Source organism: Malus domestica, chromosome 14 (assembly GCF_042453785.1).
Source record: "Malus domestica chromosome 14, GDT2T_hap1".
Classification (NCBI taxonomy): domain Eukaryota; kingdom Viridiplantae; phylum Streptophyta; class Magnoliopsida; order Rosales; family Rosaceae; genus Malus; species Malus domestica.
The window spans coordinates 11,182,998-11,255,086 of NC_091674.1; the positions used below are offsets into that span (position 1 = coordinate 11,182,998).

The 72,089-nt window shown below is 38.1% G+C and overlaps 4 protein-coding genes and 1 long non-coding RNA gene across 5 annotated transcripts; 4 read left to right on the forward strand and 1 right to left on the reverse strand.

Moving 5' to 3' along the window:
• Positions 1-12,652: 12,652 nt before the first annotated feature.
• On the reverse strand, positions 12,653-13,825 carry LOC103433360 (ankyrin repeat-containing protein At5g02620-like). Its single transcript, XM_070812561.1, has 3 exons — positions 13,761-13,825; positions 13,227-13,636; positions 12,653-13,013 (listed from the first exon to the last, which is right to left on the reverse strand). Exons 2-3 carry the CDS (start codon positions 13,617-13,619, stop codon positions 12,669-12,671), a joined length of 738 nt encoding a protein of 245 aa, XP_070668662.1. The 5' UTR covers positions 13,620-13,636; positions 13,761-13,825; the 3' UTR covers positions 12,653-12,668.
• A 469-nt stretch (positions 13,826-14,294) lies between these two features.
• LOC114821079 (amino acid transporter AVT1A) lies at positions 14,295-19,329 on the forward strand. The gene is made up of 12 exons (XM_070811962.1): positions 14,295-14,542; positions 15,315-15,595; positions 15,991-16,205; positions 16,521-16,544; positions 16,631-16,811; positions 16,921-17,140; positions 17,222-17,357; positions 17,447-17,458; positions 17,583-17,736; positions 18,069-18,112; positions 18,882-18,944; positions 19,057-19,329. Exons 1-12 carry the CDS (start codon positions 14,361-14,363, stop codon positions 19,147-19,149), a joined length of 1,605 nt encoding a protein of 534 aa, XP_070668063.1. The 5' UTR covers positions 14,295-14,360; the 3' UTR covers positions 19,150-19,329.
• A 12,044-nt stretch (positions 19,330-31,373) lies between these two features.
• LOC114820994 (probable mediator of RNA polymerase II transcription subunit 26b) lies at positions 31,374-35,278 on the forward strand. Its single transcript, XM_029092518.2, has 9 exons — positions 31,374-32,552; positions 32,732-32,800; positions 32,919-33,001; positions 33,430-33,482; positions 33,576-33,694; positions 33,814-33,841; positions 33,959-34,266; positions 34,372-34,462; positions 34,692-35,278. The coding sequence occupies exons 1-9, from the start codon at positions 32,061-32,063 to the stop codon at positions 34,814-34,816; spliced, it is 1,368 nt and encodes a 455-aa protein (XP_028948351.1). The 5' UTR covers positions 31,374-32,060; the 3' UTR covers positions 34,817-35,278.
• A 16,975-nt stretch (positions 35,279-52,253) lies between these two features.
• LOC114821152 (nudix hydrolase 16, mitochondrial-like) lies at positions 52,254-57,913 on the forward strand. The gene is made up of 4 exons (XM_029093082.2): positions 52,254-52,848; positions 54,151-54,265; positions 55,178-55,261; positions 57,489-57,913. The coding sequence occupies exons 1-4, from the start codon at positions 52,778-52,780 to the stop codon at positions 57,786-57,788; spliced, it is 570 nt and encodes a 189-aa protein (XP_028948915.2). The 5' UTR covers positions 52,254-52,777; the 3' UTR covers positions 57,789-57,913.
• Positions 57,914-67,205: 9,292 nt separating this feature from the next.
• Positions 67,206-68,341, forward strand: LOC114826522 (uncharacterized). The gene is made up of 3 exons (XR_011575440.1): positions 67,206-67,378; positions 67,518-67,837; positions 68,309-68,341. It is a non-coding gene; the product is annotated as an uncharacterized lncRNA (long non-coding RNA).
• Positions 68,342-72,089: the final 3,748 nt, after the last annotated feature.

The following is a 72,089-nucleotide window of genomic DNA, read 5'->3' on the forward strand; positions in this document are numbered from 1 at the left end:
ATTTTGGTCTCCATAGCGTTACCCTTAATTAATTAATTCCTTCATCAACAATACTAAAATATTGTTCATATGTAAAATATGAATCTTTCCTTCTACAATAATTTATTTGAGCGAGCTCTCCTCTTGCACTTAAGTTTGAATTTCTCTTTCCACAAATTAGATTAATTTGAAGTAAACTATTGTTCATATGAAAAATAACTATGCTATACATCCTAATTTTTTTCTTCTCATTTCTTTATAATATGATTCTCTATACAATAGCCTTGCCATAATAATTTAGTATCCAACTCGCCATCAAATAAATTTAAAACTAAGACCTCTTACTCACAAGTATAGAGGAATACCATTAAATCGTAATACTAAGTGACATTCACCACATAAGTTAGACAAAAAAATATTGAGAGAAAAAGTTGGGTATAAGCCTTTTCCTATAAACTTCAAAAGGGGTGTGCTATCCACACACCCCCTTTTACTTCATACACATCTTCTTAATTTGCAGCCGTCGGATCGACTGAATTAAAGAAGATCAAAAGGCAGAACTTAACAAAGAATGTGTGAGAAGTAAAAAGGGGTGTGTGAATAGCACACCCCACTTCAAAATCCTTTTGTAGGTTGCCAAAAAGTTTTGAGGAATTTAGAAAAATAATGTCATAATCTTAATATGCGCACTTGCCATTCAGATTGGTCTCTGCAAGATTATTGTGGCTTTCCCAGTCCTTCAAAAAGTTATAAAAATTGGGGAAGCTTTCCCGCTCTACCCCTGGTCGTGGGTCCCCAAATCAGCTAATAAGGTCGTTGATTGGTTAGCATCCTTCAAAATTCAAGGGAATAAGTGTTTTTACGTGGGTCGATAAACCTCCATCTTCAATGGTCCATATTCTGAACAAGAATGGCTTACCATGTCCCATTTGAGTTGGTTTTGGCCGGGTGTTGGGAAGAGACGCTGCTAGTTGGTTGGTAGTGTCCTTTTACTTTTATCTTCCCAACACTCTATTTTGGTTGCTGTTTTGTTTTGTATTGTTGTGTTGGTAGGCTTCCCCTTGTACTCTGTTTTAGTAATGCTATTTCCAATTAATAAAAAAAAATGAGTATGCTTTAATAAATTAAATTTAAAAAAAAAATTGCTAAAGCATCCAAAATCACATGACACGTTATCGTTATATTTTTGAATTTTTTTTTCCATGTGCTTCTGGTTTTGAATCTAGCAGCATATTTAATAAGGAAAATTAATGAAAAAAGCTTGAAAACTTTGAGTTTTAACAAAAATGACAAAATAAAGGGTATGTTGTACACCTATTCGATTGAACGATCTAGGGTTTAGAGAGAAAGAGGGGGCCGGATGCACTTAGAGAGAAGAGAGATTGATTTAATTGTGAGGTATATTTGATTCACCCCATTGTGCCTTTATTTATAGTAGTAGAATAGGTAAAAAGTTTAAAAACCTTTCCTTTTAGGATTACAATATTTAATAGGTAATCTACTCCTAATAGGAATATAAGATATATTCCCATATCTACTAGGATTTACACAATCACATTCCTATTCTAAATATGATTGCAACACTGCCCATTGAGTGTGTAAATACTCAACAAACCATCGCATCGGATCTTCAGTAGATAAGTTAGAATAGTTGATGAAGTCATCGGCACAACGGGTGATCACGAGTCTCAAATTTATTTGAAGTATGCATTTGTAGTAAAACTCACAAAAACCTCGCTATGGTAAAACCCAAGGCATGGGGAAAACCCATAGACTAAGGAGAAAAGTGAGAAGTATGCATAATGTCTAAAACAAAAGTCAAATAGGACGAAAGTAATGAACTCAATGGAGTATGATCATCCCAGGATGGGTGCCTAATTAAAACCTTGTTAGGTAGCAAAAACCAGTGGGAAAAATGCTCCTAATTGTAGGAAAATGAGTACATTAAGATCATGAAAGTATGCTTCTAGATACCCCCCTAAGTTAGACATAACTTCTAAATAAAAGAACTACAAGCGATTCAACTCAGATAATTTTTGCATACCGATTCCTTGGACGAGCTTTTGAAAAGTAGACTTAGGCAATGACTTGGTGAAGAGATCAGCCATGTTGTCTTGGGAACGGATTTGCTTGACTTCAATGTTTTGATACTGCTGTTGCTGATGTGAGTAAAAGAACTTCGGCGCTATGTGCTTGGTGTTGTCTCCCTTGATGTATCCCTTCTTCAACTGCTCGATACATGCTGCATTGTCTTCAAAGATCGTCGTAGGCAGGTTAATGACTGATGTAAAACCACTAGTGCTTCGAATGTGTTCCATAACTTCTCTCAGCCAAAAGCACTCACGGGATGCTTTATATAGGGTGAAAATCTTAGCATGGTTCGACGAAGTCGCAACTAGCTTTCGCTTGGTAGACCTCCAAGATATAACGGTGTCTCCAACGATAAAGACATAACCCGTTTGAGAATGTCCCCTATGTGGGTTAGATAGATATCCAGCATCTACGTAACCAACAAGGCGAGAATCAATCTGAGGACCATAGGGGGCGGCAACACTCGAAGATTTGTTTGTATAGAACAAGCTCAAATCCGTAGTACCCTTAAGGTAGCGGAAAATGTCTTTAACACCATTCCAGTGACTGCGTGTGGGAGGATTGTTGTATCTTGCCAAAAGATTCACAGCGAAGGAGATGTCGGGTCTAGTGCATTGAGCCAAGTACAATAAAGCCCCAATTGTACTTAGGTAAGGAACTTCGAGTTCCAAAATCTCTTCCTCATCCTCCTTTGGACGGAAGGGATCTCATTTAGCATCTAGAGTCTGAACGACGATGGGTGTACTCGAAGGATTCGCTTTATCCTTATTAAAACGACACAACACCTTTTGGGTGTAGCTCAATTGATGTACTAGGATTCCATTCGAACAATGCTCGATCTCCAGGCCAAGACAGTATCGAGTTTTCCCAAGATCATTCATCTCAAATTCTGATTTTAAGTGTGCAACAATTTTCTCAAGCTCTACGGGAGTCCCCGATGAGGTTTATGTCATGGACATAAACTGCAACGATTGCAAATCCAGAATGTGACTTCTTTATGAACACACATGGGCATAATTCGTTGTTCACATAATCTTGACTTGTCAAATATTCACTCAGACGGTTATACCACATCTGCCCGGATTGTTTCAATCCATAGAGTGGCTTCCTTAACCTAATTAAGAGAGTGTTTCGTGGTCTAGAACTATTTGAACTAGTCAATTGAAGTCTTTCTAGAACTTTCATGTAAATTTCCGTATCTAGATCCCCATAGAGATACTCGGTTACCACGTCCATAAGCTGCATATTCAGTTTTTCAGAAACTACCAAACTGATTAGGTAGCGAAACGTTATAACGTCCATTACGGGGGAATATGCCTCATCGTAATCAATCTTAGGACGCTGAGAAAAGCTTTGCGCTATGAGGTGTGCTTTGTATCACACTATTTCATTCTTCTCATTACACTTCCTCAAGAAAACCCACTTGTAGTCAAAGGGCTTCACGCGTGATGGTGTATGAACGATAAGTCCAAACACTTTACATTTCATGAGCGAATCGAGTTCGACTTGGATTGCTTGTTTCCAGTTTGACCAATCGGTTCTACATCATCGACGGAATGTGGTTCAATGTCATCACTAAGCATGATGTCAGTAGTTACTGAGTACATGAATGCATCATCGACGATTATCTCATTCCTATTCTAAACCTTATCCAATACTGCATAGTGGACTGAAATCTCACGATTCTCAAGAGGTTGACATGTTTCGTCTGAAGTATCACCGTAATCTAGAATAACCTTATGCGTTGGAACGGATGAGTGAGCTATGGTCGGATTCAAACTAGGGTCACTAGTTGGTGCCATTTTCCTCTTCCATGGTTGTGAATCCTTTGAACCAAGGAGTCTGCCATGCTTTAGGGTTAGAGCAGATGATTGGCTAGTCGCCAATGTACCTTGCCGCATGGAAGGTACGACATTCTCACCTTTGGGGACGATCGGGCCTTCCTAGGCAGATTGTAGACGTACACATGGTATATCTATCCTTGCAGGTGCGTTTACAGCAGGTATATGTGATCTTGTCACCTTTGCTAGATCATTAAAAGCATCCGGCATGCTTTGAGCAATGCTCTGAAGATCTATAATTCGCACCTCAGTTTTAGACTGAGCAGTGCAGGGATTTAAATGAGACATAATGGGAACATACCATGACAATTCACGGTGTTACAGAAACGTTAGCATGCTTATCTCCTCCTAATGATGGGAAGACTGTCTTATCAAAGTGACAATCCGTAAAACGTGCGGTAAAGAGATTTCCTATCAAGGGTTCTAAGCAGTGAACAATTGATGGCGAATCATAATCGACATAGATTCCCATTTTTCTTTGAAGACCCATTTTGGTACATAGTGGCGACCATATTGGCACATAAATGGTGCACCCAAACACCCGTAAATGCGAGACGTCAGGCTCTATCCAGTGACCAATTGTAACGGTGAATATGGTTGAGTAGCGGTGGGCCTCAGGCAGACTAACATAATTGTGTGCAATATTGCATAGGCCCAGGCATATACCGACAGTTTGGTTCTTATAACCAAAGTCCGAGCTATCAATTGAAGACGCTTTATGGAAGCTTCTGCCAGGCTGTTTTGGGTGTGAACATGAGGTACATGATGTTCCACATCAATCCATACTGACATGCAATAAACATCAAAAGTCTGTGACATAAACTCTCCAGCGTTATCCAGTCGAATCGACTTAATCGAATAATCAGGGTGGTAAGCCCTAATCTTAATGATTTGAGTTACGTGTTTAGCAAATGCGGCGTTGCGCGTGGACAATAGGCAAACATGTGACCATCTTGTTGATGCATCAACCAACACCATAAAGTATCTAAATGATCCACATGTTGGTTGGATAGGTCCACAAATGTCCTTTTGAATCCTCTAAAGAAACATAGGGGGGTCGTGAATAATCTTTGTATATGAGGGTTGAGTATTCAACTTCCCTAAAGAACATGCTTTGCATGGTGGGAGTCCAACATAGGGATGTAACTTATGCCCGTGTGAAGATTTCAGGATACGACGCATCATGTCACGTCCAGGATGTTCTAAACGGTCATGCCAAAGCAACAAAGTGTCTTAGAACTCATGCATAGGGCTGGCCACACTGTGGGTTTCTATGCCGTGAATGGTTGTGATGTACAACCCACTTGGTAGACGTTCCAACTTCTCGTGAATACGCTTCTGGCCATATTTGTATGAAATGATACAAAGAGATCCAGAACCGTTATCTTCAATGGTTTCAATATGATATTGATTATCTCGAATATCTCTAAAACTTAGCAACGTTCTTCCGAAACGTGGAGAATAAAGTGCCTCCTTAATAGTTAAGATAGTACCATTGGACAACATGATACGTGCCTTTCTGTATCTTTGAATCAGGTTGGATGAGCCTGAGAGAGTTGTCAAATGAGCTTTCTTGGGTATTAAGTTAGTAAAATAGTGTCGTTCACGCAAGATGGTGTGCGTGGTTGCACTATCTGCCAGACAACTAGCTTCCTTACTAGACATACCTAGAAATAAATTGATTGAATTAGTCACATGTATAAATATAATTTCATTCATTCAATTAAACATTTCGAGAAAATAATATCCATTCAAATGACAATCCATAATTCAAAACAAACCAAAACCAAACAAATTATTCCAAATACTTAGAAAAATTGTTCAAAATTAAATCATAAACCTAGAAAAATAAGGGGGGTAGGGCCGGCCACTAGGAGTAAACACCCTAAAAACATGTCTAATTTATTCATCCATAGGAGCTGACACCTCCTGAAAATCTGATATCTCCATTGATGTAGTTGCATCTTTCGGATAATCCATATGTGCAAAGTTAGACTCACGACGAGAATGGTACTTGGCAATAGACTTAGGGGAAGCTCGACATATGCGTGACCAATGATCCCTTGATCCACAGTGATATCACATGTCCAGTTCAGTAGAAGCAGGCTGAACGGGATATTTGCCCTTGTTCTTGAAGTTTGGGGCCTTAAGGGTGAGTGGTGGACGCTTCTGGGTCACATTTCTTCCCTTAGGTGCGGCACTCTGTTGACCTTGTGCCTGGTGGGGCTTGCCACCCATTTCCATGGCTACGATGATTTTTTCGTTTTTATGGCTGCTAGAATTAATCTCATGCTCTTCAGGCGCGACGTTCGAGCCAATTGATCGAGCTTGATGATTCTTCATAGCTTTTTAGCGAAAAGTAAAACAGAGATCAAATCCGAAAACTTGGTGAATTTATGTGCCCTATATTGTTGCTGCAGGACAATGTTAGTGGCATGGAAGGTCGAATAGGTCTTCTCCAAGAGATCTGATTTGGTTAGTTCCATTTTGCAGAATTTCAACAATGAATGGATTCTACAAACTTCATAGTTGTATTCATTCACGGACTTAAAGTCATGGAAGCAAAGATACTGCCAGTCATGTCTTGCTTTAGGCAAGTATATGTCTTTCTGGTGATCGAAACAGTTGGCCAGAGCAAACCAGAGGGTGCATGGGTCCTCCTTAGTGAGATACTCAGTCTGCAGTGCATCAAGGATGTGTCTTCAAATGAAGATCATTGCAGTAGCCTTTTGAGCTTCGTTAACAGGTTTGTTGGCGATAGGTGTCTCGATGGTGGCTTTAATACCCTTTGCCGTCAGATGAAGCTTCACGTCTTGAACCCACTTTAGATAGTTTTTTCCAGAGACTTCTAGAGCAGAGAAATCGAGCTTGTTCAAGTTCGACATGTCCCTAAACAGAGGGAAAAACGTGATTAGTCATATGGTAAGCCATAGACATATATCGTAGAACATGCAGGTTCTATAGACAAGTATTGGTTTAATTTATACATGAAAACTACAGGTTTCATGTGGTATGTTTTGAATGAAAACTTCAGGTTTCAAAGGCACTAAATTTAAAACTACATGTTCAATTTAGTTTTTATGAACAATTAGTTCATAATGAGAAGTTCCTGCAAGAAACACAGAATGCAATATACTAATTTAAATATAGTGGATTTAAGGTTCTTCGGGAACTCAAGTGTGAGAGTTTCGTTACTATGAAAGGATGTTACGGTTCAAAGTATAAAAATAAAATAAATTATTGAATTGTTAATGTCCAAAAGTTATCTTCAGGTCAATAATTTTGGATCAATTTAGTTTTTATGAACAATTAGTTCATAATGAGAAGTTCCTGCAAGAAACACAGAATGCAATATACTAATTTAAATATAGTGGATTTGAGGTTCTTCGGGAACTCAAGTGTGAGAGTTTCGTTACTATGAAAGGATGTTACGGTTCAAAGTATAAAAATAAAATAAATTATTGAATTGTTAATGTCCAAAAGTTATCTTCAGGTCAATAATTTTGGATTCATTATCAGATTAATGGACTACAGGTCACTTTTAATTAATTCAATAAATCGGGCCATACAGTGTCGATTGTAGAAGCTAAATAATATTATTGGATAAAAAATATAGCCCCAAAAATATTTGGGCTCGTGTTGGGTGCCTTGAGTAAAAAGCAAGGCCCAAAAAGGCCTTGGAAGTGGGTTGAAGGCCACCCGGGGGGGGGGGGGGGAAGAAACCCCAGCAGTAGCTGGGTTTCAATTTTGGCCTAGGGGAAGGTACAACACAAGGCCCAGCGAAAGCTGGCCTGTGGGTTTGGAGAAAGAAGCCCAGCCATATGGGCTGGCTGTAGGTGATACGCAGAGTGGACCGTAGGGAACAAGCCCAGCCTTGTGGGCTGGCATGCAGGACACGAGTTGTGAAGAGGGCCAAGGTGCAGGCTGCGGGCTTGGGCAACACAAAACCCAACAACCATAAAGGTTGCTGCGTGCAGGGGAAAAACCCAGCCAATCTGGGCTAGTTGAATGGCGCGGGCCATGGTGCAAATGGCCGAAGAGCTTCAGGCCCATCAGATTGACCCCAGGTCGACGCCTGGTTTCTGCATGTACAGTGATGGTGCGGTGGGTGTGCCGCACCATGTCTAATTTCCCTTTTTTTCGAAATCCCTTAGGGTTGAAGAAACCCTAAATATGCTTGTAATTGAATTTTATAAATTGACTCACATATTCCACACAACAATTTAATTGTGTGTTGCATGAAACAAATATATATATCTATATATATATTGACAAATATATGAACATATACAATATATATATTGAAAGGAAAATATAAACATAGAGGGGTTCATGCATCATGGAGAATGTTTTCATGCTTCGTAGACGTTTCAAATATCTTCTTTTATTTTAAGCGTACCTGATTAGCAGAAAACAAAAATAAGCCTTTGAATTTGGTGGAAGATAGCCTCCTCCTACGATGCGTCAATTCCTCAGCTTCGAGCAAGAGCGTGCTGATAACATGTTGTAGGCCTATTTGATTGAACAATCTAGGGTTTAGAGAGAGAGAGGGCCGGCTACACTTAGAGAGAAGAGAGATTGATTTAATTGTGAGGTATATTTGATTCACCTCATTGTGCCTTTATTTATAGTAGTAGGATAGGTAAAAACCTTTCTCTTTAGGATTACAACATTTGATAAGTAAAGATACATTTCCATATCTACTAAGATTTACACAATCACATTCCTATTCTAAATATGACTGCAACAGGATAAAGTGAATAGTACCAGAATTGACTTTTTAGTATAAATTGTGGTTTTTCTAAAGTGAACAGTACTGAGAATTTTTTGTTAAATATTCTGGAATGTTAAAACTGCCATCGATCTGGAGCCACCTATAAAAACTCGACCACACAAATCCCACAAATATTACCAAATCACCGACTTAACCTCCAAAACTTTTACAATGCACTGGAGTATAAGATATCCCAAGCATTTTAATTGTTAAATTTTAATTTGTCTATTTGATTGAAAATATAACTGCTAAAAAAATCTAAAACATTTGATACTGCAGATTTTCTCAACTTCACAGGGGAAGGGAAATATCTCAGTTGGATATTGAGATGCTCTGTGAGAAAACAAAAATACTATTCTTACCATCTATTTGTAGAAGTAGGATTTTCTCCCCTCCTATTCCCCTCATCTCCTCTCACAATTTCCATTTTGATTCCCTCTCTATAAATAAAAAAAAAATTAAAAAAAAAAACATAAGATGCTGACATAATTTAATGGTGACCGTACAAATAAGAGGGGAGGGAAGGGGAGAAAAAGAGAGCAGAGAGAATCCTACCCCATGTTTGTACCAATATTTAGATCATCTCTCTTATAGAAATGTGACGCACATATGTTGATCTGCAATTGCAATATATGAAGAACCAATTTTATCAGAATCATGTTATTGCATTTCTTAACAGAAAAACCAACACAAAGTAAAGGGATTCCAAGGGGAAAAGGAAAGTATCAACCAAGCTAAGTTGGAACATGTCGTTACAGCCATCACCTAACTCGTTGATAAGAAAGCATACATCAATACTCTCGCATCCCAAACCCAAGTAAATAAGCCATAGAAAGCAAACCTAATACTCTCACATAAAAATTGAAATTAGAAGACAAACAGAAATGAAAAAAATAAGAGACCTTGGGACTGAACTCTACACACACCTTGTGCAACTGTTACAGATAAATGACTATTATTTGAAGAAGTATGGTTCTTTCTCAAATTGTTCCAAAGCATCATGTGATCCTTCATCGCCTTAATCCTTCTTTTTTAAATATGAGAAGAAGAAAATAAAAGCCGCATAACCATATTAGTGAAAACTAATTGCACTGTATGGGGCTAAAATTGTGTTCTTTGCTATATTTACAAATTGAATGAACTCACGCAGATTCTGCACCAAGAAAGGAGAGAGAAATCAAAACCTTATTATAATATTGTGGCTTTTATTGTGATGGAAGGGATCATCACAATAGCAAATCCGGTGGGATTATATATATAGATGGTATTAACATAGAAAGGAAAATGTCACAATTCCTGCCAAATTAAAGAAAAGAACTAAACTAATGATAATAAAAATGGATTAAAACATAAATCGGAAACACCTTTTTCGTTCAATGTGATAGTATTGATGCAATACAAAAAGGTTGGAAATTAAGTGATTAAGGTTGTCACAAATAATTAGATTGAAATCAAGACGATGAACAATGTTATGAAGACGGGGCATTTTAAAGGTTGATTGGCTAATTAGGATTGTTTTAACTCTCTTCAAGAGATTTCAACCTGATCACTTGCTTTGCGAGGGCGAGATGCATGATCCATTAATCCTCATAGAGATTCGCAACTAAATGTGGCTTTATTATTTTGTCATCATCTCCATTGTCTTCTTGAGGACTGCTTTTGCTGCTTCAAATGTCAGAAACACGAAATTCTTTTAACTCCTGCCAACAAAATTAAAGCAGAACTTATAGAACTTGGGAAGAGAATACTTACACGGTTAAACCAGAACTTATAGAGCTTATAGAACTTTAAGAACTATCGAGAGGAAAGTCTGAGACATACCTGTAGGAATTACCCACCCACAGAGGGATTGCAGTTCGTTTAGTTTAATCTTCCCTTGCGAATTGCTTGTTTCTTTTATGATGTTGTGTTTGAGAATAGTATGAATGGGGAGAGTAGCAGTTTTTCAGTTCTCCATTGAAAACGTGTTTCATATTTCTGAGAGTGGGAGAGTGGGAATGTACGTGGATAACTGCCCTGCGGTTTCATTAGGGGTGGATTTTTTTGCCAAATTGCCGTGCCAACCGAATTGCCAACCGTGCCATACCGATTTTGTGCCAATTTTTTTGTACCAATCGGTAATTGTACGGTATTGTACCGTACCGAAATTTCATGGTACGATATTGGTAATGGATACCATTACCATGGTATTACCGTACCATACCGAAAATACAATATAATTTATAATTTATAATTTATATAATACATAATTATATAACACATATTTATAATGTTTCAATAATTTGAAAATAAAACCTTACTTATATTAGCATTGTTGTTGGTGACTTTGATCTCTTAAAATTGTGGAAATCAAACACAAAAGAGTTCCTAAATCTTTCACAAATAGCCAAAATATCTTTGTAACCCCCACTTCTACTGTTGCTAGTGAAAATGCATTTAGTCTAGGGAGGAGGGTTGTGAACCCTTTTAGGGTATCCTTGACTCCTAAAATAATTGAGACACTATTGTGTACTAGTGGTTGGCTTAGAGCAGGTGGAGTAAACTTCTACAAGGACCAACGGAAGATATGCTTCAATTTTACAAGGAAATAGAAGAAGAGAAAACAAGAAAGATATACTTTAATTTTTTTAGTAAATTTGTTATTAAATGGTTTTCAACTTTAATTCTTCTTGCTACTAATTAATATGTTTTCTTTGTTTGTAATGTAAGCTTGACACAAACTCAATCTTCTACAAGTTCAATGCCTCCTCCAAAAGCTTCGACATCTCAAGCTTGAATAACTGATCAATGAATTCTCCTTTTTGAAGTTTACTTCCAATTTTCATATGGTTTGAAACTTTAATTTCTATTTGGATTGTTAACTTCTATTTGTTTTGGTTCGTAACTTTTATTTGGATTGTAAGCTTAATTTTCATGATGAATCTTGATGCTTCATTTGAATTATTATGTGTGAATTGTGAATGATGAATAATAGATGAATTTAATCTATAATGTATGAGATAAAGGTACAAAAAAAAAGTTTTGCCCTTGAATTGGGTTAAAAACACAAAAACATATTTTGTCCCAAAACAAAATGGCAATTACCATTGCCATACCATGCCAACCTAACTTTTGGCAATACCGAACTTCGGTATACCGAAAGTTTGGTACGGTAATGGTAATAGATTTTACCAAACCGAAAGTTTGGTACGGTAATTAGTACAAGAGTTTTGGTACGGTAACCGTACCGAACCCACCCCTAGGTTTCATACTCCTGTTAAAATGCCCTTAGTTGTGTTAATTTCTTTTTTTTTCTTCTCTATTTTTAATTGATTTGTTTTTATTAAAGTGCTCATTTTTGTTTTTATTAAAATGTTGTATTTTAGGGCCTTAAAAGAAAATGAGGAATTGGACGCACTTTTTTCTTTGTTTTACATTTTAACCGTAAAACTGCTAAATTTTATAGGATAACTATCCAACAAGATCTTTTCAGTTGTGAGGATCTTGAGGATTTGTGAATTGTATTCGTTCATCATACATCTTGCGGTTAGTTTTTGTCAAGTACTATTTGTGTTTAATTTTAAATAAATAAATTTAATATGATTTCTGACCGCACGATGTATGATGAACTGATACAATTGACGAATCCCCAAGATCCTCACAAAAAGTATCCGGATACGATAAATATAATGCTTTTATTTTTTTTATTTTTTTTATTTATTCATTTCCAATACAGTTTTTTTTGTTCGATTATGGTTTTGTTTTTTTTATACCAATTTGTCCTAGTTACTTTTGAAGGTTTGATTGTGAAGAAAACAAAAGAGCTTTCTTGGCATTTTGACATTAATCACCTATTTGGCCTTTTTCCGTTACATGTATAGAATAGATTAGGGCTGGGCATGGGCCGGGCCAGGCCCATTTTTGAAGGGACTGGACAAGACCCTGAATTAAAGGAGACCCGGGGGGGGGCCAGGCATTACAATTCCGAAAATAGGAACCGGACCTTACTCGGCCCAGTTGAAACAAGCCGGTTCGGTTTGGGTACACAGGTCTTTTTTTTGCTGTTTAAAAATGTTTGCTGCACAGATTGCAGTTTGAAAAAACTGCACAGATTCCAGTTTACAGTTTACACAGATTCCAGTATGAAAAAAATCACAGATTGCAGTTTGAAAAAAATTGCACATATTGCACAAATTGTAGTTTGAAAAAACTGCACGGATTCCATGCTCTGCTAGAATGTTGGCAATCTTTGAGTGCCCAGATCTCTCAGCAGTGTCAAAAATAGATTCTCCAGATCTGTTAATGATGGTTTTCGCCATTCCTTTATAACTTAACAGCGTTCGAACAATCTGTAAAAGTCCAATCTCAAGGGCTTAAATCTATGATTGATTCAAATAACCATTTTAATACCACGTTCCAAAGCCTAATTGAATAACATATTCATGATAATTCAACTTTAAGTGATGATCGAAAACTCAGTAACAAGCATTGATCCATTTGATCTCTTATAGAAGTTCGATTTTCATTTGCATATTATATATCAAATTAACAACTTTCATTACCTGAGCTCGACCCTTCCCGGTTGCCACGTGCAAGGCAGTGTTTCCCTTGTTGTCTACCTTGTTTATCAACGAAGGATTTGCCTTCGCTAACTCATCCACCAATTCGACATTCTGTCCCTTGACTGCCATATGGAGAGCTGTCTGGCCATTACTATCTTTTCTTATTGCAGATCCGGTATCTTTGCTCAAGAGGGCCTGGACCACCTCCAAATGCCCCTTCCTTGCTGCAGAATGCAAGGCAGTTTTCCCATTGCTTCTTGCTATGGACATCAAGCTGCAACCAGTCTCCAAAAGAAAACTTACTACTTCAGTGTGTCCCTGTGCTGCAGCGATGTGCAATGCCGTGGTGTTTGCGCGATCAACAGTCATTGAAAGTTCTGGAATCGACTCCATGAGGATCTTCAGTACCTCTGAAACATTAAAAGAACAATTTAAGATGATCCGCTTGATAAGTTACATGTTATCGATTTCAATCATGGTTTACAAAACTTTCCTAGTCTCCTACAAAATTCACAAATCAAATGAGGTACGAACTGTATACGCAAGAAACCAGATTTTCTTTTGTGATTACAAGGCCTTGTTTTGACACTCCTGAGAGATCTGGGCACCCAAAAAGTAGGAACCAGCCCGTACCCGTTCCGAACCATCATTACCTACCCGACCTGCAGTTCCTGTACCCGTTTGCCCAGTCTTAGAATAGATGATATAAATAAAAGGAAAACTAATGAAAAGGGCTTGAAAACTTTGAGTTTTAATGATAAGGACAAAATAAAGGGTAAGGTGAATAGTACCAGGATTGACTTTTTAGTATAAAAATGCGGTTTTTCGTTAAAATAAACAGTACCGGGTGCTTTTCGTTAAAATTTTCATAAATAAATGGTAACTGTATCACAACTCTACTCGTGAGAAAATCAAAACATGTGGCATTGTGTTATTTGTTAAAGATGCTACGGCTCCGGATGTAGCTAAGTCCTTTTCTACACCTACACGTGGCATCTTGTTATTTGTTAGGAGTGCCAAACTCACAGTGCCTGATTTAAACAATTTATTAACAAGGGTACAAATTCATTCATCCTCTCGGCTCTCTGTGTGTGGTGTCTGTTTTGGGTGACGAGTGACATTGCAGTCTCAACAATGGCTGAGAAGGGTAAGGAGAAAGAATCGGATCCATTTCTGTACGAGAGTGAAGACGAAGAAGATGACATTGAGGAGAACAAGAGCGAGAGTGGGAGCAGCTCCACCAGCAGCCATGGCGTCCGTCATGAGGTTTCCTCTCCCGTTAGTTTTTCTTCTCACAAATGGCCTCAGAGTTACAGGTATGTATGTGTGTGTGTGTGTATATACATCTTCCTTTCATTGTTTTTCACTCAAGCCTTCATTCACCTGATTGATCCGCCATGTTCGCATTCTTAATTGGTTCCCTTCGATATCCTCGAAAATTTTCATGAAAAGTTATGTTGATTCATTTTCTGTATAAAATTGAATTACCAAGATGTTCTGTTTTTTGTGTGATGAGAGTGTGAATCCCGACACCCGGGAGAGAATGGACCTTGCATGTGCTTATACAGAGTAAGGATACTCACCCACACTGCCTATTGATTTTACGGCGGAACCTCAACTTTCTTGATTTTACGGAGAAGATAAAGAAATGGGTCAGCAAGTGACAGATTAATTAGTTAATAATGTGTTTGAGAAGGAGACACATTATAGCCTAACAGTATTACCCATCATAGAAGCAACGGATTTTGTATGCTCATAGACTGCAGTACCGATAAAGCAGCTGCTCCTTGTATTGTTTCATGGTTAAATTGGTCCACCATTACTGTAATGGAGTAAGTATTGAACAACTTAGGTTACTAAAGATGATATATAGCTTACTACACATACATTCTCTCCATACCGTCGTCCTAGATCATAGGTGTCATTAAGTTCTCAATGAGGCATGCTAACTAAACTAATTAGACGCATTTTTAATTTGTTTTCGAATGTAGTTGTTATGTAATATTTTATTAGACGTATTTTCTTTTGAAGTTTATGTACTTGACTGCTCATTTTTTATCGTTATGTACTTTATGTTATTTTGGGCAGGGAGACAATCGATTCTTACTCAATTGCAGCATCACCAAATATTGCGAATCTTGGATTTGTTCCAAGTAATGCAAGCTTTACAAATTACTCGAAAAGCATTTTAGACCTGATTGGAAAGTCTCCATTCGTGTCTACCAACGAAAGTTTTCCTCAAAAGGGTGATTCGGAAAGGTTCTCAGTAAACCAATCATTATTATCAGAGAGATCGACACTGCATAAGCATCTGACCGGAGAAATACCTGTTGGTCATGGGTGTAGCTTCACTCAAACTGTCTTCAATGGTATGCTATTTGATTTAAATTTAAACATCTGGTCTGAGTTGTTCACTTCCCCCAACCCTCGCAAAGTGGGGAGTGGGGTCGCCCTTTTTCTTATCTTAGTTGTTCACTTCATGTATGATATATAAGTTATTGATGTTGGTGAAATGGTGTTTCCTTTGATTGATATGATACTTTTCCCCCGATATTAGAAAAATGATTGTGGGAGAAACTTTTTATGCACTTATTTATTTGCTTCAATTTATATGATTCTGCTTACTAATATACTATAATTAGAAAGCAAAGGTTGTATGTAATAGTAATGCATGGATCTATTTGGTTTCTGCATTCTGTAGGTTTAAACGTTTGTATCGTGGCTGTATTTGCTTGAATTCATTGTGTCACATCTTTCTGGACAGGAATTAATGTAATGGCAGGAGTTGGGCTTCTTTCAACACCTTCTACAATGAAAGAAGCTGGCTGGGCAGGTATCGTGGTGCTACTTCTTTTTGCAGTTGTGTGTTGTTACACGGCCATACTCATGAGATACTGCTTTGAGAGTAAAGAAGGCATCAAAACTTACCCGGATTTAGGAGAAGCTGCCTTTGGAAGATATGGGCGTCTTTTCATATCTGTAAGTTTAAACTTTTTGGCACTGTATATGGTTTGACTGATCAGAAAATGAAACCAAGCTAATTCTGTAAGTTGCAACTTCCATATCAGTTATTTGCAGTACTTTTAACAGTCTAATTAGCATGTTTGGTTGCCAATTTGATGGTTTCATTCTTCGCATTTCCTGTCAGTCAATTCCTCATACTGGATGTTATGCATCTCTGAACTTTATTGATCTACAAATTCAATGTATTTTCTGGATGATTTTATTAAATCTTCCATGTCAGTTTTTTATACAGTATTCTCTAATATCTTTGGTCTTTTGATATCGGTGCAGATCATTTTGTACGCAGAACTATACGTAAGTGAAATATTGATTCTAGTTTTACATTGTACTTGAACCTTAAGTGGTTTATTCTCAAAAAGATTTCTTCTCCATATATGCAGTCTTATTGTGTAGAATTCATCATTTTGGAAGGAGATAATCTCAGCAGGCTATTCCCAGGAACATCTTTGAATTGGGCTGGTTTTCAGCTGGACTCCATGCACTTATTTGGAGTAGTAACTGCCCTCATTGTTCTGCCAAGTGTTTGGTTGAAAGATCTTCGTCTGATTTCATTCCTTTCAGGTGTCGCAAACTTCTTCTTTTAAATGCCATGATGCTTCCATGTTTTGAAAATATGAAAGAGTTCATATGCAATGCAATCAACTGAATCCTTTGTTGGTTCCTTTTGCAGCTGGTGGGGTCATTGTCACAGTTTTGATTGTTCTATGCGTGATTTTACTTGGTACAGCTGGTGGGGTTGGGTTCCATCACACCCCTCCAGCAGTGCACTGGAATGGAATTCCACTTGTAATTGGTGTGTATGGGTTTTGCTTTGCCGGGCATACTGTCTTTCCAAATATATACCAATCCATGGCAGACAGACGACAATTTAGCAAGGCGCTAATAATATGGTATAAATATGAATTATTTTCAACTTTGTGCATTCACCTTCCTTGACCTTCATTCTTATGCCTTGCACTTTTCTCATGCAGCTTTATCTTGTGCGTTCTGTTATATGGGAGTGTTGCAGTCATGGGATATCTCATGTTTGGTGAACGCACTCTGTCACAGATTACTTTGAATATGCCACCACATGCTTTTCTGTCCCAAGTTGCACTGTGGACAACAGTAAGTGTGAAATTGTGGATTCTCAATTAATAATGGGATATTTGTGTGTTTTACGGTTCACTGAGCTTGTTTTTGTTGCTTTTTAACAGGTTATCAACCCGTTGAGCAAATATCCTTTGAACAAATATGTGTGTGTTCATGTGTGCATTACTTCTGAAAATTCTGTGGATATACTCTGATCATTTTGTGGTTACTTCTTATATTTGCTTCTTTGCTTCCTTGACATTGAGCAAATATGCCCTGTTGATGAACCCGTTAGCAAGGAGTATTGAGGAGCTGCTGCCAGTTAGAATTTCTAACAGTTCCTGGTGTTTCATTCTTTTAAGAACAGCACTCGTCATTTCTACTGTTGTTTCCGCCTTTCTTATCCCGTTCTTTGGTAAGTTTACGCTTCAAGCAGTTACTTTACCCCTTTAAGCTAGGTCACTGCAGAACTTTACCACTCGAGCCCTATAATGAAATAGCTATAATCTTCAAAGCCTAGTAATTAACTTCCATAAGGTAATTTTATCCACTATATATTTCACCGTGTCTTGCAACATTTATGAGTTCAAGGAGTTTATCAGAAAGTTTGCTCATGATAACTAATAGAAAAGGAGAATAGGGCCTGATAGTATTTAATGCATTTATAATTGGTACTCGCATATTCGTTAACTTCCTGTTAATCAGAATGTAAACCTAACCACCTCAGTTGCACTTCTCTTATTTCAGGTCTTGTGATGGCTTTGATAGGCTCTCTACTCAGTATTCTTGTGGTAAGATGACACCACTATTCAGCAATTACGTAGTTGTAGTTCATAAAATGGTGCAATACGTATAAGTAGTTAAAGTCGACATTGGCATTACTAATCATGAAATCTAACCACCGAAGTACAACCGAGCTACCATATGCGTGTTTACGAGTGATCACCATGTGGATTACTGGTGTGCACCTAGAGCACCAATTTATGTGAATTACAATTTTGGCCGTCATAGGAAGCTTATTGAACACAATTAGATCCAGGATGCTGCATATTTTAGTTTCAAAAACCGAAACCAATTAGTGCAGGTAACAGGTTACACTTGCCATAGGCCAATGATATTTTACTACTCTAACTACGTTCAGGAAGAAACCAAATCACGTAAATAACATAGTTGATGATTGAAAGTTTTACCAGATGGCTCTGCTGAAACCTACTTGTCTCCAAGGAAAGATAAATTAATTGAATTCGCCGTAAATTAGTGAGAATGAATGCGAGGAATTGTCAGACTTACACAACTATTCCAGGAAGAAGATCTTTAAGCAATAGAGTTTGATAAAGCCGTACTTGTCCTTTTTCTGTATGTGTAAATTGCATGGTCTGTGGTAGCCTGCAAACTGTGATAGAAATCAATTGTGAGCGCTCAACATATGCGAACAGCTCTTATGTTCGTCTATTCTGTTTGTTCCTGTTCTTTTCTTTTCGTTTTTCTTTTCGTGTTGATATAAAATAATTGCAAGGACATCAAAATTAATCAATTTGATGTGTGTGGCTTTGGTTGCAGTCAGTAATAGTTCCATCACTATGCTTTCTGAGAATAGCTGGAAGGAAAGCTACAAGGACACAGGTTAGGGAGTTCTCTGAATACCTTATACGATCTGTTAACAACGTTTTTGCATACGCAGCTGTAACAAAGAGCAGTATGTGACAAGTTTTGGTTCACTTTTCCTCTTATTCAGGTTGTTTCGAGTATCACGATTTCTGCTTTGGGCATCATTGCTGCAGCCCTGGGTACATATTCTGCACTGTCAAAAATTGTGAATCACTATTGAAATATTCAAGGCATTCGTTCGACAGTTCAATAATACTGGTGCATTGCTGGTCCGGCGGCTCATGCATTCTTCCGTTAATCTTAGATTCATATTGTATGTGTAGAAATATAATTGGATGATTTCATTGATGTATAATAGTACATTTATATACACAATCATGACTTGGCATTTACAACAAAACCTATGCCCACAAGGCACGCAAACCTAGCCTTATACATAGGAGAATCCATTCTAACATCCCCCCGCAAACTCGACCGGTCTGGGAGAGATGAGTTTGGAATGCAAGAGTAGAAAGCGTTGCTTGAAGAGGCCTTTGGTAAGAACATCAGCGGGCTGATCAACGGATGGAATGAAAAGAACCTTATGACTGCCAAGTTTGACACGCTTGCTGACAAATTGGTAGTCTAGCTCGATGTGTTTGGTCCACGCATGAAAGACAAGATTGGTTGCCAACGTAGGTAGTGCTCAGATTATCGCAATAAAGAAATATGGGTGATGATGCAAGATGGATAAGTTCACACGAGACAGGAGCCAAATGGACTCGGCACATGCATGAGCAAGAGCACGATACTCGGATTCGGCACTAGAACGGGAGACAGTTGGCTGCTGAGCTAAGCTCCAAGAGATAAGATTAGGTTCATGAAAAAGCAGGTAGCCGGAAGTGGAAAGTCGAGTGTCCGGACAGCGAGTCCAGTCAACATCAGAATAACCATAGAGAGTGAGAGGTCCAAAAGAACGTCGAAACACAATACCAAGGTCTAGAGAGCCTTTGATGTGGCGCAAAATACATTTGGCAGCAATAAGATGTGCATTGGTAGGCCTTGACATAAACTGAGCAATATGATTAACGGCAAGGCGATGTCGGAACGTGTCATGGTCAGATACTGGAGCGCACATCAGAGTGTACCAATTAAAAAGGAGAATGGTGCTGCAACTTTATTCGAAGGAAAAAGGTAGCTTAAAATAGACGAACTAGATGAAGACTCGAGCTATAAAAGGAATAAGACATCAGCGGACCGATGGCCAAGGCGCAAATGCCACAAATGATAGGTGGCAGCAGAGAGAGCTGTGGGTGAGGTGGTGGTAGAAGTGACAGGATAAAGAGCATCCCTACAGTGACTCTAAAAAATAGGCGATTCAAGGGCAATGTCAATGATAAGAAAACCAGTGAGGGAAAAATGTAAGGGCAATCGAGTTATCATGAGTAAACTTAAACGCACAAATGATTTTCTATGAAGGCGAGGAACAAGTAAAACATCATTCAAACAAAAAGTAGATGAACCAATAGTTAGGGGCATACTACGAGTAATAGGAGAGATATGGTGAGATATGTGTGTTAAAAAGTTAATAACTTAAAAAATAAAATTTCTCACCACTTACATAAAAAAACGTGGTGTACCACCCGTGTTCCCGTTGCAACTAAAAAGTTCTAATAGAGAGGACATCTCCACTACTAAGAATAACAGAAGCATTACCGTGATAGGGTGTGGGATCCTAGAGAGCACTGTCATTGTTTGTCATATGATGCATTGCGCCAATATCGAACAACCAAATAGGATTAGGTGCAGCGGTATTGTGGATATATGATGGATCAGCAAACAGTGGCAGAGAGGGTACAGGCCTACGGTGATACGCAATCACATGATGACCAAACGTGTTACAAAATGTGCACCAGAATCTAGAAGGGGCGCTAAGAACACCAGCAGCGTGGTTAGGAGAGGGATCCTAATAGTGGTTGGACCAGATACCACGACCAAAGACACCTCGGTTGCTAAAGAAACCACCACGACTAGGATTCGCACGCTTGTGAGGACGAGCCGGAGCAGGATATATCAAGTGGCTGAGCTTGAACCTGGTAAGCCGCTGGTTGAACTGGAGCAGGAGAAGGGTGAGGCTGGGCCTGTGGTGCAGGCCATGAACAACAAGCATCACTTGAGTTGAATAGCAAGATGAGTAAAGAAAAGGTGTTGGGCTTCATAGGTTAGCAAGCATGAACAATGTTCTGAAAACTCCAAAACAAATAGGGGAGGTTCAGGGCCTCGATGACGAACCTTGCATAGTCAGGACCAAGGCCTTTAAGAACAACGGTGACAAGATCAGAGTTTGGGACCGGCTGACTTATGGTAGCAAGAGCATCAGCGAGAGACTTGGCATGTTGAAGATATTCAGAGGTGTTGCGAGTGCCTTTGGAAAGATCAAGCAACTGAAACTGACGTTAAACTGTAAAGTGGTAGAGAGTCCATAGAAAGTCTCATTTTGAGAGTCTCTTTGGCATTTCTCATGAAAATATTTATGTTGGATTTTTAAAATCTGAAAAACCAACTTGATGTTCTAAATAAACAACCTAATGTGAAATCATTAACACCTAATTAATTACATGTGTTTGTACCATACTTGACCAATCCCGAAACTATTGAGCATCGGTCAACGTTATACCGTCAAGGACCCAAAAGAGTTTCCCTCCAACCAGAAAGCCAATCACAGCGCGACACGTGTCGACATCAGAAGCTAATCACAACACGACACGTGTCAATGTCAGAACAAAGCTAGAAACTCTTTTCTATAAAATGAGATCATTCTCCCACAATATTTCCTAATGTCATTTGTACTAAATCATTCACTAGTACTCACTAAAGGAGAGCTTGAACCTATGTACTTATGTAAGCCCTTCACAATTAATGAGAACTCTTCTACTCCGTGGACGTAGCCAATTTGGGTGAACCACGTACATCTTGTGTTTGCTTCCCTGTCTCTATCCATTTACATACTTATCCACGCTAGTGACCGGAGCAATCTAGCGAAGGTCACAAACTTGACACTTTCTGTTGTACCATAGTCCTCACCGATTTTGTGCATCAACATTTGGCGCCGTCTGTGGGAAATGCACTTATTCCTACTCTCTTCAGCTTTGTCAAGCTGGTTTCCACCATTCGTACACTCTCTTTTGACCAGACATCCCTCTCCAACATAGGGAGCGAAGGAAGCCACAGCACATAAAATCACACCCCCTTTGCACCTAATGCGAAACGATGAAAGAAGGAAGGAAAAAGCTCGCTCTTCAAGCTAAAGTCAATGAGTTGGAGGCTCAGAATAACAAGATAGCAATAAAGAATGAGATCCTTTAAGAACAATATGAGAAGTTCTTTGAGACTTTTCTCAGTCAAAGTGGCCGTCTTCCCCACAGCAACAATTACTGGGCTAACCCTAGGAGTAACAGTCGGCCCCAGAGTTGCAGGACCCTTGACCAATGGAGTGATGACCGGTTCCTCCACGGCAGGAATAATGAGGTGAACTTTAGTCACCTGATCCATTGAAGGATTTTGCAGTTCTCTCGTTGAGGCCTCGACGACATGAGGAGGGAGAGAAACGCTAATGCTCCCGTAGTTTGATTAGAGATAACGTGAATCTTCTACTCCCCTTTCTTGGCCAATTTCTTGACACGTTTTTTAGGCTGAGGAGCATCTTCTACCGTTTTGGCTTCCGGGTGGGGTCGTTTGCTCTACGGAGTTGGCACAGTGGTTGTCCCCTTTTTCATAGGAGGGGCAAGTTTTTTCTTAACCACGGTCATCACAACCACTTCGGCCTTCTTTATAGTACGGCCACCTAAAAACACTTGAGTTTAGGTCAGAATGAAGTTCAAAATAAATAGATGAACAAGAGAAATAAGAAGGTCTATACCTTGGGCCGTTTCTTTGGATTTTGGGGCGAGAGTCTTTTTGGGTCCATCGCTAAAAAGCTTATTGGAGATTTCCTCAACCAAAACACTAAAAAAGTCCCTAGTGTAAACATCACACCAGTCGATAAAGGTGATGGCACATCAGGTTTCTGGAGTGTTCGGCCAAAGGTAGAACTTCAAACATCACTCATCAAACCCCTGCTCGATTATTTCACATTCTATCTCCGAAGAGCTAGAGAGACGCTATCGGTTCAGAAGCAAATGAGAATCAAGGAACGGTAGGGGGCACCCTTGGAGATAGCCTAGCTGACGAGATGATAAACTTCCCAGCTTCCTCGTCAGGCTTTGCAACCTTAGGGTAGGTCGCGAGTAATGATAAATGATCCCTATGACATTCAAATATCAGCTTCTTTGGCTTCTTCCCATGCTGATTGTGGGAGGACAATAGATGATGGATATGTTCGGCGATGACAGACTTGGAATTCATCGTCTGACAAGCCCTCTAGGCTGAAGAAATATTTGAAGATTAATTCAGCCGTGTGAGCAGGAAAAGGGCGTGAGGCCAGTTTCAAGCCTATTGCTTCGGAAAGGTTGAAGCTTGGGACTTCTGGCCGCAACATTGAAAAATAGACCTACAGCCAGAGTTGGAAGACCTAGAGCAAACCATTTTGGTAGGGGTCGATCTTCCTTGCAAAAGCATCTACTAAACATCGATTGAGGTTAGCGAGGATGGTCGGGCTGAGAGCTAAGACATGACCGCTGGCCAGGGCTTTGACAACTGGCATGTTCTCAGCCAGGCACTTATTCGATTTGGCATAGAAAATATACTTGTTGTACCAATAGAATAAGAAGGCCATGTGTTCCCCCTCTTAAGAGCTTCCCTTTCCGATCCGACAAAGTGGGTGATTAGGGTGTTGTAGTTAAAGAAATTCTTGTGCAGCTTCTGTGCTTCTTTTTTCGACGGCCTTTGGTCTTCTTGCATCAAGGCTTCAACGGAATGATCTTCGAAAATGGTCTTCAAGTCCAAGTCGAATCTATACCTGGATAGAGCAACATTGACTATGAGGCCCATTGGAGAAATACCAAGTATGGTTGTGATATCCAACAACGTCGGACCATGGGGGCCGAGGGGAAGAACCATCATGTTAGTGGCCGAGCACCAAAAGCTTAGAGCAGCCATCACAAGTTCTTAGTCTAAATTCATTTCGATGGTCGAGAGTTTGATGGCATAAAAAATGCCAAGAGATCTCCACTCGTCGCCGAAGTGTGGCTTCAATTGAGTAGCCCAGGCTGAAGTAGTTGAAGGCCAAACACCTTGGGGTTTGCCCGATTCCCATTTCGACCAATCATACCCTTGGAGTAAAGGTTTTAGGGAGTGTACTTTTAGCATTTCGATGATGGTTTCTGGGACATAATCCTTGAAGTAGGCCAAAAGTTTAATGGAGAACATTTGGTTCACCATCAAATGGGATGGTCTTGATGGTGTTTCCATTAGTAATGCTTCGGCACTTATTGCATTCCTTGGTGAACTTAGTAAGGAATGTATTGGCAACCATTGAAGAGGATGAAGGTTTTCTAAGTTTCAAATTAAGGTTGGTTTTCTGAGTTTGAGAGCAAATGGAAAAGAAATTTGAGAATGTTGAGAGCATAAAAGTCTGAATGAAGGAAGTTGGGTATTTATAGGCTTTGAGGAAGAAGACCAATGGTTTTATTTTGAAAAGTTAGGGGTAGATTCAACATCAATGTCATGCAATCATGGTGAATACTTAGAGAATCCAGGTGAAGAGGTTGAAAAACTCGCAGATTAAGGATGCATGATGGCGTGTGATGGCGGGTTTTACAAAGAAACGATGTTTCAATGCTCGCACGAACTCGAGGATGCCGAAAAGTTTGTGAATCAAGGTTACACAATTGCATTGGTGGTGAGTTTATAATGAAACAACATTTCAGTAAGCCACACGACTTAGGCGTCATTATTAGGGGGCATACATGTCTGGAAGATGCCACGTGGCAAAAAGGCCTGACATGTTTGAAATTATGTAATCGTGCTCCATAAATGCGTCTCAGTGGTTAAGAAATTCAAGGTCTCTCAGTGTCCTTTAGTAATATGTTAAGGGGGCGATTTCACTTCTTCAAGGTCAAAATTCGGCCAAGATTTGCAGGCCGAAGACCTCAGAAGGGAGGGGCAATGTTTGAGCCCAAAGTAATATTATTGGGTTGAGCCTAGGTTTGTTCTCGGCCCAGTACTCTTCCAAAAGTATTGTGGGTCGTCCAGCCACCATAGACTGCCTAATCAGGTTGGCCGAGTCCTATTATGAGACGAATTGGTTTGGATAAGGGCAAAGAAGTCGAATCCTGGTACAACGAAGGGTCTCAAAGTTGAAGGCGCTAAGAATTAGGAAATGAATATGGTTTATTATATAGTTTAGTTCAAAGACATGTTGGAACTTGGATTGGCCGAAACCTAATCGGATTGGATTTAGGAGCTTTAGTCAGAGTGCATCTTTGGTTCGCCCATGAGTAGATTCGTTGCTATAAATAGAAGACGATGTGCAACATGCAAATGCCCATCCAATTCAACATACAAATTGTCTTGCGCAAATTGTCTCTTTACGCGAAACCTCTTAACAACCTTGAGATTTTTATTTTCCTTTTTCCCGTCAGCACATCTTCAATTTGGATAAATAGCAATGTGAAGGCAACTGAAGACATCTTCAGTTTGGATAAACAACACTGGAGCCGTAAAATCAGGTGATCAAGGTGCACCTTCAGTTTGGATAAACAACACTGCTTCTCAACTGACTAGTTATTTATCTAAGTCTCGATCGACAAGGATTTTCAAGCCTTTGTTGGTAGAGGTCATCTCATTAGCTTTCTCGGCGAAGTGAGGTGTTACAGGTTACTACATTCGGCACATTGAAAGCCGAATTTGATATTGAAGTTCGCAGAACTAGTAGCCTTGTCTTCAGGCTCTAGAACCCGAAGGCCGATATGTGTTTCTTCCTCGGCCGCAGTTGCAAGATCAAGAAGTTAGCTGCGCGCTCAACACAACATCAACACATTGTACTCCATGGTCGAACTTGGCCGACGAGTTGGCACGCCCCACACATAACCGAATGACGTAGTTAGCTTATTAATTACTCAGCTTGCGCGCCACTTAGGCTTGGTAGTTTTTAGGGTCAACAGTTACATTTGTTGAGATATTTGTGATTTACCTGTATCCTTAGCATGATTGATTTTATATTGCTCGAGTTGGTTCTCCATACTTATTTGTAGTATGATTTTGAAACTATACGGTTTTACAGTGAGGAATATTATGTTGCGATAACCAAAATTTTTCTTAATTCTTATTTTGCCCACTCACTTTTTGTTTTGGGTCCCGCCAAAACTTAGTAGTTGGATTATGTGGTGAGCAAGGCTTCATTGGCATATTATGACATCCACTTATAAGCTTCATTGGCATATTATGACGTCCACTTATAATAGTTGAGGATTTTTTTTTGTTAGGGTATTTATCACATATGATCCTTGAAATTGACTCACTCAATTAAAATGGTTCTTGAAATTGAACACTAATCAATGCAATCTTTGAAAATAGGCCTTGCAAATCAATGTGGTTTTTCCGTTACAATTCTAGCAAAAAATATTTATTATGCGCTAATGAGTAGGTCCTACAAGTCTAATTAAATAGTGCTATGTGATTTAAAAAAAATATAAGCTTATAAAAAAGGAAAAAAAAGAAGAAGATATTTATAAATAAGCTTTTAATTAATGTCTTTATAAACTCGAGTCGTGCACGTCAATAAACTCACCAGTGGACCCTTTCATCTTCTTTCTCTTCTTAGGTATTTCAGTAATTTCACTGTTGGGTCTCGCTAGCGAAGTTATGGTTATCTCTAGAGTGCCGCCGACTGAGACGACGATAGCGGGGATGGTGCCTGAGCTGGTAGCTTGAAGAACCCAGAAAACCCCATATGGAAAAACACAAAATCAAGCTGAAAAAACGAGGAAATTAGAAGAATTTAAAATTAGGAAATTTCAAAAACATAAAAAATTAAATATTTCCTCTCACCCTAGGGCGGGGGACGAAAATAATTTTTGACAGAATTGTAAAGGAAGGATATATTGATTTGAGACACCCATTTTCAGGAACTATATTGATCAATTTTCAATTTTAGGGGCCATCTTGATGGAGTGGGTGTTAGATCCCACATCGCTCAGTGATAGGAGTATATGTATGCGACTTAGTTAGCTTGTTCTTGTGCATTTATGTGTTATTTCTTAGTCAATTATGTATTTTAAGCTATTTTCGTGTGTTTGTAGGTCATAATAACAAAGTTGGCAAGAAAGTGCATTTTGGTGCATTTTGGTGCATTTTGGAGCAATTTAAGGCTGAAATGGATTGCATGCATATGAAGCAAAGTGGTTGGACGAAATTAAAGATCTAAAGAAGCTAGGAATGTGCCAAGGAAAGGAAGAAAATAAATTGAGGACCAAGGAAGACAGGGAAACAATTAAGAATGAGGAAAGACTAGTCAAACTTGCCTTATCTTGTTGTTACCTTTCCTAAATCCTAAATTACCAAAGATTTAGCCACATGAAGGGTCCTAAATACTTTGGGACATTTCATTACATATTCTACAAGTCCTAAACCTGCCCTAAAAGTCCAAGCCATACCATCCTTCACCATTTCTCTTCCTTGCCGTGCAAGGGAGCCATTCCTTTCCTATTTTCTGCCATAAATCACTCCATTTTACCACCCATGCCATGCATATTCATCCATGTTCCCTCCTTGCACTCATTTGATACACCATTCCACTTCCTTTCCTTTGTCTACCATGTGCACAATATCCTTTCACCTCCTTGCACTCATTGATTCATCATTTGCTCACCTTTCCACCCATGTCATGCATAATCACCCTTGTCCCCTTCATGCACCATTACACTCATTATCCCTTCATGTCGTGCACCACCCTTGTCTCCTTCATTATTTCTGATTTCATGCACCAAAACATTGAATCATTGCACTCAATTGCTGCATATTCCTTGTCCCCTTCACCGATCAGATTTCATACAACTTTTACCTCCACTACATGCACTCATTGATGCACCATCCACCACATTTGGAATCCCATGCCGTGCATCATGACTCAACCTACACCTTTGACTCATTTATGCACCATTCCACCTCCCTTTCCTTTCTCTACCATGTGCACAATCATTCATGTTCCCCACTTGCATTCATGGCTGCAACACCACTCCATTTTACCCCCCATGCTTTGCATCATCACTTCACTTTCACCTTTGAATCATTTCAACACCACTTCATGCACTCATTGCTGCAACACCATTCCATTTTACCCCTCATGCTTTGCATCATTACTTCATTTTCATCCTTGAATCATTGCACACACCACCATTTTCTTCTCCTTGCCGTGCACTTCCTTTATAAAAGGAAGTGTGTGGGGCAACCATAGAGCTTAGTTTTTTTGCTTGATCATTCATCCCCATTTCAATATAACCTTCATCCAAACACATCCATTCATCTTTACATCCATTCCTCCATACAAACAAACCTTCAAACACTCACCAACACCTTGTGCCGTAGCAAAGGAAGGAAAGGAAAGTGCTTGGACGTGCTTGCTGTCCAACTTGGATTGTTAGAGTGTTTAGGTGTTTTCTTTCTTTTGTTTCCAATGTTTAAATTCATTTTCTTTCGTTTTGTTGTGAATATGAGTGGCTAAACCCCTATTAGCTAGGGGTGATTTCAAAGCCATGATTATGTGTGTAATATGATTTGATAAATTCCAGTTATGAACTCTTGAATCGTGAATGCAATTGGCTTAACTATTTGATTGATAACTTATTTGTATTTGTTGATTAAGGGTCGACACTTAATTGACATGCATAAATCCGATGCTAGAATATAAGAAAGTTTCACATAATCGTTACAAACTTATATTCATAAGTAGTGGAGGTCGCTTATAAACGATCGAGTTAAGTTTAATTCTAGCATGAGTGACATGATGCCATAGTTGCAAGTGCTTTGTCAATGCTTATGATTTTCATTAAACGTAATGATCTTTGATTGTATCTCTATTATGATGTCATGTAGGGAACTTTTGAAGAATGTTTTGGGTTGTCGAATGATGTCATCCAATCCAATAAAACAAGGAAAATTTGAGGGTTAACTAGTGATGTCACAGTTAATTTAGGGCATTATTGTTCATAATTCAATGAAGTAGTAACTGGAAATCGAATTGTTTGCATACATGTCATGTGTAGAGAAAAAGCCTCTAGCTATCCCATCCATCATCTTATTTCTCAAATTTGTTTTACAATCTATCTAGTTTTTCATACTTGTTTGTTTGTTTCAACTTCATCCAAATCAAAACCCCCCTTTTAGTTTCTTGTTTCTAAGTGTTTCAAATCTATTTTAATTTGTGTTTTTAAGTGTTTTGATTCAAGTAAAAGTCAATTTTCGTCCAAAGTCATTCATAGTGTCTAGTTTAAGTTTATTTGGTTGTTTTAACCTGTTTTGAGTATTTTAAGTTTGCCTTGAGTCTTGTGAGTCTTGTTAAGTGTTTTTAAGTTTAGTTTTATGTTTTTGAGTCAGTTTAGAGGTTATTAGCAAGCCCTCCTAATCCCCGGTCCAGAACGATCCCTACGTATACTTATACTACAATTGTCAAAAAGGGTTAAATTTGTGTGTTAAGTTAATTTTCGCATCACTCAGGGGAGTGGATTCTCTATGCCTTATATGTACATGCTTACCTCCATATAGCACGAGGCCTTTTTGGAGCTCATTGGCTTCGGGTTCCATAGGAACTCCGAAATTAAGCGAGAAAGGGGCCAGAGCATTCCCAGGATAGGTGACCTACTAGGAAGTTCTGCTCGTATGAGTTCCCAAAAACAAAACCATGAGGGCATGCTCGGGGCCCAAAGCAGACAATATCATGCTACGGCGGAGTCGAGCCCAGGATGTGGTGGAGCCCGGGTTGAGATGTGGCAATGGGTCTTTTCAAGGACTATTTGTGATAAAACTCTATTTCCTATTAGTTGTGAATATTCTTCCTACGCAGTATTAGATATTCTTACCTTTACTGCATTATTGTCTATACTTTTACACTGCATGAATTTCCTGCATTGCGCACTTTCACTCCTAGATTAAATTAGTTCTAGACTTTGGTTTTAATTTATTCGTACTTTTTACACATCATTTGCATATTAGAGCTTGGTCTCTTTCTAGATATCGGCCATCATGCCTTGATTTTGACGCCCATTTTGATATTCGGCTCAAGTTGTGTCATGACTAGCAAGTGTTGAACAAGACTATGCTAACCTTAATGCAATATACACCGACCTTTTTAGATTGTCAATGTCGAGTTGACTTTCTAAATTACTAGGAACGTTGTTGAAGGACTAAGCGACTATAGAATACAAGTCTCCCTACTCTAATCTCAGTTAAGGCATTGTTTCCATACGTTCAGCCTTATGTATATTATCATATTATCCTGCACTAATCTCGTTAAAGACATTGCTTCCATACATTAAGTCGTATGTATATTATCTTATTGTTTAATTAATTAAAATGAAGTTGTTACACAATATCTAATATTACGAATTGGCTTTAAGACACAAGTCCAACAGTTACCATACACATAAGTGTTAATATGTTAAAAGCTGTAATGTTTATTAACAATTAGGAGATTTGTTTGTACTTTGTGCTTATGTGAGATTGTAACTAATAATCGTTTGCAACCATGAGGTTTTATTTAATTGAAACTTAATCCTAGTTGATTTTATGCAGAATGCCATGAGAACGTGTAATGGCAATTTCCATGAAAGTTTATGCAAAATACCAATTGAATCTTGCACAAGAGCATACATAAATTGTATTTTTGTGTAATTTTCTCCATGGCCTTAGTTGTAAGTTTGTCAGTTATGAATTGAATTTGAGAATAAAACTAGCTCAATTCCTCAGAACCGATACCATTCCTCTTTCTTTATTTTTGAATTATAATATAGAACCTTAAATCGAAAAGAAACAAAAAAAAGAACGAACAAAAATAGTAAATCTCTCTGGTGTGTGGTTTTTTTAATTAGAGGGTATATTGGTAGTTAATGTGAGATTTTGGATAATTTTGAATTTTTTTTATAAAAATTAATATTTACGAATTTAAGAGTCATAATTCTAGGGTGCTCAGAATTATTAAGTGTAACTAATAGAGTTTTACCATTTCATGAGAGTCAACTGTCAAACAGTGCGACTGCAAACTTTACATACATTGTACATGACGCGCGGTGCGCTGTTACCTAAAACAAGGTGTTACACATTGCGCACGTGCACAAAGGAGCGAATAAGTTCTGCCCCCTCTTTTGTTGATCTGTCTCTTTCTAAATTTGATCTACAACAACACTGTACATCAAATAGAAAATCATTTTTTTATATTTTTTATGTTTTCTTTAAAAATGAATCAGCGGATGATTTCGCTACGACAGTCTATTCTTTTGTAGGTCCGAAAAACTCACAGATATGCTTGCGACCTTTTTTTTTTTTTTTTTTTTTTATAATTTTAAAGAAAAGGGGAACAAATGACTCATTTTGGGCTCGGAACGGTTACGGAGACTTTTACTTTGCCTGTGGTCACCTTTTTTTGTTTGCTAGGAGCCACAGTCCGCGCCCTTACCAATGGATCACTTGTTTTTGTTAGAGAGGCATGCGATTCACCAACAACAACAACTAAACTCCGTATTGTGTAGAATAGGGGTTTGAAATTCGTCTCTAATCATTGAGCCATCGGATGGTCATGCTACTTTTTCAAGGGGTGGGTGGTTGTTGAAAGGAAAAATGTCTCTGACTTTTATGGTTCCTGCCCTTCCCTGGTCTTTGTTTACAACTTCAAAGATAGACACCATCCATCCAGGGCCGGGTCTTTAGTCCCTACACATTCCCAATAATAAAAGATTGAAATCAGAATCTTACACAAAAGAAGAAGAAATCTGACTTTGTATTATTCATCATCGTTCATTTTTCTTCCATTTCCGAATATCTGATCATATATTTTGTATCAATAAATTGATACGGTTCAAGAAACGTTGGATTCTCTGTATTTCGTACCAAATTCGTACCGGAAACCGATCGATTCTAAATCCCATCTCTCCCGATCGGTCTCGTATCTCTGTGTGATTCAATCCAGAGCTAAGTTGTTGGGTTTTGGGGCGCCCGCCGGCCATGGCGACCAACTCCGGGTCACTGAATTATTGGAGGGATTACTTTCGGACTGCAAACTCTGATATTTTTGATATAATCGACCATGCGATCGTGGTGGCGGCTTCCGATTGCCCCACGGAGTTGAGATTGCGGCGGGATCGGATAGCAGAGCGGTTGTTTTCCAGCAGATTGACCCGGTGGTGTTCGGGTTGCGAAAAACAAGTCGAATTGGCCACCGTGCCTGGCGGCGATGGAGAAGGAGATGACGACGAAGGCGGCAGCGACGATGTGCACAGAGGGTGTAAAAGTGGGTTTGATGGAGGTGGAGGGGAAGTCGAGGGCGGTGGCAGTAAAGAGAGCAAGGTGAATAGCAGCAGCAGAGATGATGAGGGCGGGCTTAGCAGCGACAGCTATGGATTGGCTGAGGCCTTGACTGATGAGATTGAGCAAGAGTCTCAAACTCTTGGGGAGGTCTTCAGGATTAGAGACATGTTTCTTGATTACGAACAAGAGGTAGTATTCATTGCAAAATTCTCTCTTGTTACCCATTAATTGTTGTTAATTTGATCTCGAGGTTGAGTTCGTAGTAAATTTCTCCATTTTTTGTGATTGGTTTTCGAACTTGTTTAAGAATGGCTATGCTTTTTGTGTTTTCGGTTTCTGATTTTCGTCTTGTGTCAATGTTCCGGCAGTCTGATACGGTATTGTTTGACTCTTTGAGGAAGCTTCAGTTGATGGCTCTGAATGTGGAGACTCTCGAGGTTCGCTTCTTATTTTTATCTGGTTAAGTTATTCGTTTACATTGCCATCTCGTCAATCGGTTGTTGATTTTCGCCATTGTATGTATGCAATGCACTAACAAGACTTGTTCTTTTCCAGGCAACTGAAATTGGAAAGGCGGTTAGTGGTCTCAAAAAGCATGGATCAAAGCAGATTCGTCATCTTGCTCGAGAGCTTGTCTCGTATGACTTTGTATACCCTAGTTTGGCAATGGTTATTTGTTCTTTGTGTTTACTCGGGGGACCATACCTGTATTTACCATATCTTCTAAAAGTTGTTCCATTCATACTTTGATTTGCTTATTGCTTACCATCCCCTAGTCTGCTTTTAGGCATTCCATATTTGCTGCTTCTTAGTTGAAAGCGTCTTTTTGCATTAACTCGTTTAGTGGGCTGATAAGGAACCTTCTTGAGGGAATTCTTAGACAAAGAAACACCATGACTCATTTCAGCTTCTTTGTGTGCCTGAATCATTTAGATAAGGAAGCCCTTTATTTCTTTACCCTGTAACTTAGTGCTATATGGGGCCATGACTACTTCGATTTTAACATTGTGTTTGTTATCTTAGATTTTGAAACCACTGTGCTTTAACATGATTTTGTGGATTGCAGAGGTTGGAAAGGCATGGTAGATGAATGGGTCAATGCTACAGCAGCTATTGCCAGTATGAATTCTTAAGTTTACGTTAGACATATTTGTACCATAATTTCAATTCTCTCCTGGTTCATGGAAATTGATTTTAATTTTTAACTTGTAGGCACAAAAACTATGTCAGATTCTGTTAATCCATCTTTTGATGATGAAGAAGGACTACCATCTCCTCCTCTTGATGAAGCTTTCCTTGCTAATCAAACCACGACAATAGAACTCTCGCAGGTATTAGTCCTCTTCCTTGCTTTCTTTCCTCTGGAGAGGAAAGTAATCTTTCTTCCAACATGATTGGCTGTAAACTAATTGGTTTCTTTTCTCTTGGATGTCCAACAACCACACTGAAGTTCTTTGACGGCATGGATGATGATGGAAGTGAGTTGAATTTGCAAAAAATTATGTTTTTGTTGGATAGCTTTGTGCTATTTGGTTCTTTATTTGAATTCCCCAATTATTGGATTCATTGATTATGAACGGGGGATGTTGTTTCAGATCCTCGAAACAACGGGGAATTCACTGAGTACCGTGAAAATGGAAGAAAGCGAGAAGTGGAGAAAGAAAATACTATTAAGCAGAACCAACAATATTCAAATGAGGCAAATGTGCTTCTTAAGGGAAACAAGAATGAACAAGTGAAGAAACGAGAAGTTGTGAAGCCAAATAAGCCCTCAAACACTCACTATGGGCCTGGCAGACCTCCCAAAGTTAGTATGGATCAAAAGCTCAACAGTGAAACAAAGATCGAGCAAAAAACAGATAAGGTTGCCATTCAAAAGAGGCAACACGCTGGTCAGCAAAATGTAGGTGCTAGTAACTAATTACTTGTAGCTAGGAGCTAATTACTGGTCTTGTACCTTCAATCTGTAGTTTTATTCTTGATCTGATTTCTGTTCTTGATCTACTAGAAATTCAAGTGTTCAGATGAAGTTGCAGTCCAAGTGAAACTCGAAGCCACAAAAAGAAAGCTCCAAGAGCGTTATCAACAGGCTGAGAACGGTATGTCTTACTGACTACTGACCAAGGATATGATAATGGTGGTTTGAGGTTTTCTCGGAAGGCGTTTTCCATTTATTCTGTTAAAGTCTCAGTCATTGGGTGTTGAAGTGGGTTAAATGCTAGGTTTAATTGTTTGTTGAAGATTCAAATTCTGTTTCACTAATCAGTTGTTGTCCAAGTTTTCAATCTGACTAATGTATTCCTACATAATCCTTCTTTGGCTCAACAGCCAAGAGACAAAGGACGGTACAGGTTATGGAGTTGCATGATCTCCCCAAGCAAGGGCTTGCGCGTAGGAATCCACACGGGAGACCTGGAAACCAAAATCGGCATTGGGCTCATGGACGGAGATAAGTCACTTGTGCAACGGAGACTGATAGTTTTGAAGGTTCTGCCATTTTCAATTCAGTGGACAGGGGCAAACTCTCCGGCATGTCATGTCTTGACTCATTTTTGTGTCAAAACTGAGAAATTTATTCACCATTCTTGGCGGGGAGGGGATGTTTCAGATTCAGAAGCAAGAAACTATTGAAACTTGCCGTAAACTCAGTACAGTGAGGTTTATAGAGGCCCTTTAATTCATATTCGGAGGCGGATTATTACTTATGCAGTCTCCTTTTTACTTGGTTCTGAGCCATCCATAGAGAAGTTTGATTTTCGCTGCTCATTTAACTGACTACCCTCGAACATATTCTTTTTCTTCCACAGTCCAAGACTTACGTAGCTCGAGTTATATAAAGTTGCTTACTTTGCTGTTATAACGAACATCTGTAAGCACCTTCATATTAACAATAAGATTACTTTCATGTGTCCTTACTTTTAGGTCTGCATTGCTATTATATTAGATTTACGGACGAAGTGCTCGTTCGAAAGTTTCATTGCCTGTCACACAAGCATTCAATTCATTCACCTGACTGATCTGCAAGGGTAAATATGAAAGATGTTGAAACAATAAGGCCTGACTTGGGCTGTTATTTGTTTGTTCTATTTCTTTATCCTAGAAACTTTTTTAATCGTCTTGACATATTTTGTGGATTCACTTTGTGTTTAAATTCCGTTTTCTTTGTGTGGAAAACTAATGCAAAAGATAGAGAAACCAAAAACATGGTCCCAAGTGGCAAATTAATTAGTTAATCATGTGTTTGAGGCAATGTTTTAAAAGGTGAAGGCGTTTTATGAATAATCTCACCTAGACGAAAGCCTTGTGTCGTGAAGCGAAGTCTCATGAGACTTAAAATTTTAATATTATTATATATAGTTATATTTATAAACTATAATACTTTGTAATTCAAATATAATTGTATCTAAATCAAATATAATAATTATATTATATTATTCACTCCTTAATATAGATGAGCATGAAAATTGTGTCGTATTGTTGTAATTATTTATTTTATTGTAAGCAAATACAGGGAATTTTAGAAATAAGGTTATGAAGAATTTTAAGGGAAATAACGCTGAGTGGGTACAATTATAGGGAACTTCAAGAGAAATAAGACTAAGTGGGCCACATGGAGGCAGTTGGGGCACCTATTTGTTAATCAAAATGCTAGGTGGTGAAATATAAATGGGCAACAATTAAATGGGAGTTGGAGAGAGAAACTCAGTTTCTTTCTTTCTTTCTTCTTCGTTGAAACCAAGAATGGCAGAGCTTTCCACGATCTCTTCTCATGGATTTTGAAAACGGACCTGGATTTTGAAAAAATAAAAAAGGCCAAAGAGCAACCCAAAAAAAAACCAAGCCCTTGCCTAGACACACCCCAACGAAGTCTAGGAAAGTTTTTCGCCAACTCCCAAAGTAGTTGGTATATAAGGTTTCATTAGACGCATTTTATTTTTAGAAATTTATATACTTGACTGCACATTTTTCATCGCCTTGTATATTATGTTATTTTTTAGCCCATAGATATGTTGGATTTATCCAATATAAATCAACCTTTAAGTGGTCTACTATATGTAATAGGAATGTAATATTGGAGAATAATGTTAATTGTGATTTGATCTCTTAAAGATATCAATCCTATATAAGGTGTCTTATATTGGAAATAGGATTGATGAAATCCTTAATAATATATGATTATGATATTTTACTTGAGAGTCAAGAAAGGAGAGTTTTAGTTTTCCCTTATGGACGGAATCTAAGACTTTTTTGCTAGTATATAAACACCGGTCCCTGCTAACCCTAGACACGACAACTAAGGCTTCCCATAGAGTATTGTCATAAAGCTAGGAGTTTACAGAAGAGTTGGTGTTTTTTTTGTTTGTCACGGCAAACATAAAGATTGGAGTTTTATCGATCACGTTTTGCTTGCATGGCTGCTATATCTTCGATAACTACCATTGGAATCAGGTCAGTACTCCTTCGTTTGTGTTTTAATTGTATAATCTCATAAGGCTTACAATTGGTATCAGAGTCATTGGTTATATGATTAAAACCTATTAGGTTTGAAGTTTGATTCTATAATATTATTCTTTTTGGACTGCGATTTTGATCTTAAATCCAAATTGTGATTCTATTCGGCAACATCACCATGTTGGACCTGCTTGAAAACTGCATATTGTACGTTTCCGCATATAATTGCATATACGTGGCATATTAGTATGATATGCACAACACAAGTTTTACATCAGTTCCTATTTGGTCTTAGAGACCGAAATTATCAGTTAAATAAAACGATTACAGAATTGGATAATCTGTTTCTGTGAGTGGTGCCTGTCGAGTTCAAGTTTTCTTCCACCGTCACCACCCTTCAAATCCATACGTGGGCTTTTCTAATTGAAGCACTTAATGATGATATTGAATTAACTATAATAAAGGAAGATTGATATAGTTGGTTCATTATTTTATGGAATTGTATAATTGGAATACCATGATGCTTAACGTTTTCTATTTCACATATGCATCGCATATGAGATCTTGATGGAGGTGGGTTAAGGAGCGGATAAAGCCAACGAACCATGTCGAGGCATAAAGACACCGTCGTCCAACATAAGACAAGTCATGGACGTCACCTCCCAAGACATGTGTAGCCTTGCAGGAAATCACATATTTTGCTATCGGATATATCACTCATAAATTGGTAAACTAATAATTGTTGCATGGTAGGTTTTCAAGCACTTCACGCTTTCTTTCTTGTATTCAGTTCTCATAAAGAAAGATTGGAACAGTTTGCTCATCTTTACTAAATTAATTATGACTGGAAGAAGATGGCATGCTTTAAGCTTTCTATTTCGATATTCATGCCAATGTTTTGGTTGAATTGATTTAGTGGTAGATACAACTATTTTGGCTAACGTTGTTGTCAATTTTGTAAGCATATAGAAATATGTACTTTTGTACTAATCTTGCCAAGAAAGACTATGAAGCATCTCAAGTCAGCAAGATCGGTAAAGTCTCCTATCAAAGCAAACAATATTGATCATTATATGTGTCAATTGCGAATTAATTAGTTGATCATGCATATGGTTATTTTTTATTATTAAGTTTTTAAACTTGGTTATCAAAACAAAGAGAAAATATATGTTTTGAACATGATAAATTCTACTTTGCATATAAAAGGCATACCGAGAAGCATATGTAAATATGCATAAATTATTTTACTTGTTTTTTAGACTTTATTCTGTCAAGATAGTCTGGATGTTTCGGCACTAGTAGTCTATTGCACTGTTTTTCATGGGTAAAATAAATTCATGGAAATAAATTTTGAATCAGTTTTGTTACATGATAATGTGTAGACTGAATGTAATTGCCATGTCATTGGTTGCTATGGGAAGTAATCAATATGGATTAAAATTTTAAGTTTTGCAAACATGTAGCAAAATTGACATATGGCGTGTTTTAAAGGGATTGGGTTGTCCTATATTGCTTTAAGCTTGAGATGATCTTATGTAAAGACACAAATGTGTTGATTAGTAATGCAACATACTAGCACTTAAGTATGATTGGGGATTCATTCAAGTACGGTTTATAATGATATTAACTCCATAAGGAATTTGCATGCTAATCAAATTAGTTTTGTCTACAATTTTGCTTTTCTATCTCAGTATAGTCATTTAATTGTACATGACTAGTTAACTATGAAATTGATGCATAACTTGTGGATTGACTGAGAGTGACAGAAAGCATCTGGTGGCAAGAACAAGGACATTATACATATGAATGAGGTTTGCAGTAATTATGTGACACTTCTCATTTGTATTATATTTATTCTTATATGAGAATTATGGTGGTCATGTGATTATATATATGTTTACAAAGAAGTGGTGAACATATGAAGGCATGAGGTATGTAATCCATTCAAAGTATGTAGCTTAATTGATAAGCATGAATTTTCAAACATGTATTATTGTTTGTGGTTTTTCCTATGCCTAAAGAATTTAAACAGTGCTTTGATTAGTAAATTTTATGTGTCATAAGGGGAGAAGAAAAACAAGTTTTCAAGGCTAATGTAGGGCACATATTGGAGATGTTTTCTATGGAAGAAAATAATTTTGGTTGTTCCTTTTATTTAATTTGGTATTTACAAAGCTAATGCATGATTTTAATGCTATGTTTAGTAGTTTTGTACTACGGAAAGAAATATATAAAAGGAAAGGAACCCGTTTGATATATATTTGAGCGATTTAGCTTTTAAATTAAAGGGATGTATTGTTCTCTCACATTACATAAAGTATTTCTAATTGACTCCGTAATGATAAGTATTGACATTCTTGTGGTGAAAACTAGTTCTATATGTGATTAATCTCCTTCAAGTATGTTGTCAGGTTTTTGAGATTAATTTAATGTCAAAGGGAGTCATGAAGGAATTAGTGCCATTTGTTGGCAAAAACTCAAAGCTCGAATCAGGTTATCATAATTTTGTCACTTACAGTTAATTAATCCATGTGACTTCTTGTATTGTTTCAGGGCAGAGTTGACCAATGCCTTTTCAACTAAGCAAGACGCAACGGCTTAGTTTGCAATGGGACTATGTTTTTGAGTTACTTCGGTCAACTTTGCATCTTAATTAGAATAAAAGGGATAATCTTCTTGCCTACAGGTGTGGATTACTTCTTTTAGTTTAATTAAGATGGCATAGTATGGGTTTTATTTCACAGAAGTTGTGAAAACCTTCATCTTGCCTACAGGTGTTGAAGTTTTTCATAAAGGAACTTTTGTGACATAAAATCTAGTACTAGAAACTAGTTAATTTTCTTGCCTACAGGTGTAAATTAATTTAGTTTCATGAAGTTTATTGGGATAAAGTTCCATGCCATTAGTGACAAATATTTCCACAATGAGCCCCATAAAAGGTTGTGGTTTGAAGGCATGGAAATCGGTTGCATCATGATGTATTTTGTATCTCTTCATGAGACTTGTTGATGCAAAGTATTGGACCCATGAAGGTTAATCAATGATTGCTAAGGTACGCATTGTTTAAATCTTATGCTTGTAAATTTTTCAATTTGAATTATGATGTCAGTTTAGAGGATGAAATTTGACTACTAAAGTTTCTTTTGGACATCGAAATTGAAATGATATGAAATTGAATTTGTTATATAAATTCATGATAGATGCACATAATTGTTTCTGGCAGATTGCGTGTCTTGATTTAAATCGGGTGAATGACACGTCTAATGATCACCAAATGACCTGAATTTTGGATATGTTCAACATATAAATGTCTACTATGTGTCTGAAAATTTTCGTAATTTTCTGCCATGTATGTTAATTATGGTGAATTTACTAGTAACCCATGCTCGTATAGACAGTTTTTACTGGCAGATTGTGATGTTTTTTGAGACGTGACTTTAGACTACTATTTTGACCCAAAATGGCTCTCTATTTCTATGTTATGAAGATTAGTATGTCTATTTTGATCAATATAAATTTGGTAGCAATCAAGCTTGTAAATTAATTATGATAAATTCTAAAGTAAGTGTAACTCATTGCTGAAATTCTGTTTGACAACTTTATGTTGGTTGAGATGTCTATTTTATTATGTCTAATATATAAAGACATTTTCTTTAGGTACATCTTTGAAAGAATATATTAATGAGTGTTTACCCAAGTGGGAGAATTAGTGAACGAAAATTGGGCTTCACACTCATTAACTTATTTGCAAGCATAAACTCTGATAACTTAGTGGGAGTTGTTCTAAAATTTTGAGCACTAAGTGGACTTGCATGAATCTATTAAAGCATTATTCTATCTTCCATGAATTTGTGTTACTTGAATGTCTATAATATGTTTAAGTTGCACAAATGGATACTTGGTATATGCGTACATTTTCTATTACTTGCAATCATTTAGATTTCTCGATTGATCATATTGTTTTGGGGCTCATAAGGACTTAGCATAAATGTGGACTTATTAATACATATAAGATGGTTGTTGGATGCACATTTTTTGTGTAAACAGCAGTGAATGCTTTCATGCTTAGTTATACCTTTTATTGAGGTAATATGCATTCATTGACTAAGTAAGGCTATTCCCAAAGGCAGTATGATTTAAGTGACTTTTGATTTGCAAATTAAGTAACGATGTTGCAGATCAGTGGGATTTTGAGTTTCGTGTTAGTAATGCCTTACATTTGTAGATGGCCTATAAAGTATGTATAGAATCCATGTATTCATATTAATCTCCAGTTGGATTCATTAAGTCACATTTTTCGTGTGCTAGTCAATCATCTGATGAAATATATATCAGATTTCAAGTTGTTATCAAATTGCATATTAAATGTCATGGCATAGTTTGTGCACTACCTCAGTTGTGAGGATTTCCATCTTGCCCGCAGGTGTTGGAAATCACTATGAAAGTAACTAGTATGGTGCATAGATTAGTGTCAAAAACATATTAATTCATCTTGCTCACAAGTGTTGAATTAATTTGTTTTATGAAGTTTTTGGGATATTTTACTTGGACATGTGCCTATTTGGTATTTTCAGTTGTGTCTGTTGGCTACAAACATCGTTTGTATTATTATTGATCTAATGAAAGTGATGCATGATTGTTTTGGAGATGTATTCACACCTGCAGGTTATGGTGGTTTCATTAGATAAAGGATATCTGCATTGGCAGATTTAAGGCTTCGAAGAAGCATAAAGTGTAACTTGTGAGTTACAATAAGGTGGACCTGAGATGATATAAAGTAAGACATTTTGGTTAATTTAAAGTTTAATTTTAAAGTTTCATCTCTTGATCATAATCTGTGTTTCATGTGAATGAGGATCTTAGCATGTGTGATTATGAAGGTTCTGGGTTGTGTCAACTCTACAACCTTGTTAGTTCCATGTTAAGAAATGCATTTGACAGAAGCTGCATTAAGGACGAGATGTAATCACTGTTACATGGCCACTAAAGTGACATTAGTCTCCAATCTCAAGTATAAACATGAATATTACATTTTGTAGACCAAGTGGGAGAATGTTGGATTTATCCAATATAAATCAACCTTTAAGTGGTCTACTATATGTAATAGGAATGTAATATTGGAGAATAATGTTAATTGTGATTTGATCTCTTAAAGATATCAATCCTATATAAGGTGTCTTATATTGGAAATAGGATTGATGGAATCCTTAATAATATATGATTATGATATTTTACTTGAGAGCCAAGAAAGGAGAGTTTTAGTTTTCCCTTATGGACGGAATCTAAGACTTTTTGGCTAGTATATAAACACCGGTCCCTGCTAACCCTAGACACGACAACTAAGGATTCCCATAGAGCATTGTCATAAAGCTAGGAGTTTACAGAAGAGTTGGTGTTTTTTTTGTTTGTCACGGCAAACATAAAGATTGGAGTTTTATCGATCACGTTTTGCTTGCATGGCTGCTATATCTTCGATAACTACCATTGGAATCAGGTTAGTCACTCCTTCGTTTGTGTTTTAATTGTATAATCTCATAAGGCTTACAATCAATTCTTACTCAATTGCAGCATCACCATGTTGGGTTTTTTGCTCAAAATTAGGATGATGCAATAAATTAGGTTTGTGTTACCTATGTGGTTTTGGTGTCCTATTTGGGTTTGGTTTTGACTTGTTAGTTAGTTTCCTTGGTGGAGTTAATTACCTATTTGATTAGGATTTGGATTTATTTCCTATTAGGATTCTTATTGTAACCTAGGTCTTATGCACTATAAATAGGACCTTAGGGTTAGTGTATTTAGTGTGGCTCATTCATGTGGCAATTTGGTGAGAGTCAATTTGTGAGTTTGTGAGTTAGAGAGCAATTTGGGAGAATCTTCTCCATTTGTTTGAGTTCTTTACTCGTTTGGTTTAGGGTTTGTAATTTGTGGGATTTGGGTTGTGAGAGTTTAAACACTCTTTCGTAATCTCCATTTGTTTAGTGAAATTCCTCGACATGCTTTGCTCGTGGACTTAGGCTTTACGCCGAACCACGTAAATCTCTTGTGTTAGTTTGAGATTGTTTGTTTTAGCTTTCACCTACGACGTTGATATTGGTACTTTGTTAGAATTTGCTTCCGTTTGCACATAAAAGTACAACTATATTGCAAACCTTGGATTTGTTCCAAGTAATACAAGCTTTACTAGCCCATTGCTCATATCATGTCGACAGTTAGGATAAAGCCTGTTAATTTTCAAATTATGTTGTATATTCATTCATGAGGAACCATTACAGGATGTACAAGATACATATATAGCAAGAGAAGGTCATCACACACGATGACTCTTCCCTAAATCACGCCCTTTAAAATCAGGCTTATCTAAACCCTAAAAGTGATGGCTCCTGGAATTAATGAGTTGACTAAATGTAATTGTGTTCTACAAGTAAATAGAAATACTAAATACAAGAAAGGATGACATGGGATAGGAAGCCTAGAAACCAAGCAATGATAATCTGAACGTCTAGTGGATTAGTACATGATAATTGACCAAACTCTAAATATCCAAAAACCCTAATTACCTAGTGTGTTTAAGTGAACATCTTCCAACACTCCCCCTCATGCTGGGTCCAGAAGATTGATGGGACCAAGCTTGGAAAGAAGTATTTTGAAATGATTTGTGGCCAAGGGTTTGGTTAAGATGTCTATCAATTAATCACAACTTCTAATATAGTGAGCTTGAAGCACTTGGGGACTAAACTTAAGAACGAACATAATGGCAATCTACTTCGTTGTGTTTTGTTCTTTCATGGAACACTGGGTTTAATACAATATGCATTGTTGCCTGATTGTCATAATAAAGGACACATGATGACTTGTAAAGAACCCTAAATTACTCAAGAGACCTTTAAGCCATATTAACTCACATGTTGTTGAAGCCATTGCTTGGTATTAAGCTTCAACAATGGACCTTACAATTAAAGGTTTCTTTTTTACTCTTCCATGTCACCAGATTTCCTTCAACAAATGTGCAATATCTAGTAGTGGATTTACGATCAATTGCATTCCCTGCTCATTCAACATCATGGTACCCTATCACTTAAGTACTTGCATTTTTTCCTCATAATAATTCTATGTCCAATTGATCCCTTAAGGTATCGCTATATTCTTTTGACAAGATTAAAGTGCTCAAGTGTGGGAGAATGCATGAATTGCTTGGCTATGCTAACAATAAAGGTATATATCAGGTTTAGTGATAGTACGATAGATTGACTTACCAACCAACCTTTGATGGTAACCAATGTTAGGGAGTGGCTTGCCTTCCAAGATTGTTGTCAAAAGAAGTATGGACAAGTCTAGCATCACTCATGTTAAATTCTTTGAGAAGATCCAAGACATACTTTCTTTGGTTTAGTAACAACCCTTTGTTGAATGTTGTCATTTCTATCCCATAAAGTATTTTAACAATCTAAGGTCCTTGATTGAAAATTTCCATTGAAGTGAGTGTTTGAGATTGGAGATCTTTTCAGCAATGTCTCCAGTGATGATGAGATCATCCACACATATGAGTACTACCGGCTTACTAACAATCCATGTTCAAACAAACATGGATGAATCTGTAATGCTCATTGTGAAACCAAACTCTTCAAAGATTGAGCTAAGCTTAGCGTACCAAGCTCTTGGGGATTGTTTTAGTCCATAGATAGACTTGCGTAGTTTACAAATCAAATTAAACTCGTGGCTTTGAGGGTGACTTGGTGGCAATTTTATATAAACCTTCTCTTGAGATTACCATGCAAAAATACATTCTTCACATCCATTTGATACATGAACCATGCATTGTTCATCTTTGCAACTGGTAAAAAGGTTTCTTAGTAGTCCACTGTATAAGTTTGGGTGAAACCTCAAGCAACCAACCGAGCTTTGTGTCTTTCTATAGATCCATTCGAGTGAAACTTAACCTTGTAGATTTGTTTATACCATATTTAGGGCCTCGTATTTAGATCTCGTACAAATACTCAGAGGACTTAAATGTAATTATGTGATAAAGGAAGGGGCAAATATGTAATAAGTGAGGAGTCCTTATTCTATAAAAGGACCCCTCACCCTCACAATTAGGAGAGGCCATTCATAAGCCTTCTCACCCCTCTCACATCCCCTCTTATATTACAGAGGCTCTCTCCCTCACTTTTCAGAGAAATACAATACAATCAGTGTGGACGTAGCCCGAACCTTGGGGTGAACCACGATACATCTTGTGTCATTTACAATTCATGCAGATTCACGGTCGGATTTACGTTGTTCCAAGACCTCCGGTTTTGTGCATCAACATTTGGTGTCGTCTGTGGGAATCGATACGAAAAGTTGTGTCGGTTCTCTTTCATTTTTTCACCTCTACCGTGAATCTGCAAATCTGCAAAAACCTGGAAAAACCAAAGGAATCAAATCTCTCATTTATCTGTCTTGTAGAGCCTCCAAGACCCACACGGACTCCAACCCGTCCAAATTCATGAACCATCACCAAAATCCAAATTCCAGAAGAAAACAAGTTCTCTGTCTCTGCAGGTGCACCAATCCACTATGCCCAGCAGTAGTTTTGAGGCTCGGAGATGAAGCCAAGGATGGTTTCAAACCGGGCAGCAGCAGTATCTCCGGATCTAGAAGAGCGCGAGCCCAAAGAATGGGTGGCCCAGGTGGAGCCCAGAGTTCTCATCACGTTCGTCTCTTGATCTGGAAGAACGCGAGCCCAAGGAATGGGTGGCCAGGAGAAGCCTAAAGTTCTCATCACATTCAGTCACCCAGCACCCAAGATCTCAAATTCTCAATGCTTAGAGGTCGGTGACAGGGCCAAAATATCAAAGATCTAAGGAGGAAGACTAACTAACCAATCAGATTTTTGAAAATCCTCTGATTTTTCCATCTGGGTTTTGCTGGGCTTATGATGGGGTGAAGGTACAAAGCTGGGTTGTTCCTAATTGCTGTCGTGGTTGTCATTTGGGTCACCTCTGCAGAAGCCTTACCCGCCACAACCAACCCCGCCGCGCGAGAAGCTCCTCTGATACTAGGACTACAATCTTCCGCCCTCGTCGACCATGTCGCCCGTGTTAACTGGTCCCTGCTCGATCGACTATTTGGCGAGCGCAGTGGCTCCATTCCACGTCGACGACCCATTTTTTAGCTCGTGGGGCTTCGTTCATCACCACTGTTGATTTCCTAGATCAGTGGAAGAGCTCATCCTCACCGTTGCCGCCATCTTCTTCCTCTTCGCCCTCTCCCACACCCATACGTCATCCGACCTACCCGCCAACAAAATTAGCGGCCGCGATCCAGCCGGTGCAAGGTTACCCGAATCCAGGCCCAAGCCCAGACAGCCCACCTCCATCGTCCCCGATTATTTGTCTCTCTGGATAACAGTACGTATATTTGAGGTGGTGGAATATCGGTTTGGATAACGACACCATCACGTTTGCTTTGAAAAGTATCGAGTTGGGGGATTTGGGATTTGGACGAGGGATTCATGGGGATGCTTTGAAGTCTGGGTGTAGTTCAAATGGATTTGTGGGTTCGTCGCTTATGGTTGTACTCTCGAGGTGGGTTTGTTAAAGATGCAGCTGAAGTGTTGGATGAAACCGAAAAGAAAACAGTGAGGTCTTAAAGAATAGTGTATGCCATTGTTGTCATTGTTGTCTTTAAGAACGGTGTATGCCATTGTTGTCTATGTTCTTCTGATAAGCGGCGTGGATGAATGTTTTCTTCTATTCTTCTATTCTCAGAGAATGGGTATGAAACTGAAAAGAAACCCATTTTCCCCAAAATACTGTGGATTCAGAAGAGCTAATTTCTAGGCAAGTTCCAGGAGATGGAGATCAGGACCAGATACCTCCACCAAATGGAAAGTGCGATCTTTTCTCCGTGGCAATTCCTGTTCCACGTCCATGGCTCCACCGCTGGTGAGATATGACGGGAAAAACAGTGAAGGTAAAGCAGGCTCCTTTAAACACACAGTTGGAAAGTGGCCCAGCGACCACGATGATAAAGGAATTAAAACATCTAATGATGCCAAGCTGTTGCCATCCCACTACAAGGTCCCAACATCTCCTTGTGTCAGTGCCTTGGGACATTGGATTGACAAGATACCGAGCACCATTATTCTTAAAAGAGCAGTCCTCCAAGAAAGCGAAAGCAAAAGAGAAAGCAAAAGAGAAAGTAAAAGTAAGGAATAAACACCCCACCAGAATGATGTAATTTATTTTCCTTATCTTTCGGAAACATCTGTATAAACCCCATCAGAGGGTAAAAAAAAAAAAAAAAAAACGACAAGCCCAAAATAATGGGCCACAATGTCATGTGAAGGGCGAATGACCATATGCCCAAAAGAGCCAGGCCCTCTATTATCACCAACCAGGTGACCAAAAGTACACCCAGCACTCCAAAAATTATTCGGCAACTTGCTGCTATTACCACCAACCAGGCGATGAAAAGTACAACCCGTACTCTAATATCATTTGGCAACTAGCCATTCATGCCACCAACCAGGTGATCAAAAGTACGCCCAGTACTCCAAATTATACATGAGCATTACTCATGTCATTCATACATAAACATTCATGAGCATCACTCATGACAATCATACATAAACATTCATGACCATCATTCATGTCAACATTCACGAGCATCACTCATGTTCACATTCATGAGCATCACTCATGATAACATCCATGAGCATCACTCATGTCAATCAACATAAACATTCATGAGCATCACTCATGTCAATCAGCTTTAAAAGCTTCATTTACAGAGCTCTAGCTTCAAAAGCGTCATTTACAGAGCTCTAGCTTCAAAGCTTCACTTGCAAAGCTTCACCTACAAAGCTTCAGTGCAGGGTATACAAATACCGCCTCCGAACAACTGCCACTTCAGCCCATACATGGATTCAATTTGAAGCCTCCAGCCAACAGACTCTATTGTCCGAAGACTTGGGGGACTACATTATGTACCATATATTGGGCCTCAACTGGGCCTCATGAAAAATACTTGGGGGACTTAGCCCATTATTTATGTATTGAGGAGCGAACCCTTATTTTATAAAAAGGACTCCCTCATCTTCATTAGAGAGCAACGCCGCCAGTTGAGCAACCACCTCTCCGCGAGCATCACTCCTAACCCATCACTTATGTATTGAGGGAGGAGCAAGCCCTTATTCTATAAAAGGGACTCCCTCACCACCATTAGAGAGCGTCGCCGCCTACTGAGCAACCACCTCGCCGCAAGCATCAACTCTAGCCCATCATTTATGTATTGAGGAATAAGCCCTTATTCTATAAAAGGGACTCCCTCACCATCATTAGAGAGCATCAACTCTAGCCCATCATTCATGTATTGAGGAGCGAACCCTTATTCTATAAAAGGGACTCCCTCACCTTCAAACGTCGCAAGCCGGGCCAACCAAGGCAACATAAGCCACGAGCCGAGCAGCTGAGCAGCATGTGCTACTTCTAGTTGAACGTTATTTCAGATTGAGCACTGCCTTATATCGAGCATCAATTCAAGACAGTATCTAGTTACTTCGGCCCACACATGGACTGAATTTCAAGTCTTCAGCCAAAAGACTCTCTTGACTGAAGACTTGGGGGACTACTGTTTATACCATATTTAGGGCCTCGTATTTAGATCTCGTACAAATACTCGGGGACTTAAATGTAATTATGTGATAAAGGAATGGGCAAATATGTAATAAGTGAGGAGTCCTTATTCTATAAAAGGACCCATCACCCTTACAATTAGGAGAGGCCATTCCTAAGCCTTCTCACCCTTCTCACATCCCCTCTCATATTACAAAGGCTCTCTCCCTCACTTCTCAGAGAAATACAATACAATCAGTGTGGACGTAGCCCGAACCTTGGGGTGAACCATGATACATCTTGTGTCATTTACAATTCATGCAAATTCATGGTCGGATTTATGTTGTTCCAAGACATCCGGTTTTGTGTATCAACAAGATTCATTTGCTCTTAACTTCTTTCCTTTTGTAAGTTTGACAATGCTTCAAGTTTGGTGTTTGGCAAGAGCCTGAAGCTTTTTCTTCATGGTTTCTTTCCACATATCATGGTAATTAGGTTTTTGGAAGCTTTGAGGCTCATTTTGACTACGAATGGTACTTAGGTAGGTAACATGAGATTGTGCGACATTTTGATATGACAAGCATTTAGAGATTAGATGTTTTGCAGTGTAAGTGACATAATCTTGAAGCATTGAGGGAGGTTGTCCAACATAAGTGCGATTTTGCCTGATTATTGTGGTAAGATATCATTTTCTATGTCAACATGTTCATCATTTTAAGTTTGAGGCAATTCATCACTCCTGGAAACCGCATCATTACTTTCAGTAGATGATCACTTTCAGCATGGAGAACAACTTGTGTTACTTATGCTTCAAGTAATTGTTCTGCAGTCATGAGCAAAAAAAAAAAATATTTAAGGAGAAACTCCCCCTGATTTGAAGCATCAATTTTCTTGCTGTAATAAAGGTTAGACTCAAGAAACTTTACATCATTTGACACAACCAACCTTATCAATTCAAGGTTATAATCCTTGTAAGTTTAATTCAAGGTTATAACCCTTGTAAGTTTTTTGAAATGATGAATAACCAAGGAAAATGCACTTGCTAGCCCCTAAGGTCCAATTTATCCTTGTGATGAAACTAAACATAGAAAAAACATGGCACCCAAATACCATGAGGTGATCCAACTCAAATTTTCTTCCTTTAAACACCTAGATTTGTGACTTAAAACTTAAGGTAGGTTGCAGTCAAGACACCTTGAGACCAAAATCTTTGGGAACATTCATTTGTATTATCAAAGCTCTAGTTTTTTCAAGTAAATCACGATGTTACCTCTCGGTTATGCCATTTTGTTGTAGTGTGCCCATACAATTTGTTTGATGCATGATTCAATGAGTGCTCAAGTATTGCATCATGCTATGGGATATATATTTCAGTGTCATTAACCTTAATGTTTTTATTTTGGAGTCAAAAGTGGTTGTTAATAAGGCTGTGAAACTCTTTAAACACTTGAATGACTTCACTCTTAAACTTCATGAGGTAAAACCAAGTAACCCTTGAAAAATCATCAACAAAAGTTACAGAAGTACTTATGTCATCAAATGATTCAAAAAATGGTCCCCATGTATCCGAGTGTACAAGTTCAAACATTTTGCTAGTTCTAGAGAAGGATGAACAACAAGGAAGTTTAGTAAACTTAGGCATGTGACAAGTGTCAAAATGAATAAACTCCTTACAAACATTTGGAAACAAAGGTGACAAGATTGGTTATAATGGGTGTACTAGTCTTTGATGCCATAAGTGGGTATCTTGTGCTAGACTTGACTTGGAATCCTTTGGGAAGTTGAAAATCTTTTGCTAGGTAATAGACTTAATCTAAATGAAAATCTCCACTAATCTTCTTCTTGGTGACATAATCTTGAAAAATGACATTGTGAGGAGAGAAAATGGCTAAACAATTTAGGGCATTTGTGAGTTTTCCCACAGAGAGAAGTTGAATAGGAAAAATGAGGGAACATATAAGGCACTTGACTCAATCTTATTCGAGACTAGATTAATCTTTCCTTTCCCTAACACCTTGGCACCCTTGCCATTTGCAATAGACACATGGGAATGTTTGGAGAATTTTCAAAATTATGAAGTTTAGAACATTGATTTGTCGTGTGGTCTGTGGCGCCAAAATCCATGACACATAAATCATTCAATTTATTCAAATTTAGAGCAGTTTGGAGAGCATTGATGATACTTTACTTGTCTTCCACAAGAAGACCCTCATATTGCCAGCCAAGAACCCATCAAACTTTCCTTACAGTGCTGTTGAAATTTCCTTCACTTGAGTTGGAAGCTCTATCACCACTATTTTTCCTTTGAATGTACTCAATAAATTCATTGATGAGTGCAGTTGGATTTGAAGTAAATTGCAGCAGTGAATCTGAAACCTCTGGTGGGAAGATGCAACACCATATTCTTGTATCCTGGGTGTTGTGGCTTCTTTTAGACACCCTTATTATACTTCATGAACTTTGGTTTCAACTCTGGATGAACGATCTAATACATTACAATCTTGACATTTTAAATGAAGGTTCTTACCCTTGTACTTTTCGTCATTGGATAAATAGGCTCTTGCTTTTGACATTTACCTTAATGCCTATATTCATGACTTTGTCTTCTCACTTCTTCTCATTGTTGATTGCACACACTTGTAAAATAGGGGAGCTATGGGTTCATGAAAATGTGAATGAGAAGATCCTCATATTCAGAACCCAAGCTAGACAAAAGTTGAAAGATCTTGTCTTCCTTAACCCTTTTTAGCAGCATGGAAGCCTCAGTGTTATGGGGTCGATACACTTCGAGTTCATTCCACATACCTTTCATGCTTCCAAGTAGCTAGACGTTTCCCATCCTGTTCCAAGTTTGCAATGTCTCTATGTAGTTGAAAAACACAAGCAACATCGTTTTGGTTGCCATACATCTCTTTGATTGCAACCTACAATTGAGATGATGATTCTGAATAACTAAAGATCTTTGCTAGCTTTCTCTCCATGGAATTAAGGAGGCAAGACATGACAAGTTGATCTTTGCTGAGCCATGCTTCATAAGTTGGAGATGTAATCTCAAGGACTTCAACGTTTCCATTGATGAAGCTCAGCTTTAATCTTCCACCTAGGGCAAGTGAAACAAGCCTTGACCATGGCAAGTAGTTAACAACCCCACCTCAGATTTATTGGAGAAGAGACATGAGAGCATTTAGCCCCAGACCCAAATGGATTACCTTCAGCGATTGTTGAGGAACTAAATATGAATAAACACTAGTAATGCAGAGACAGGTTATTCTTCCTGCTATGATACCATGTTGATTTTCAAATTTATGTTGTATATTCATTCATGAGGAACCATTATAGGATAGATATAAATAAAGCAATAGGAGATCATCACACACGATGACTCTTTCCTAAATCAGGCTTAATCTAAAACCCTAAAAGTGACGGCTCCTTGAATTAAGGAGCTAACTAAATGTAATTGTGTTCTACAGTAAACAGAACACACTAAACACAAGAAAAGTTGACAGGTGATGGGCAGCCTAGAAACCAAGCAATCATCGTCTGAATGTCCAAACATCTCCCAGTAGAGCCCCTCCCTCACTAGTACCGTCAACAGAAACTTAGGTCACCTTCACTTAGTGGGATAAGACTTTGTTATTGTTGTCGTAATACATGCTTTAATTGCATTTCAGACCTGATTGCCAAGTCTCCATTCGTCTCTACCAACGAAAGTGTTCCTCAAAAGGGTTATTCAGATAGGTTCCTAGTAATCCAATCATTATTCTTAGAAAGATCGACAGTGAGCTTAAAAAGCTTAGTAGGGACCTTATGCGTTCATATATATATATAAATGAAAATTTTATTATACGAAGTAATTAAAAACACATTTGATATGGTACGTATGAATGCAATTGATTCCTGTTAATTATACAAAGAACACACAGACCTCACAATCTCATTCTATGCTTTATATCACTCTGTCGCGAATGCTTAACGATGCAAGACTAGCAAGGAGTTGATAAAGACACAGGTTACGGAGCAACTCCAACTCCAGGCGACCCATTTCCGTTCCCGTACTTGTGTCCGTAACCGTCCTCCCTCAACCGACATAAATACAATCAGTAGCCGCGGTCGTGTCGGTTTACCGTGTCGCGTGACATCTCACACTCACAGCATCCGTGGGTTTCGTAAGAGTCATACAAACAGGGAAAAAAAATACAGAAACGCAAGAAGCAAGGCAGTCGTAGGTTGCATAGGAATCTCAGCCAACCCAACCCACAACAAACAACGATTCAATTCACACTTCTCATACACTCGTAGCCCAGATACACACAAAAAGGCACCAAAACCCACAAAGAATCTGTGTTTTTTAGGCTGTCAAGGCTAATGTCCGACTTGGTGGCTCGCACCGGCCGCCACCAGCAGCGCTACGAGGCCGGCCACCGCCTCGTCGCCGGGTATGTATCTCTTCTCTTTATATCTCCTGACATATTTGTCAATTTTGTGAACATGGATGCTCTCATTTATGTTTTTGTTGACTTGTATATGTTAAATGCTTCAATTGGCAGCTTCATGATATTCGAGTTGTATAATTTGTTAGATGCATATGCTTTCTAGCCTTGGAAATAAGTCAAATTTGCTGATTTTCCCTACTTTTTGGTCAAATTTGTTACCTATCAAACCAAATTTCACAACGGTGAGAGTGAGTGTGAAGCTGGGTTGTGGCTTAAATGAAGCTTTGCTGTTGCTCCTGGAAGTTATGCTGCTTGTTTTTAGGTTTCCTGAAATTTGAAATCTGCTTGTTCGTTTACTTTTTTCTTTGTCAAGTTCTTATAAGTGAAGAAAAGGGGCACTCTTCCGAATTTAGGACTGGGGTCATGTAGATTTTTGACAAAATTCAACGACACTGGATCATTTTGATAAACTTTTTATTCGGCTCCATTGAGAGAACAACTTGACCTTTTGTTTTTGTTTGATTAAAGATATATAAGGAAAAGAGAAACCCCCAAATTCATGATTAGCTTTCGACAGCACTTGATCATGCCACAATTAGTAGCGGTATCCTCACTTGCTGGGTCTCGGTGAACCCATTCTGTAGTTTTCGTAATAGTTACTGCAGATATCCATATTCATTCCTCGTCCTTGTTCCAGGGGATGCCACAATAGAGATCTAGTTACAGCATTATTTGCGAAAATGAGATTAAGTACGAAACAAATTGGCAGTCACAAATAGTGCAAAATTGGCTTGAAAAATGCAAAATATAATATGGACTTGATCAGGATGAAAAGTTTTTATTTTTTTTTATTTTTTAATAATGATTTGTATTCAGCAGCCTTAGTTTTAAATATACCAATGCAAGCAATGTTCCTCATGTGACTGATCTTCCACAAACAATTATCTTCTATAAAGCTTACATCTTGTTGTCAGGTTTTTGCTGTCACTGTCTGTAAATAATCTGTTCAACACTACCCAAGTTAACTTGACTCAAATAAGCATAAAACAACTGACTTATTGGGTCAGTTATATCGTTCTTTTTCGTTCTATTGGCTGATTGGAGTTTAAATCTAACGCAAAACAAAAAATCATCGGATTAATTGTTATGTTAAAATCTTGACATTTGTTGCTAACAAGTAGTTATTTGTGCATCAGCGTATTCCATAAATGTTCTACATCAGACCCTGCCAAGCATATTATCACAAGTTTCATCGAGAGGGCATATATTTATTTTATTTCTGCATCTAATTTCAGTTGTGTACAGGTGTATTCCTTTCAAATATAGAAATACTGGAGAAAATAGTGATGGCACATATGAGAAGGTTGTTGAGGTACTAATGATCAGCACAACTAGTGGACCTGGGCTTGTGTTTCCAAAGGTAGAATTTATTCGTTTTCATGTTTCTCATGTTCGTTCTTTTGTAAATACAATTTTCATGTTAATTCTTTTATAAGTACGATTTGCATAAACATATTAATAACTAAAGAGGTGTCATTTTTTTCTCATTTGTACGGGTGTGCGTCCGTTTGTTATTTATGTGTTTTAAGAAATTTCTGGAAGTGGGTTTGAAATTGTTTTAATGGTCACTTTTGTATTGCCACTAAGGGCATTGAATTTCTTTCAAAGGAAGATTTCGTGGAAACTAGCTAGCGGAGAAGTACTACCACTTTGACGTAAATTTAACTGCTTATCTCAAAATTATTGTTAGCTCTTGAAATAACTTGTAAGTACACCTTAATTTTATCTGACATACACTTCGAGTTCTTTGAAGGAATATCTGACTTTTGCAAAGTCTTTCTATTATACTGATTCCAAATGATGCCTATCCTCTGCAAGCCTGCAATCTTACTTTTCAAGCTACTTTGCCCCATAAGGACTTATCTTCTACCTGCTGTTACCCTTTAATCTTGGAAAAGTTCCATCTAACTATGATCTAAAAAGAATCTCCCTTTCTCACCTACATAACCATTTATTATTCAACTTCTTGTAAAAATACAATGGCCAAAATGCATCCTTCTGTTCTTCTCCCAGTCGTAAGCCTTGGGTCTCATGATTTTATTATTTGCTGTTCTGCACGAAATCAATTTTCTTATGTTTAACAATTTTCTAATGCTGCAGTGCACTTGTTATGTTCTTTTAAATTTGGTCACTGACATTAGTAAGGTATTTGAAGCCTGAAATCTGGGTTTTCCATGGATATCACTTTTGATACATCAGTGGTAATACTTGAATCAGAAATCATTTATAAATGTCATACTTGTGTATGTGACTGTTCTTTATTAAATCATAGGGTGGATGGGAAAATGATGAAACCGTTCAGGAAGCAGCAATACGTGAAGCTGTGGAAGAGGCTGGAGTACAAGGGGATATAATGGTGAGAATTAACTGCTTGTTTTTCATATATGCTTGGTAAAGTTCCTCCTTGTGGATATTTGTTTGTCGGATGGTGTATAACGCTAGCATTTGTAGTGAAGGGCTAGTTTGGGATTGCTGTGTTTTTTTTTTCTTTCAATACTGTTTCTGTTGTGCTGTGAAAATAAACAACTGTGAACAAAAAAGGAAGTGTTTGGTAAACAATAGAGGTAAAAGTGCTTTTAGCAAAAAAAGAGGCGAGGTTAGGATTGTCACTAGGAAAGTTTCATTAATTGGTAATGTTCACCCGCCTCCTATAAAAAGCGCTTTTTAAGAAGTATGGGTAGAGTTGCTTCTGCTTTTTGCTGTTTTACACCCATGATTTTGAAAAAATACACTTTTTTTTTTCATTTACTGAACACAATTTTAGCCCCAATTTTTGTTTTCTTTCTAAAAGCTGCTTTTGAAAAAACTGAGCAACTCAAACCAGCCCAAAGTCATCCATTACCATGGATATTTTTGCTATTAGTTTGTGATGTGCATTCACTTTCTTAATCAATGCTTAAATAATAATCGAATCATCAACAATCACGCTATTTGTGGTTGACAAAATTTGGTCTAAATAGTTGGTCTTCCTAGCATTAACCCGAAAGGAAATGTGAGGAGTTATGGTATACATTGCAATACGACCAGGTAATCAATGAAGAAATGATCATGGATAGAATTATGTGCTCGATGCAGGAGCCAAGTTCAAACTTTAATAAATTAGTCTTTCTAGTTTCTTATGACAAATCCAACATGATAAATGCTAAGGAGACTCTCTCAAAGTGTTGACTCTCCATGGACTCTCTGCCACCTCACGGTTTTGGCACAATATTTTATTATGTTGGCACCGAAATTGTGCAAAAAACATGAGGTGGCGAGAGTCCATAGATAGAGTCCTACTTTTGAGAGAATCTCCTTAGCATTTCTCATTCAACATTATTGTCACTTATATGAATGTTAAACAACAGACTTATCAGAAGTATACCATTGCTGCACAGAGAGAGACTTATGAATCTTTTAAGTTATTAACTGCGTGAAATTATTTACAAAGATCAGTTTGGGTTTTTAAGATGAATTGAGAGGCCCGTTCTCCTAAACCCCATGGGTCCAATAAAATTGTGGTCATCCATTGTTCGAACTTAATCCAACGGTGGAGGAGGAAATACAAATGACGGCCTACCATTGGACTAAGGTTGAATGGTGGTTGACCAAAATTCCATTGGGCCATGGGGTCCAGCAGAACGGGATTGAATGATTTGACATATGAAACAACAGGGAATATTTTTGGTCATCAACCTCAAGCGATGGTGATGCTCACTACCTTATTTATCATCGTTGGATGAGTTTAAATTTCAAAATTTGTGTAGTGAATATGCACAAATCTTGAAATTTAAACTCATTCAATGGTAATAAATAGAGTGGCGAGCATTACCACTACTTGAGGGTGGTGAGCAAAAATGCAACCAAAACAAGAGAGGTACAGAGTCCAAGTTTTTAAATTCCTACATTTATAAGGGATTCTAATCCATATAGAAAAAAGAGAAAATATTTTAACAAAAATTTAAGGTTCATTGTGAGAATTGCAATGACCATGTAAAGATAAATATAAGGATATTTGTGCAATGTTGAGACATTATATATAAAGAAGTTATATAAAGAGTGGCGAAGAGTTGGAATGGATATAATTGAAACTGAAATAAAGAAGTTATAGATAAATTCCTTATTTCTAGAGGGTTGGGAAGAAAAAGATTGAGTTAGTAAATGGAGTACGGGCTTCTTGATTGGCTCAAGTTTCATTGGAGGCTCCGTTGTAAAATTCAGATCCTGTAGCTAAATTTGAATTCCCTTCCTCTTCTTGCCTTCTTGCCCCAAGTGGAGTGGTGAAGTCCAGTCTTGAGTATCACTTCCTGCTTTTCTGTTCTTTGAAAGCATTATTCTGGTGTTCTTCATGCATCAATTTCTCGTAAGTAATCGGCAACACATTATGCGAGATAAGATCTATGCCAACTAATTTTCTTCTTTCTGTATATTGATATAGCAAAAAGATTATGTGATATTGATTGCCCTTTCCGTTTCCACTCCCAAAACTGCGTCTGGAATTCGTATAATTATTGCCTGCTGAGATAACCTTATGCCTTATAGTTAGAGAACTACTTTTTCATGACAGCAGTTAACTTTCAACCTTACCTATTTGTGCGTTTCAGGATTGTTTGGGGCACTATTTTTTTAAGAGCAAGACCCTGCAAGATGAACTTAGTCCCGAGGGATTGTGCAAAGCTGCCATGTTTCCTTTGCTTGTGAAGGAAGAGCTCGAGTTTTGGCCAGAACAAAACAATCGTCGGCGAAGTTGGCATTCCATCCCTGAAGCTATAGAACTTTGCCGGCATCAATGGATGAAAGCGGCCCTTGAGGAAGGTTTCTCAAGGTGGTTTGCGGAACAGATGATAAGCACTCAAAAAGAGAACCACTTAATTTCACCTGATTCATCTGCAGACCAGGAATAATTACATGACTGGAACTAATTTCAGCGCATTTTCCTTTCGTTTTTGGGGTTCATAACATTGCAGGCACATTCCAGAGCTTTGCCCATCCAACTTAGAGAAACATTCAGAGGAGCTATTGTTGTGAATATCGTGTTTAATGAAAGAAAAAAAACATAATCAACTCGAAAATCGAAAACAAAATAACAATGAACCAAGACACCAAAAATTAACATGGTTTGGCTATGTGCCTGTGTCCACAAGGTAGCAACAACAATGTTTCACTATATATAAGTACAACGAATGATCTTGCCAAGGCTCTAGAACTAAGAACTTCACGAAAAACTTCAAAGAAAAAGAACAAGAAATACACTTTTATGGTGGCAATCGTGATTGAATCTCGTCTCACCAGAATTTTTGCCTCTTTTTTCTATGACTAAAGAGTTGTACAGCATCTGCACCTGAAACTTTTCTCCTTGTTTCTTCATTGAACATGCTATCCCTAACAGCGTCCTAGATAGTACACTATTAGAAGAGGAATTGCTTACAATTGCAAGGAAGGTTATTCAACTATCTGACAAGGATCCTAGCAATAATACTACTAGCATCTCTTCTTCAATATTCAGACCCATAGTGGACACTTGATTGATAACGTCCTAAAGGTTGTTAAAGTGCTCGGTTACACTAACATCTTCCGCATACTTCATGTTGATAAGCTCTTTGATAAGGAATGCTCTCTTGGCAGCTATCTTCTTCTTAAAGAGGGATTCTAACTTCTTTCGAAGTGCTTGCACATCAGTCTCTTTAGACACATGATGATAGATGCTTTCATCCACCCATTGTCTAATAGTATCAATGGTTTTACGATCTATCTTGATCCAATGGCATAAAACATACTTGCTAGCTTGTTCTTAATACCTTCCATTGGTCATGAAAATCTTTACAATAAAGCATGTCCTCTAGTCTTGATTTCCAGGTAATCCAGGTGAGTTTCCTAGTCACACCCTCCATTATAAATAGATATTAGCCAAACCGAAAGAACAAGAAATACACTCTTATCTCTTTTTTCTCGCACACACTTTTCCCTTACAATATTCTCTCACACTAAGTCCTTGAGTGGAACACACGTTATTGTCAATAGCCCCTTTATATAGACATAATAAATGTCTTATTCAATAAGAATTACTAATCCTAATTGAAATCTAGTTATGAATATTTCTCCAATTGAGAAACCAACTCCAATTGGAAAAATCACTTCAATTGGGTAAACAACTTCATTTGAGAAAACACAATTTAATCTTCTAAGACTACAATTTTAATAGACTTACGACAACTCATCATGGGTTTGAAAAATCCAACCTCTATAACACAAGCTCGACTAGCAAATGTACATTTCCTACTAACATAGCTAGTTGTTTGGTGTTGTATGCTATTAACTCCCAGTTGAGCATCTGACTCGGTTTCTAATTAGCTAAGATGGTTAGAGCAGTGTCATCTTCCTTTGCTTCCAAATTTGAACCTCACTTGTGTAATTAGCCAAGATTTGAACTAATTAGCCAAGATGGTTCAATCGAACGCTATAAGGCTCGCTTGGCAACATAGGAAAAATCCAAGAGTAACGACTATAATCATCCGAAAATAAGATATAATAACGAAAACCGGAGGTTGACGGAGTAGACGACATCCAAACATTGGAATCAATTAAATAAAATGGAAACAGAGCAATAACTTTATTTGAATGAAAACGAAGTTTGTGTGACTTAGAAAGTGCACAGGGCTTACAAAACTCTTTATTTAAAGTAGCCATAGAACCTAAAGATAATTTAGACAAAACTTTGAAGGATGGAAGACCAAGACGAGAGTTCCACAAGTAGGAGGAGACTGCTGGAAGGCAAACTAACGAGACGGAGGCACGGCATAAAGATGATCCTTACAGTGGCCCTAAAACAACGAAGGACTATTATAAAAGTCAGAAATAACTTGACTAAAATGATGAGTACTAACAACCACAGAATTGTTTTTAGTAAGCAGAGAAACAGACAAAAAAAAAATTCCTAATAGAGGGAACATGTAAGACATTATTTAATTGGAATTGATGAGAACCCAAGTGAAAGGGAAGAGAGCCGGTGTGAGCAATAGGAAGTGAAGCCCTGTTACCAACAAGAATAGATGTGTTACCAAGATATGGAGAGATGTCTTGAAAAGCAACCTCATTATTAGTCATGTGGTGAGTGGCTCCTATATCAAAGTACCAAGTAGGATCATGAGTTGTGCCAAATGGAAAAGCACGATAGCCCACAAAGAGAGGTGGAGGGCGATAAGGGTAAGCAAGAATATGATAACCTGGAGTGTTGCATAAAATTACACCAAAATCTATGAGCGGCACCTAGAACACCTTGTTGTTGATTAGGATGAAAAGCTCATTGATTTGATTGTCAATCACCACGACCATCGTGGCCACGAAGGTGCTGGTTGGAATGACCACGACATGGAGGAGGCCTGTTGTTATTTCCTCTGCGTTGGGCCTGCTATGCAGGTTGGGAAAAGGGATGTGATGTTGGGCCTTAGGCCTGGTACGCAACAGGTTACTGCTATAGTGGGAAAACCTGATATGGTAGTAGTGTTGTAGGTTCTGAGGATGGCCAGGCTATTGGTTGTGGGCCACGGTTGGCTGTGGAAATTGGGCCAAAGGCTGTGGCTAGGCCTGCACAGGAGTCAATCCACTTGGAGTGGTAGCAAACATAACATGGACAGTAGGGTCAACGCGGGTTTGGAACTCAAATTGCAAGAAACGAGATCGAAGGTTGATGAATTCTAGAAAGGGAAGAGAATTAATTACGATGATCAAAACATCGAGTAATCAGGACCGAGACCTTTGAGAACATAACTCACTAAATTAGTATTAGAAACAGGTTGATTAATAGTTTGAGATGGAACATGAGCCCTTTGTAAGTGCCAAGAGTTGAAAACGGAGATTGGTGGCATATTGGCAAGGGAAGCCTGAGAAAAGTGTGCATAAAGGCACTCCCAAAACACCTAAAGAGGTTTTAGAAATACTAAGTGACAAAATAGGTTCGGAAAGAGTAGAAGTCAAATAGCTGACTACCAATTGAATTATAACTCGTTTAGGTAAATCAAATCAATGGGCTTTTAGCCAAACATACTAGTCAACTGAGTAAAAATTGTCAGAATCCCACAAGCATATACATCAAACAAACTTAAAAGGTTAAAACTTAACAAATTGAACATTAGTTAAGTTTAATTCTTAGTACTTGAGTTAAGTTCACTTGATTAATAAAGTGTCAATACTAGCAAACTGATGCAGGGTGCAACGTATATAAACAAAATAAAATGACAGATATAATTGATAGGTAGGGTCCATTATTTCCTAGTGCGAGGAGAGGCCTGAAAACCCTATAAACTTTGGTTCTAGTACCAGCCTACAATGTAGACACTAAAAAGAATAAAGCAGAACAATCTCACAAAGAGTAAGGCACAAAATTGAAACAGAGAAACACTCTGAGTATTTTCATTAATCAAAACGTCCAACTTCCCAACCTTCCAGCAAGAAGTGGGTTTTATCACTAATTTGTAACTTACATTCAGAATTCAAAAGGGCCTTAAACTTAATAACACTGGAAATTGAAAATTACATGAAGAAAGGCTATTATTAGCCATAAAAATGTTATGGCTGTTATGAGCAGCCAAAAAAAGGCCCCAAACTATTATTGAGTTTATTAAGTCATACTTAGTATTGTTAGGCATTCAATTTATCCCAACGATCCATAAATGAACTAGCCATCATATCTGCATCATCTTCTCCGGGTAAGAGAAAATTCACCCCGAATTTGCAGTTCCAATATACTCACATTGCCCTCTTTGAATGGAATGAAATGTTTGACTTTGAACACATCAGAAGTACGAATATGGCTAGGTAACTTCAGGCGTTAAGCATTGGGATTAATCTTTTCAAGAATTTCATATGGCCCAATCTTCCTTGCAGATAACTTATTGTATTCTCCAGCTGAAAAACGATCCTTTGTCAAAACTGCCCAAACAAAATCTCCCACATCAGACTCCACCATTCGCCTTTTGGAATATGCATGAGCTTTATATTTATGACTTGTTGCTTGAAGGTACTTGTGCTTCATGCTATGGACCTGCTGGACTTATCAATGAAACTTTCAGCTTTACCACTACTTCTTTTCGCATTTGGTACATGAGCAAGATCAACTGGTGCTCGTGGAATTAAGTCAAAGACAATATAAAAAGGACGCATTCCGGTGCTGTGATTGACGGAACGATTGTAAGCAAACTCCGTAATACGTAACTTTTGGTCCCATAACTTCAGATGCTCACCAACTAAGCATTGCAAAAGGTCCCCCAATGAGCGATTCACAACTTCCATTTGCCCATCAGTTTGAGGATGATAAGCATTGCTGAAATTCAATTGTGTATTAGCTAATTTCCACAAGCTCCTCAAAAAATGACTTTGAAATTTGGTGTCCCGATCAAAAACAATCAAACTTGGTAACCCATGAATTCGGTATACATCACGAAAGAACAACTCAGCAACTTTCAAAGCATTCGTTGTCTTCTTGTAGGCAATAAAGTGAGCCATTTTAGAAAATTGATCCACCATAACAAAAATGGAGTCTACACCACGCTGAGTACGAGGCAAACCCAAAACAAATTCATGCGTATATCCACCCATGGTTGTGATGGAGTGGGTAATGGCATGTACAATCCAGTGTTGGTTGCCTTGCCCTTGGAAACTTGACAAATTTGACATCGTTCCACAAAACAATATACTTCTTTGCGCATGGTAGGCCAAAAATAAGAGAAAGAAACAAGCTCAAAGGTCTTGTCCCTTCCAACGTGGCCTTCATTATGTAACTCTTGTATGATCCTCAATCTCAAACTAACCTTCGGGATGCAAAGTTGATTTCCTTTAAAGAGAAACCAATCATGGAACACATAATATATTCTCAAATAAACTTGTCCCCGAGTTTTGTTTAGTCTTCCTTTGTCTTTTGGATACCCAACAAGTACTTTCCACAATAACCAATTAAGAACCACAAATTTAGCGTGCATCAACATATCCAAATAGTACAAAATTCCAAATAATTTCATTCTTCTCCAGTTTGTCATGTTTTGTTTGGAATTTAATCTTTTCTTGATGACATAAATTGCATTTGAGTGCACATAAAATTTCCAGCAAACATCTTGATATTTCAGACTTTGAAAAGTGCGGACATAATTCGAACAATGTGAAAATTTTCTTTTCTCCAAGTAAAATTTTGTAGCATGACAAGCAATTAACGGTTCCCAAACATAATCATAAAAGTTATAGAAATGTAGAATAGATTTTACCGCAAGTACCTCAACCATTGGACCCAAATCTTCATCACCATTGCATTCATCCAGAACAACACAATGAGTTTCGATTTGCAGAGTAAATTGAATTTCATTAACTACTTTAATCATAAGCATGTAATATTCATCATACTCATCATAAATTGGTAGAGAACTCCAGTCGACTAAATTATCGATTTCGTAAAATCTTGACAACGGTAACATGATAACCAAAGAATCGATTAGGGCTCTGATACCAACTGATTGTCATGTCGAGCCAAAGATTGCTTGGTTTCTGCCATTTCATCTCCTTGGGAATGAACATTTCATCTTGGAAACATCCTGAAGAACGTAAACTGAGCTCTGATACCAACTGATGCATGGCGTAGCAGATAGAAACGAAATTAAATGATAGATAGAATTGATAGGTAGGGTCCACTATCTGCTAGTGCGATGAGAGGCCTGAAAACCCTATAAACTTTGGTTCTAGTACCAGTCTACAATGTAGACACTAGAAAGAACAAAGCAGAACAATCTCACAAAGAGAAAGGCACAAAACTAAAATAGAGAAACACTCTGAGTATTTTCATTAATCAAAATGTCCAACTTCCCAACCTTCTAGCAAGAAGTGTGTTTTATCACTAATTTGTAACTTACATTCAGAATTCAAAAGGGCCTTAAACTTAATAACACTGGAAATTGAAAATTATACGAAGAAAGGCTATTATCAGCCATAAAAATGTCCTGACTGTTATGAGCAGCAAAAAAAAAAAAAAAAAAAACACCCCAAGCTATTATTGAGTTTATTAAGTCCTACTTAATATTGTTAAGCATTGAATTTATCTCAACGATCCATAAATGAACTAGCCATCATATCTGCATCATAAACCCTACAATATTTAATTCCAACAAGGTTAAGGCTTTGTAAAGTCATGAACATAAGGAAGTTTTTGGTTGAAAAAACCCACCTTTGGTTAAAAAAACCAAGGACTCTCCACTGAGTCCAATCCACTAGTGTAAACAAACATTCATACAAAGATCCACACAAAGTTCAATTCTTAGAACCCTATCTAAGGAGCAGTTTTACCTTTGTGCAACATTGGCTTACACGAGACGGACTCATTTAGTATTCACGAAGTGGCAGCTCGTCCTGAGCTCATCACCTCGTGGCATTGGGATCAACATGATCAATGATATGATAAGATTTTATGATATGCACAACAGATTTGGATTCAACTAACCAGTCAGGTTCTTCAGTCAAATAGTTGAAGAAGAACCTAACATGAATCCGAGAGATTGGTCTATGAAGGATACGAAAAACTTAGGTTTAGACCAAAAACTTAATGCAAAACCATTAAAACAATGCTCCTAACATGGAGTGATTGAGTGTTTGTGCAAAAGATGGTTTTGTGGTTAGGGTTTCGCTTTAGAAGCTTAAGAGGTAGCTCTAGACTAAATGCACTCTTTTTCTGAAAATCTGAAAATCCTAATCAAAGAACAAATGAATCCTTGAGAATCTTTTCAATGGGAGAAATGAATGTTTCAGACAAGGGGAATAAGGAGACACATGTCACAAGCTAAAGAGACATTTCCAGATCAAGGGTGAGAGATCCACACAAGAGAAAATGTGTCAGTTGGCCTATGTGGGCTTTCTTAATTTACGTGCCTAGACAACTAGACAACAGACGAAATTTCTGACTAGATAACTGCACTAAACAAAAGGAATCTAGAAAAATAAGCTTGGTATGCAAATTCAAATGTATGATTCAAACCTTTTGTAGTGTATAAGGCTGATGCTTTGACAAGTTCAATCCTAGTAGAATTCTAGATCAACATTGTACCGTAACTCTAAATTATGAGCACGTGTGGTAGCATTTACAAATTTTGACAAGGGAAGCCAAACAAGAAACCTAGTACTTAACATTCATCTACCACTTTTGGACCCTCTCTCTCCGGTCCTAACGTTGCTCACTTTCTTAAACTTACTGATTCCAACTACCTTATCTAGATTAGTTAGATGAAGCCGTTTCTTTTAGGTTATAATTTATTTAGCTATGTGGATGGTATAATTCAGGCACATTCCATTACTCTTCATGCTGCTAACAGGGCACCAGTTTAACCGAATTCGACTTTTGCTACATGGTTTCAAACTAATCAACTGGTTGTCAGTTATTTGACTTCCACACTATCTGAACCTATTTCATCTTTCACTATTGCCAAAATCTCATCTCAAGCGATTTTAGAGTGTTTTCATGCGCATTTTTTTTTGCTTCTCTTAATAATGCCACCAACCTTTGGTTTCAGTTTATGTGACTTATGAAGGGTTTTCATTCCTTCTCAGGGTATCTTCAACATGCTAAGTTTATCTCTGACTCTCTTACTGCTATTAATTAACATGTCTTTAATACTAATTTGGTGAGTTTTGTTCTCAAAGGCCTTGGCCCTGATTACTCGATGTTTGTCACCACCATAATTAATTCTATTACCTTGCTGGAATTCCTTGATCTCTAGTCCCGACTTCTACAATTTGAGAATCAAACCCATGTGGAACCAATCACTCGGGCCATGATTAATGTTGTGCCTCCCTAAACTGCTCAAAGTGGCTTCAATCCAACCCAGGCCCAGCAGGCTTTGCCTCCCCAAACGTAGCAACTTGTCCATCCACTCATCTCTCATCAGCATCAGCAACCATAACAACAACTGTAACCGCATGCTGCATAACAAGCCCAAGGCCCCAAATAGCTTCCTTAGCACCGTAACAAGCATCAACCCCAAGGTGGCTTTAATGGCAATAAAAATCAGCCCCGTGGATAGGGCAGAGGTAGATGCGGTGGTTTTTGCTACGGTGGCCGCGGTGGTTAGTAGCCCAACCAATGGGGTTTTAATCCTCCTCCTCAACAAGGTATTCTAGGTGCTCCCCCTAGTTTTTAGTGTAACTTTTGTAACTCGAAAGGCCATCACGTTTCTACTTGCCCGCACCGTCCCGCTTCTTCTTTTACGGGTTATCACGCATTTTCACCTAGTGTTGCTAATGTTGCCACTTGGTATTTTGATACCAGTGCCACTCACCACATGACCAACAATGGAGCTGCTTTCGATGACCCCACTCCTTTTCATGGTGAAGAATATGTTCTTGTTGGTAACGGGGCTTCTCTCCCTCTTACTTTCTTGTCAGTTTAAATTAAATCATGTTCTTCATATTTCTTCTCTTAAGAAAAATCTTCTTTCTGCCTCTTAATTTACTAAAGATAATTCTGTTCTGTTACTATTCATCATTTTGGTCAAGTAATTTCTGACTTTCGCACTAGTTCTCCATTATTTCAGGGTCTTTGAGAGGGTCATCTTTATCCCGTTCGTCCCCCTGTCATGCCACTACCTATTCCTTGTGGTACTCTCGTCTTGGTCATCTATCTTCCAAAGTTTTGTCTAAATTGTCTTTAGGTTCTATGTCTCAATTAAATAAGGGGTTTTGTAAATCCTGTGCGCTTTCTAAGTCACACAAATTATCTTTTATGTCTATTAAAGTTAGGGAACTGTTATTAGCATTCCAAAAATTTCATTCTACACTCCTCACAAGTGTATTTTTCTTTCTAATTATAGAAAGTTTGGAGTGCCAAATGAGATTTTTGGAGTGCTAATAACAATTCCCTAAAGTTATTGCTATGTTTCCGTTTTACTTAATTCACTCTGATGTCTGGATGTCGTCTACTCCATCAAATTTCAGTTTTTTCTATTATGTTTTATTTAAGGATGATTACAGTTGTTATTCTTGGATTTTTCCTACATGGGCCAAATCCAAAGTTTTCTTACACTTTGAATCACTTTACAACATGGTGCATAATATCTTTAATTCATATGTTAAGTTTTAGGGGTGGGCAAACGGGTACAGGAACCGCGGGTAGGGGCGGGTAATTCAGGTTCGGGGCGGGTACGGGGCGGTTCCAATTTTTTGAGAATAGAAACGGGGCGGGGCGGGGCGGGTCGATTAGGATTTAAGGGGCGGGCCGAGTTCTAGGATTTGAAATAACGCGGCCCCGGATGGCCCGTTTCTAACTATATACAATCTCTAAACCTAAACCATTATCCATCGATTCCATCCCACTCTCCAAAACCCACCCCCAAATTTCATTCTTCGAAATCCCAAACAGGGCCGCCGAGACTCACACTCGTCTCCCCCTCGACAACGACGACAGTCACGACACCACATCACCTCACCATCGGAGAAGATGAAGATTGTGCAGCACTGACCACCCAATCTTGTTCGGTTCTGCCTCTGCTCACTCAGAATCCTAGCTAAAACTTTGATTTTATTTATTTTTCTTAACTTGAAATCAAACATATTGGTCGACTCTCATCCCGATTCTCGACTCTCACTTTTACTGTCTCTCAAACTCTCAGACGGTCAGACCTCAGTCCCTCGACAGTTACCTTCCCTCGACTCTGCAAAAATCGATGTTGATGATCAGAGTGTGGAGCCTGTTGAGGAATTGGAGAAGAAGAGGAGCGAGGAGTTCCAAAAGATTCTGGAGGTTTCGAAGGAGGAAAGGGACCGGTTCAGCGAATGCAGGTTGTTGATCGAGCTGCGGCCGCGATCGCGGCTGCTCGCGCCATTTTGGAGGACAAGAATAATAAGTTGAGGACTGAGGCGGGGGATCGCGGAGGTTCCGGTGGTGGGAGTGGCGGGGGTGGTGACGGAACAATTGGGGCTCGTCAAGAAGGTAAAGATTTGGACATTGTGTTTGATTTTTAATTAGGCAATTTGAATTTCTGATTGTTTGTTTAAATATGGGATTTTAATTTGGGGTAATGAAGATAAAGATGTGTATAGTTTTATTTGTTAATTGAAGTCCAGAATTTCCAAGAACAAAAAAGTTAGAGTTTGATATCCTGCAGGACCTGCATATGTTTTGGATGCTGATGGGATTATTGTTTCACGGAGATCGCATTATATCAAATTGTAAAATGTAAATGGCCTAATTGTTTCACGGATATCCTGCATATGTTTTGTCGGTCAACAATTTGTGTGTTGTGTGTTCACTCTGTTTAATTGTACTGCCTGCTTGTGTTCACTCTGTTTAATTGTTCACTCTTTATGCCCATTTGCAAATCTGTGCAATCTGTGCAGTTTGCAAATTTATGAGCATTTGATTATAGTGTAGTCGGATTTATGAGTGACTGTGAATCTGCAGGGGCTGGGAATGTGCAAATGTGAATGAGTGAATTTGTGCAAAATCTGCATAAATGCAGTGTCACTGTGATTGTGCAGTTGCAAATTGCAATCTGTGCAGTTTGCAAACTGTGCAGTTAAAAAAAAAAAAAAAGGGTACCCGTGGATCCGGCCCGAACCGGCCCGTTTTAACCGGGCCGGGTAATGTCCGGTTCCTATACAAGAAAATCCAATCCCCGCCCCGTCCCGGCCCGTTTCGGGTAATGTCAGGTTCTTACAAACTTAGGTTCGGCCCGGCCCGTGCCCAGCCCTATTAAGTTTCTCCAAATAGATGGTGATACGGAATATTTTATTCATTCATTTAAAACCTTTTGTCACAACCATGGAATGGTCCATCGTGTCTCATGTCCCCACACGAATATATTATTCATTCATTTAAAACCTTCTTTTCATCGTGGTACAACTCATCTTATCTTATTACTTTAAGTGGACAATATTATTTTAACTAGGAATAATTCTATGGCTCTTCGACATTTTATGAATCTTTTAGGACATGAATTTGAGAATAAGGATCTTAGTACTCTTTACTATGTGGGTATTGAAGCTCGTCATACGACAGTTGGTTTCATCTATCTCAAACCAAGTATGTTCTTGACTTACTGACAAGGACACATATGACTAATTGTAAACCGTGCATCACATCTATTGCTTTTCATGCCTAGCTATCCAATTAGGACGGCACACCTCTGTCCGATCCCACTGAATTCCGTCATCTGTTAAGTAATCTTCAATATCTCACCTTGACTCGTCCGAATATTGCCTATGTTGTGAATCATGTCTCTTAGTTCATGTCACGTCCTACTCAGACTCATTTTATTGCTACTAAACGCATTCTCAAGTATGTTAAGGGAACTCTTGACCGTGGGATTTCCTTTCGTCCCTCTTCTAATCCTCCATTACTTCGTGATTATTTGGATGCTAATTAGGCTGGTTGTCCAAACACTTATCGTTCTACTTTGGGTTTTCTTATTTTTCATGGGCTTAATCTAGTTTCTTGGAGCTCAACCAAGCAACCGACTATCTCTCGGTCTAGAGCGAAATTCGATACATAGTTTTGGCTCATGCTTATGCCGAATCTATTTGGCTTTCTTATGTGCTTCGTGAGCTTCGATTTCCGGTTCCTTCCCCACCTTTTTATATTGTAATAATTTGAGTACCACATACATGGTTGCAAACTCGGTGTTTCATGCTCAGACAAAGCATATTGAGCTCGACTATCATTTTGTTCATAAAAGCATCAAGCGGGGTTCTCACAAAGTTCAGTTGATCATTTCGATTGATCAACCAACTAATGTTCTCACCAAAAGCCGTTCCAAACCACACTTTGAAGTTTTACAGTCCAAACTTGTCACTTCGAGATTGCCAAATATGCTGGGGGCTATTAGTGTGGGATGATTATTATGGGCTAGGTTATGTAACTCCACATGGGCCTAGGTTAACTTGTAATCTAAGTCAATTGACTTGTATATATTTGTATTCTTGTGAATCAATGAAATTAAGGAATTATAATTCTTCATGGTATCACAGCAGGTTGTTCCACGTATGAAGCCCAACAACCACACGCGCTCCACATCACCCTGTTGGTGTTGTCCACGTTTTAGGCTTAAATATTCGTCACACGTGAAGGGGCGTGTTAAGAATGAATCACACGTTGATAAGAGGAAGGGGCCTTGCATGTGTGTTTATAAGTAAGTTAGGCTACTCCCCATATTGCCAATTGGTTTTATGGTGGAACCTTAACTTTCTTCATACAATTTACTTTTAGATTTCACGAGCTAGTAAACCCTAAATTAAATGTGATAACTTTTTAACTTCTATTTTCTAGACTAATTAGATTTGAATTTTTTTTTTGGAACATTATTGACAAGAAGTATAATTTCACAATTACAAATGCAACAGACAGACAATACAAAATAAACCATCAGCCACATAAAACACATCCAATTGAAAGATAATGCTCATTTATGAGGGCCTAATTAACCTTCTGGCTGATTAAATAAATTAGTTGAATTTTGTTTTTATTAAACATATCAATTGTTGTCACTTAGTACTATGGTATAGTGATATTCATCTTTATATATAAATGAGAGGTTTAAGTTCGTTTCTCGCCATAGGCGAATTTGAAACATATTATTACTAGTGGATTGTGAGACTTAGTCTATATCTCTACTTCTTTAGTGTAAAGAATACTATTTGTTCGAAAAAGAAAAAAAAAATTCACGTGTCCTTTCTGCTATTTAGAGGTATACGCATCGCTGTGTTCTCGTCGGTGCATCATTATGTTAGGTCCGTTTCTCTCCTCATGCTTTTGATTAATTGTGGACGACAATAAATATCGGCACAGCCAGCCAAAAAGCAGTAAATGAACCCTCGGAAAGTATAAGTATGCAAAGGACAACTACTGTAAACTCATATATATTTAGCACATATTTTAATATTTAGAAAAATGATAAATACACACTAATATTAGTCTCATACGTACTCTTAAAGTTTGATTATACTGTTTTGATTTATTTAATTCGATAATCAGAAATTAAAAAACAAAAAGTGCGTAAGAAGCTAAAAAAATTGAAAATAATCTCCCAAAGATTGTATGAAAGAACTATTAGTTTACAGGGATGGTTAACCAGTTAAGTAAAAGTAATACACAAGATAATATTAACAGAGTTGACTTTGTTTATAAGCTTATTTATCAATTCATAAATTAAAAATAAACGAAGAAACTTGCTCAAAATTACATTTGCATACTAATTGTTGGCTTAAGTTTAAGCACAGTACACATAATCAACATTAATTAATTAAAAATAGTAGTTAATAATTAAGAGGAAGATCCATACATGACAGTGGAAGGCAACAAACCCCCAAAGTTGTCAACCATTTCAGGCACAAAAAGATCATCATACAGCTCAATCTCGTGCTGATTTTTGCTATCATTTGAGTTTGAACTCCCAGCTGCCTGCTCTTGGTAACTAGTAGGACTGGAAGCCACCTCTCGATCTAATGCATAATCATGAAGATGTTCATGATGATGATGATGATTCTGCACTGTCGAATCCGGAAGCGCCTCACCGATGAAACTGCTGTTCGGAGACGATGAGTACACGGCCGAAAACCTAGCGGGGTCGGCCGGGAGCGCGGAGTCTTGGCCGGTGAGCTCCTGAACCAAAGCCCTGAATTGTGAGGCACTCGTAATCACCTTCATTGGGTTGGAGATGTACACAACTTTGATGCCGCCTTGCTTTTTCTTGCTACTGTTACTACTTTTCGTAGTCTTTCTATTTTTGGCTTTGTTAGTTTTACTACTTTGTTGGTTAGGGTTAGGGTTAGGGTTATTCATTGCTAGTAGTGGATAAAAGACCTTGAGGAGCTCCAAAGGGTTTGTTAAGTGGTTAATTTTCTTGCACTTTCCCAGAAAAAAGGTGTTTGGGAATTGGGAAAGATGAAGAGAGAAAATGATGTGGGAAAAAAAGACCACACCAAGAAGTTGTTTTGATGCATAAATCCGAAACTAACAAGAAATCATAGGGGTGCCAAAACTGGTGCTAATCCCACTCGCCAAATGCGCGAGTGTGATATAGTTTCAGAATATAGTTCGCACATTTGAAGCGAGTGTGTTAGGACACGTTACGATGCGCGTGGAGTGGTGCGAGGCTTTTAGTATTGCCAATAATTCTACCACGTGGAATCATACAAATCCAGGTTTGATGTCCTGACGTCATCACCGACGAGAACGGTGACGTCAT

Excerpts from the sequence above, each read along its gene's own strand:
- LOC103433360 (XM_070812561.1), bottom strand. The coding sequence starts at position 13,619 with ATGGAGTCGATTCCAGAACTTTCAATGACTGTTGATCGCGCAAACACC. Across the intron at positions 13,014-13,226 it reads CCGGGAAGGGTCGAGCTCAG|ATTGTTCGAACGCTGTTAAG; the intron begins GTAATGAAAGTT and ends GGACTTTTACAG.
- LOC114821079 (XM_070811962.1), top strand. The coding sequence starts at position 14,361 with ATGGCTGAGAAGGGTAAGGAGAAAGAATCGGATCCATTTCTGTACGAG. Across the intron at positions 16,206-16,520 it reads ATGGGCGTCTTTTCATATCT|ATCATTTTGTACGCAGAACT; the intron begins GTAAGTTTAAAC and ends ATATCGGTGCAG. Across the intron at positions 16,812-16,920 it reads TCTGATTTCATTCCTTTCAG|CTGGTGGGGTCATTGTCACA; the intron begins GTGTCGCAAACT and ends TTCCTTTTGCAG.
- LOC114820994 (XM_029092518.2), top strand. The coding sequence starts at position 32,061 with ATGGCGACCAACTCCGGGTCACTGAATTATTGGAGGGATTACTTTCGG. Across the intron at positions 32,553-32,731 it reads TTCTTGATTACGAACAAGAG|TCTGATACGGTATTGTTTGA; the intron begins GTAGTATTCATT and ends ATGTTCCGGCAG. Across the intron at positions 34,267-34,371 it reads AACACGCTGGTCAGCAAAAT|AAATTCAAGTGTTCAGATGA; the intron begins GTAGGTGCTAGT and ends TTGATCTACTAG.
- LOC114821152 (XM_029093082.2), top strand. The coding sequence starts at position 52,778 with ATGTCCGACTTGGTGGCTCGCACCGGCCGCCACCAGCAGCGCTACGAG. Across the intron at positions 52,849-54,150 it reads GGCCACCGCCTCGTCGCCGG|GTGTATTCCTTTCAAATATA; the intron begins GTATGTATCTCT and ends AGTTGTGTACAG. Across the intron at positions 54,266-55,177 it reads CTGGGCTTGTGTTTCCAAAG|GGTGGATGGGAAAATGATGA; the intron begins GTAGAATTTATT and ends ATTAAATCATAG.